Raw genomic sequence first — 72089 nt, forward strand, 5'->3', positions numbered from 1 at the left:
AGACCCGACTTTTGCCACGCAACGGTCGAAAGACGCTGGCGATTGCGATCAATGATTAAGCCTTTCCAAGATAAGGGAGCCCAAGCCTATTTGAATAATCCGGCTAGGCTGAAAATTGTGCAAGGTGGTCAGACAAAATGTTTCCAGTCTGAGATTAAGGCAAAGGCCTACCTCGATGAACTTACTTAAAAAGGGTTGATTAGGTAGATGGCCCCACTATATTGTTCAGTTACCTCTGGGTTTGAAAAAGTCTACAGTATAGAGAATCGTCAACTAGAACTGCAGAATTTCTACGTGGGTGCGTTAGATATGTCTTATTAGGCTTGGGCTTTGGCTGATACTTAGTAGTACTCTGTTAGAATCTTTTTTTTTTCCCTTTTTCTCTTCTTTTGTCTGGCTATGTTATTCTTCCTTACATATCCTACATATTAGAGGGCGGTAGCTCAGATGTCGGGCTGTAATTCATCACCCAGCCTCTGGCTGAGTCTGAATGCCTACTGTTGGGGGAGGGTGATTACGGGGGGGTTGGGTGGGTTGGGAGGGGGGGTTGGGAAGGGGGTTGCAGGGGGAAAAAAATTAAAAAAAAGAATCAGGTCTACAAGTAAGTGACTTAACTAAACTGAAAATAATTAGAAAGGAACTTGAGCAACGCGTTAAGCAATACAGGATGAAAGTTTTACAACTATATGTTCCTATAAACAATGGGTAGGTTAAGTGTCCAAACATGGAATGTTGGGGGTCTTTTGACAGGTGATAAACAACGCCGATTGGGAGAATTAATAAACTTATACCCTGTAGACATACTCTGTCTCCAAGAGACACATCTGCCCTGGGCCAAAAGATCCTTACTGAACTTCAAAGGGTATAATCTGCTGATAACATCTACCCAATCATCGAATATAAGGGGTGTAGCAATCCTAGGTAAAACACGTCTTGGTTTGGGAGTACGTCATCTTTCAGATCCCCACGTTAGATGGGCCATTGTTAAATTTGCAATTGGCATCACTATTTGTACCATCTACGCTTCCAATCACGACGATCCCGCAGTCTTTGAGGTGTTAGAATCTGAACTTGCCACTTGGCAAGGTCACTTAATTATATGTGGAGACTTTAACATATCCCTCCATCCGCTGTTCTGTCACTCTGTTTTAAAACAGAAATATGTTGGTCGTAAACCAAAGGTATATCAGGCTGTCGAAAAATTGGTAGAAAGTTTTGGTTTAATTGACGCGTGGGTGCAAAATAATCCTCACGACCCAGGTTATACATATTTCTCACATCCACACCAAAAACACGTCCGAATCTATTATATGTTTGTTTCCAGTGACCTGGCACCCCAATTATTAATTAATAAACCTCCGAAAATTATTTCTGATCACAACGCACTCGTTCGTTTGATTACATTTGACGCCTCATTTACACAACACCGGCCCTGGTCGTTTGAACGGAAGCTTCTGTCCAATAATGAGTACATCACATTTATTAAAACATTGACAGAAGAATTCTTTAATATCAACCGGTTTAGTGCCTCAAGAAATATTGTGTGGGATTGCTTTAAACCACACTTAGAGGGGAAACTATTAGCTTTAAAATTAAGCCAGAAAACAATTAAGAAATGAATATGAGGTAAAGGTTACATCCCTGGCTAAAGCTGAAGAAGAGCACACCTTAATGATTTCGCAAGGACAAGATGCTAACCGCTTGATTTATCAAGTAGCAGTATTGAAGTCTGAATTAAATTCCAGTCTCAACCAAAAAGCCGCCCAAACGTATAGAGCCCACAGGAAAAAAGTTTATGAGAGTGGTGAAAAGGTTGGTAGACAGCTGGCACTCCGAACCCGCCAGAAAAAATGTAATAAATAACATCCCTTCAATAACAGATAGCGGGCAGACTTTTACCCAAGCGGCAGATATTATCTATCGGTTTCAACAATTCTACCAAAAATTGTATTTGGAGGAAATGACTGTAACTGTGAATGATATAGAAGGATATCTTGATAATCTTCTCAATAATCCAGAGGCTGTGAGGTTGTTAGACGACAGTACCAGGGAAGAGTTAGAAAGCGAAATTACACTTGCCGAGGTGATAGCTGCGCTATCCTTATTAGCGCCCGGCAAGGCGGCGGGCCCAGACAAACTGCCAATCGACCTCTATAAAATCTTAGGTCATCAACTATGTCCCCTGCTTCATGATCTATTTCTAGGAGTACAGTGGAGTGGGTTTTCCCCAGAGTCTTGGGATAAGGCTAATATAGCAGTTTTTCTGAAGAAAGGGAAACCTCCCGAGCAACTAACCTCGTACCGCCCTATTTCTTTAATCAATTTGGACTCCAAATTATATGCAAAGGTGATGGCTATCAGGCTCAGTGGAGTCATTGAATATCGTGTCTCTCCGTGGCAGCATGGTTTCGTCCCGGGTAAGGAGACTACTGATCACACACGCCGGGCTATAGCCCTGTTCGATGCCATGTCTGTCGCGGGGAGCCGGATGTCAATGATCCTACTGGACGCTGAGAAAGCCTTTGATCGCGTTTCATGGAACTTCCTGTGGCTAGCCATGTCTCGTAACAATTTCGGCCCTAAATTTGTGAAATCAATCAAATCTATGTATTTACGCCCCAAAGCTAGACTCCAAATGTTAGGATCAGAATCTGGATACATCAACATTGCAAGAGGCACTAGGCAGGGCTGTCCATGCTCACCCTTGCTCTTTGCCCTGTATATTAATCCGTTAATTTTGAAATTTTTGGAGAGTAATATAATTAAACCAGTGCTTTGTGGTCAATATGAGACAAAAGTACTGGCCTATGCCGATGATATCACGATCATTACACCCGACCCGATTGAGGCTATCCGTGAAATCGAGAAGTTGACAACAGTATATGGTAATTGCTCGGGATACTCCCTTAACAGAGAAAAGACAGTTATTTTGTGCACCGACAACATTGTATGTCCAGATCAAAGGAGAGCCGAGAAAGCCACCTATCTTGGTGTAACCATCTGCTCTAACACTAAACAATTGGTGAAGCTCAATTTTGATCCTCTTCTTGTTAAGATAAAGAGTGATTTGGACAGGATAAATAGTCTTCACCTTTCGATTATAGGCAGAGCCAATTTATTAACAAGCATTGAAAATGCAATAGGTCTCGCAATAGAAGAGTTTCACATTTTTCGTTTTGCAAATGGATGAGTGGCGTTGCGTGGATGAGTGGCGTTGCGTGGATGAGTGGCGTTGCGTGGGTGAGTGGCGTTGCGTGGGTGAGTGGCGTTGCGTGGGTGAGTGGCGTTGCGTGTGTGGCGTTGCATGTGTGAGTGGCGTTGCATGTGTGTGTGGCGTTGCGTGTGTGTGTGGCGTTGCGTGGGTGAGTGGCGTTGTGTGTGTGGCGTTGCATGTGTGAGTGGCGTTGCATGTGTGAGTGGCGTTGCATGTGTGTGTGGCGTTGCGTGTGTGAGTGGCGTTGCGTGTGTGAGTGGCGTTGCGTGTGTGAGTGGCGTTGCGTGGGTGAGTGGTGTTGCGTGGGTGAGTGGCGTTGCGTGGGTGAGTGGCGTTGCGTGGGTGAGTGGCGTTGCGTGGGTGAGTGGCGTTGCGTGGGTGAGTGGCGTTGCGTGGGTGAGTGGCGTTGCGTGGGTGAGTGGCGTTGCGTGGGTGAGTGGCGTTGCGTGGGTGAGTGGCGTTGCGTGTGTGAGTGGCGTTGCATGTGTGAGTGGCGTTGCATGTGTGAGTGGCGTTGCGTGTGTGAGTGGCGTTGCGTGTGTGAGTGGCGTTGCGTGTGTGTGTGGCGTTGCGTGTGTGTGTGGCGTTGCGTGTGTGTGTGGCGTTGCATGTGTGTGTGGCGTTGCGTGTGTGTGGCGTTGCGTGTGTGTGTGGCGTTGCGTGTGTGAGTGGCGTTGCGTGTGTGAGTGGCGTTGCGTGTGTGAGTGGCGTTGCGTGTGTGAGTGGCGTTGCGTGTGTGAGTGGCGTTGCGTGTGTGAGTGGCGTTGCGTGTGTGAGTGGCGTTGCGTGTGTGAGTGGCGTTGCGTGGCTGAGTGGCGTTGCGTGGCTGAGTGGCGTTGCGTGGCTGAGTGGCGTTGCGTGGCTGAGTGGCGTTGCGTGGCTGAGTGGCGTTGCGTGGCTGAGTGACGTTGCGTGGGTGAGTGGCGTTGCGTGGGTGAGTGGCGTTGCGTGGGTGAGTGGCGTTGCGTGGGTGAGTGGCGTTGCGTGTGTGAGTGGCGTTGCATGTGTGAGTGGCGTTGCATGTGTGAGTGGCGTTGCATGTGTGAGTGGCGTTGCGTGTGTGAGTGGCGTTGCATGTGTGAGTGGCGTTGCATGTGTGTGTGGCGTTGCGTGTGTGTGGCGTTGCGTGTGTGGCGTTGCGTGTGTGTGTGGCGTTGCGTGTGAGTGGCGTTGCGTGTGTGAGTGGCGTTGCGTGTGTGTGTGGCGTTGCGTGTGTGAGTGGCGTTGCGTGTGTGAGTGGCGTTGCGTGGGTGAGTGGCGTTGCGTGGGTGAGTGGCGTTGCGTGGGTGAGTGGCGTTGCGTGGCTGAGTGGCGTTGCGTGGCTGAGTGGCGTTGCGTGGGTGAGTGGCGTTGCATGGGTGAGTGGCGTTGCGTGGTTGAGTGGCGTTGCGTGTGTGAGTGGCGTTGCGTGGTTGAGTGGCGTTGCATGTGTGAGTGGCGTTGCGTGTGTGAGTGGCGTTGCATGTGTGAGTGGCGTTGCGTGTGTGTGTGGCGTTGCATGTGTGTGTGGCGTTGCGTGTGTGTGTGGCGTTGCGTGTGTGTGTGGCGTTGCGTGTGTGTGTGGCGTTGCGTGTGTGTGTGGCGTTGCGTGTGTGAGTGGCGTTGCGTGTGTGAGTGGCGTTGCGTGTGTGAGTGGCGTTGCGTGTGTGAGTGGCGTTGCGTGTGTGAGTGGCGTTGCGTGTGTGAGTGGCGTTGCGTGTGTGAGTGGCGTTGCGTGGCTGAGTGGCGTTGCGTGGCTGAGTGGCGTTGCGTGGCTGAGTGGCGTTGCGTGGCTGAGTGGCGTTGCGTGGCTGAGTGGCGTTGCGTGGGTAAGTGGCGTTGCGTGGGTGAGTGGCGTTGCGTGGGTGAGTGGCGTTGCGTGGGTGAGTGGCGTTGCGTGGGTGAGTGGCGTTGCGTGGTTGAGTGGCGTTGCGTGTGTGAGTGGCGTTGCATGTGTGAGTGGCGTTGCATGTGTGAGTGGCGTTGCGTGTGTGAGTGGCGTTGCATGTGTGAGTGGCGTTGCATGTGTGTGTGGCGTTGCGTGTGTGTGGCGTTGCGTGTGTGGCGTTGCGTGTGTGTGTGGCGTTGCGTGTGTGGCGTTGCGTGTGTGTGTGGCGTTGCGTGTGTGTGTGGCGTTGCGTGTGTGAGTGGCGTTGCGTGTGTGAGTGGCGTTGCGTGTGTGAGTGGCGTTGCGTCTGTGAGTGGCGTTGCGTGGCTGAGTGGCGTTGCGTGGCTGAGTGGCGTTGCGTGGGTGAGTGGCGTTGCGTGGGTGAGTGGCGTTGCGTGGTTGAGTGGCGTTGCGTGTGTGAGTGGCGTTGCGTGGTTGAGTGGCGTTGCATGTGTGAGTGGCGTTGCATGTGTGAGTGGCGTTGCATGTGTGAGTGGCGTTGCATGTGTGTGTGGCGTTGCATGTGTGTGTGGCGTTGCGTGTGTGTGTGGCGTTGCGTGTGTGTGTGGCGTTGCGTGTGTGTGTGGCGTTGCGTGTGTGTGTGGCGTTGCGTGTGTGAGTGGCGTTGCGTGTGTGAGTGGCGTTGCGTGGGTGAGTGGCGTTGCGTGGGTGAGTGGCGTTGCGTGGGTGAGTGGCGTTGCGTGGGTGAGTGGCGTTGCGTGGGTGAGTGAATGGTTAGCTGTTGCTTATGCGACGTATAGCACTTAATACTAAAGTAGGCAGACCTTCTTAGCCTTTGTGAGAATAATAGCAAAATAAAAATAAAAACCAGATCAAGTCAAGGACGCAAACGGCACCATGCTATTGTTTATTTACTCAGATGATTTGCATAAAAATGTAACTTGTGAGCACGTTTCTCTAACTCTCCAATAATCCCATTACAACACTTTGTACAAATGAGATTGGGACTCATCCTTCCGAAGTCGAGAAAAATGTGCAACGCTGTGTTGTAGTTAATTTTTTTAATTAACAAAATGCAAATAATGTGGAGAGATTTCAAGTGATTCAGGAATGGGCGCCCTTGTAAAGAGAAAGTACGGCCGGCCTGGGCAGTGATAGGGGAGGAGGGAGGAGAAATGCGAGTCACGGCAGCAGCAGCCTTTGATGTGCCTGCCGGCCGGCCGTGAATAATTAGGGGGTGAGAAATGCGCTCGGAGGGCTGCCTTTGATGTGGTAATGCGAGGCAGGCAGGCAGGCGGCTGGTGGCATTGTGCACGCGCTTTTTAGGGCTTGCGCAAGCGCAATGACCTAAAAAGCACATGCACTTGAAGGAATCGCCAGTGGAATCGCCAGTGGTGGATAAACACTGGATAAGCCCCTATAGAGCTTCGCCAGCTATGCGCTGAAGCGCATCAGCAGGCGAGCCCTAAAAATGAATGTGTTACCCAGATGTTTATATTTATTTCGAGCGATTCCTCTAGCTGTAGAGCATAACATGTTAATACTGATTAACTCTCTCATGTCCAAATTTATTTGGCAGCATGGCAAGATCCGGAGATCCCATAGTCTCATGTCGCTCTCACTCTATAGAGGGGGGCTCACTACACCCAATATTATCCTCTATCATTGGGCAGCATTTCTTAAACAACTCACCCCTTTAATCAACATCCCAACCGAAGAAAGTATGATGGACACTGATCTAATACCTTCAATCTATGAGCTCCTACTTGGTCAAAAAGCCAAAGGTCTATTCCTAAAACAAACTGAGGCAAAGTATAATAAGAAACTTAAGGGGGAAATCATAATTAGTGCCTGGAAAATCTGGGATAAAGTTACTAAGCATATGCACTTTGGGAAGACTAATCGCTACACACCTCTCTGGCACTCAAACGTAACACATGGTCTTGAGTTTGATCTTATTGCCAGGAAGTGGGAAAGGTTGGGTATTAGAACTGTCAATGATTTTTTGTTAAATGACTTTGATACAACGTTTTCGGATTTGAAATTTAAATACGACATGTCTAATGGTGATTTTCTCAAATTTGCACAAAACAATTGCTAAACTTAAAGCTAAAGAGCCTATAATTTGTATGTCAAGATTTGAAATTATTGATGTTATGTTTAGAGCAAATACTACAATAGGAACATTTTACAATATTCTATTGACTAAAACTCATGATGACCTTGAAAAACCCAAAATAAATTGGCGGCTAAATTAAATAATCCTAATGTCGATGTAGATAGAGTACTAATGCATGGCAGATGGCGGAACCTTCATAAGAATGCACCTGTTCGAGATAGCCTCAATAGTGAATTTGCCCCTTTCTTAATAGTTGAAGAGGGATTATGTGCACACCGATTGAACACCTGCCAACACAATGCCAGTCCTAAACAGAACTCTAACATATCATGAAAAAAAGCACAGGTGCACCATATATCAGAATTGTACTACATTAGTAATCAAATGATGAAGCACAAATGGTGAAGTCCAGAAGTCTTGTTTGTTTGATTCTTTATTTTTCACAAAAAGGAACAGCCGACGCGTTTCGTCCTGTGACGGGACTTCTTCAGGGCTGTGTTTAGAAAAACAACATGTACAACATACAATTAAAATTATGCTCTATTAATTGACTCAGCCGAGCAACAATAGTCATAAATTAAAAGAACATTTGAAAAAATTGTATCAAAGGTCAAGCTCCTATTTGCTAACAGTTCCCAAGGCAGTCTATGTGTGGCCTACCCCCGGGTAAGTTTAAAACAATCAATGAAGACTATAATGAAGACTAGAACAGAAGAGGATTTCCAAGAAAATGTGCATAGGAAGGAGAGAGGAGAAAAGATACATGTAACTAATTCAATTAACAAATATTCATTTGTTTTAAAAGAGTATCAACCGGTCAGTCAGGAATGCATGCGGAAAAAATTGTTAACATATAATAAGATCCTAATAGGGCTAAAAACAATAATGACTGAAAATTCAAAATTAACATGGGAAGAACACAGAAGGTCACCTAAAAAAACCCAAAGCATAAGGGATACACACACACCTACCAAGGAAAACTTTCCTGGCGAACAAGGAGATCATATAATGGACGACCGATGGTGAGTGAATATCATCATGGACTCAAACAAAAACTGAAAAATATAAAATAGTAAAAGTGAACATGAGAGGAGAAAAGAAAACAAAAATAGTAGAGCAAGGATGTCTCTAACGCTGCCTTTCGTGGGAAGCAATGGAATGAGCGACCTCCTAAATTATCAGTTGGTATAACCATCCCTGTGATTTCTTATACCCAAAGAGAAAGATGGCTCACATTAAATATTAAGATGCCTGGCGGTGTATCTATAATTTTGATCCTCCAGGAATGTAGAGCAGACGAGCTCAAAGTTAACACTGTGGCACGTAGGGTTCTGTATATGAAGTTCTGTCCTCCAGTATTTTCGTACAAGTAAGCTTGAAGTATTGACTACAGAAAAGTTTATAATAGAGAAAGAAAAAGAAAAAACAACATTAAGCAAAAATGAAGAATATAATTTCATTCTACAGTCTTGCAAACTAAATAACTATGGACTCTTAGTTTGTTCAGCATTCTGGGGGTGCCATAGAGTGTAAATAGCACTAATGTGACTGTATGGACTAAAATAACTCCACTATGACATATCTACAGCTTACCTAGGTATATTTATGTATGAAGAGTCACTTGTAATCAATATGTGAGACAAAGAATCTCCAAGGTGCACCATCGATGAGGTGTGCACCTATATAAATGAAAATGAATGAAAAAGAAGGAGATTAACATATAGATTATAACCAGTGAGACTGTAAAAGAGGTCAAAGAAGGCTCCTGGAGTGTCACAAAATTACCTGTGATTACATGATCGAATTCTCAAAAGAAATTAACCATGAGATTCAGGGAATCTCTTCTTGCCACCTCGTCAAATTTCTGAACATGAAAAAGAAACAAAAAATATAACATGAAAATAAGATACCAGGATGTGACGGATGAATAGCCACAAAATCAAGGAACTTGTGGAAATTGGTAAATGGTTTAATATTAGCAAAGAGCTAGCTTGCCAATAAATAATCAGCACAAAATAATGTATGTATAAAAACATGAAAAGAATGAAAAATGAAAAAACGGGGGGGGGGGATTGACCAATGTAAATAATATATTCCTCTGCCACTTAAACCCCCGCAACAACAAAGAGAACATCTAGATACACATGATAAAACTAACAACCGAACTCTATCCCCGTAGAGTACGACAAAATAATCACTTGTATGAAATTATATCAAGTATCAATGATTAAACTCGGAGACATAGGGTGACTAAGGCACAAGGAGAGAATGTAAATCATGAAGCAAAAACTACATGTACTATATCTATTCATTGAGAAATAAAAAATTCAAGCATCCTACAGGAGGCATAGCCTAACGAAATGGAGTAACGACTTGCAAATGAAAAAGCCCCCAGAAAATTAGCATAACCACTTACCACGGGGGAAAGAAGTGTAGAAAGCCAGAACCCGTGTCCTGCTCGCCGTCAGTATGTATAGCACCTGATGGTGAAAAGCAACAAAAAGTGCTCGTATATATATCTTCCTTAATTGAAAAACCTGGTTCACCTGGCTTCAATAAACCCCGTAAATGGGCGTGTTTACCAGGTGTAAGACAGCGGCCATTTACAAATGGTATGCAAGGACGGAAAATCGTCAAATAATGCGACAAAGGCATATCTAGGTTAATAGCGAGACCTGCTTGGGGGCAAGCAACCAGACAATACTAATAGGAAATGCCAAGATGTAATAACGGATGGGCTAAAAATAAGGAATGATCACAAGGTACGAAAAAGAGAACCGAACGATAATGGCGGCCATTTTGAAACGGGTTTGACTACAAAAATGTATCGAGTGCCCGAACTAGTGTCAAGACTCACTACACGATTCCCGGTAATGTCACTACTTGCCGTAGTTGGAATACTTGACAGATGAAAAAGGGAAGATTTATAAATATGTGAAAAAATCATAAGACGGAAAAAGCAACTAAAAAGTGCGAAAACATAACGAAACAGACCCTAAAAACGAACAACGAATTGAGCTATATAAATAGCCCAAACTAACAACAGTGGAGTTAAATCAAATAGGGGTCCGAAAAATGATAAAATAAAATTCAAAAGAACGGACAAGTTATAAACATGTCCAACGTAAATTAGACTGAGCACCTATTGCAGTAAAATGGCTGTAAAGAGTAGCGGGTAGATTAACCCAAATATATATGTCTCAAATTGTAAGGCAGAGTGAACAAGCCAACCCGCCACATATATGTATATCTAAAAAGATTCTTGCGGAGGCCAACTGTTGGACTAGGTGGAGCAATCCCATCAAAAATAAAATAAATTTGAGCATAATGAAATAAACAAAATCAAACTGGGAGATAAGGCAGAAAATGAGTGACATGAGGAGTATATGTGCACAAAATAAAATATGGTGACCAAACCGTTAGCAGGAAAATAACATACATCATAAATCAACAGGAAAGAAGAAAAAGAGCAAGCAAAAGAAAATGGGAGAAAAAGCACGAAAAAAGAAGGAAAGTCTGTGAGAAATAGAATATCAGGAAGATCAAAGAATCAGAATTAACTTGACATATATATAAACAGAATCACTGTTTTTTAGAAAAATATGGTAAACTTCTATAAGTGATACAGCATAAAACAAAAAGTGTTATTTACAACATATTTACCAAGTCTATATCCAAGAGTGACTTGTACAACCATGTGTTTACATGACCTCTCCTATCTGATATAGATACAGAGATCAACACACAGAAAGAAAGCTTGACATGAATTGTAAAGATACGACTCCAATAACAGATTCAATACTCAAAATTGGGGCATATAGTCAATGCATGTGAACTTGATAACAAACGTATGGAAAAAGCATGGAGATAAGCAATGAATAATTTATGTCAAAAAGTGATGCATTTCGTCATCAAAATTATGACCAAATTCTAGAGTTCTCAATTTACAAATCCACATTGCCTCCTTTCCTCGTAGAGCTAACAGTCTGTCCCCCCCTCTGGGGTTAGTCGGGACATGATCTATGCCTTGGGAACTGTTAGCAAATAGGAGCTTGACCTTTGATACATATTTTTCAAATGTTCTTTTAATTTATGACTATTGTTGCTCGGCTGAGTCAATTAATAGAGCATAATTTTAATTGTATGTTGTACATGTTGTTTTTCTAAACACAGCCCTGAAGAAGTCCCGTCACGGGACGAAACGCGTCGGCTGTTCCTTTTTGTGAAAAATAAAGAATCAAACAAACAAGACTTCTGGACTTCACCATTTGTGCTTCATCATTTGATTACTAATGTAGTACAATTCTGATATATGGTGCACCTGTGCTTTTTTTCATGCGATGTAGATAGAGTATTGGAGTTGAGTCACAATCTTTTTATGGCTAGTAGTCTGAAAGCACAGCTCTTTAAAACCCTATTTGACCTCTATTATACCCCGGACAAATTGTTCACTTGGGGCAAAAGAGAGAACGACCTGTGTCCCAGATGTTCACAAGGACCCGCGACTCTTATCCACATGTTTAGCAATTGCTCTGAGCTGGTCTCAATTAAAAGTATGATTTCAACCTTTTGAGAAGAGCTATTTGGCCACAAATTACCCGAGTCGGAAACTCTTTTTTTATTGGGACATGATAACTCCTTAAAACTATAGAAGACAGAAGAAAGACTGCTATTTATTGGTACAGCTGTATTAAGGTTAATTTTGTCTGCTCGCTGGAAAGAGCCTGACCCCCCCAGCTTTCAGATGTGGCTAGCTCGATTTTTAGCGGTTTATAGTTATGAAGTGGCCATTTATGATACTAGAGGATATAAATCAAAGAAACGGGGGGATGCAATTTGGCTGCCAGTCACTAAATGGAAAGCAGGCCTAACCCCAGCTTCTGGGATTATTTGATTTGGCTGATCCCATTTAAATACGGTTTATGATTATGTTGGATGGAAAAAATGTTTACATCTTGCCCTAGATAACACCTTCCCACATTCCTCTTCTTCGCCATGCTTTTCACTTTTTTTAAATTTTTTTATTTTAGCTATGTATCTCTCAAATGTGTTTACGGTATTGTACTTATAATCTTTACTCCATGGTTTTGTCTTGTCTGCGTGTTGCCATTATGTTCTGATTTTTTTTTACAATGTCTCTTGCTGTTTCCTGATTAAAATAAATAAATAAATAAATATTGCTTACTGTTCTATCACTGCCTGTATATCTTGATAACGAAAATATTGTTGGCCAGAGTATCGAAATAAGAATGTTGTTTTTTAGTGATATATTTAATAAACCACCGTGCATATAATATAGATGCATATAATATTGTTTTTTCCTAAATTATTGTAGTATTGAAAATGTTATATATACATATATATTTTTTTTATTAAATTGTTCAAATATTTTAGTGGATTGTTGGTTTTGTGGGGGTGTGGGTAAGTTATTTTTTTAAGTTGCAATATGAAGGTAGATTTCTTTTAAATTAATTATCATATTATTTCTTTATGTTAATTTGATTTGGTTTTGAAGTGTTCTTTTAGTGTGGCAAAGTAATTCTATGTGTTTAGTGTCAGGATGAAGGATGAAGGATTTGTGGGGGAAAGCATTTTCTTAATAACCGTACAATTATTTTTAATCAAGTAATCTTTATTGTTTAATGGTTATTTAATGGCCCTCACCCTACATCATCCTCCAAGGATCTCTCCATCCTCTATGTTGGTCTTGTGTCCACTAGACCCCCTCCCTTAAGTCTAATCATCATTCTCCTCCCTGGGAGTCTCCCCATCCACTGTGTGCAGCTCTCTGGTACCCTGGAACGTTGTTTACATATTCCAGTGGGTCCATTAAGATTTAATTTCCCCCACTGTCAAAACCTCCTGTTTTATCACAGCGCAGTCCAGGAAGTCCTCTATAACTTTATTGTCCATTCGGACTGGCTACATACTTTTCTCCTCTGGCAGCACCCATTGAACCATATCCAAAGCCCAAGTCTGTATGGACAGACTTCCAAATGCCAAACTGCCAAATGGCCTTCCAAATGACAATCTGCCAAATGGCAGGTGGCCATCCATCTGATGGGCACCTGCCATTTGGCCAGTACCAGTCCCAAACACACACATTTTCCCACACATTACCAATTGTCTAGAGTGGGACAACACCCAGGAGACTGGGTTATATGGAGGCCTCCACCCTTACACCTGCTGCCTCCCGCAGTCGCCACACCACTGACTGCCAATATGGCACTAATCTGGGACATCCCCAGATCATGTGCAGGAAGTCAGCTCCCATAGTGTTGCATCTCCGGCAGTCTTCGTTCTTGCTGGGTAGATTCTGCTGAGGTGCCTCAGGGACAGGTAAGCACAATGCAGGACATAAAAATATAGCAATTTAAATTGGGGTTTACTTGACAGCTACTGTACCTGTGCACAGGCCCTGTTGTATAATCTGAGTACCTATCTCAGCTCTACAAGGTTTGCTTTCCCACTCGTGAGCTTAGTTCAATGCACCAACTGTGAATGTGAAAGACACGGATTTGTAGCCCCCCAGATTCCACCAAATACATATTTTAAGTAGGTCAATGTTTCTAGGTTACTAACAGTCTCAGGGACACAGCCGTTATCAGAAAAAAACCTGGTTTGTTCTTCTCACCGTTATCAGAAAAAACCTGGGGGCATATTATCAAGGACGGGCGATACATTATCGCCGCTTTTATCGGCAGGAAACTGCCGATAAAGCGGCGATAATGGGCTTGATAATATGCTCTATGAATTCCTATCGAAGCCCTAACCTAGAAACATTGACCTACTTAAAATATGTATTTGGTGGAATCTGGGGGGCTACAAATCCGTGTCTTTCACATTCACAGTTGGTGCATTGAACTAAGCTCACGAGTGGGAAAGCAAACCTTGTAGAGCTGAGATAGGTACTCAGATTATACAACAGGGCCTGTGCACAGGTACAGTAGCTGTTAAGTAAACCCCAATTTAAATTGCTATATTTTTATAGGACGGGCGATACATTATCGCCGCTTTTATCGGCAGGAAACTGCCGATAAAGCGGCGATAATGGGCTTGATAATATGCTCTATGAATTCCTATCGAAGCCCATGTTAGATGTGAACATCTAACATGGGCTTCGATAGGAATTCATAGAGCATATTATCAAGCCCATTATCGCCGCTTTATCGGCGATAATGGGCTTGATAATATGCTCTATGAATTCCTATCGAAGCCCATGTTAGATGTGAACATTTAACATGGGCTTCGATAGGAATTCATAGAGCATATTATCAAGCCCATTATCACCGCTTTATCGGCAGTTTCCTGCCGATAAAAGCGGCGATAATGTATCGCCCGTCCTTGATAATATGCCCCCAGGTTTTTTCTGATAACGGTGAGAAGAACAAACCAGGTTTTTTTCTGATAACGGCTGTGTCCCTGAGACTGTTAGTAACCTAGAAACATTGACCTACTTAAAAGCCCATGTTAGATGTGAAGACATCTAACATGGGCTTCGATAGGAATTCATAGAGCATATTATCAAGCCCATTATCGCTGCTTTATCGGCAGTGTCCTGCCGATAAAAGCGGCGATAATGTATCGCCCGTCTTTGATAATATGCCCCCTGGTTTGTTCTTCTCAATTTTACACCCACAAGATGTACTAAGAAAAAGACGGTGTAGCTAAACAGCGCATTTATTTCCGATTTGGTTCCTATTTAGTTCCTATTGTTTAACAGATTATGATTAAAACAGCACAAAAGCACTTTGTGAACAACACAAATAAAGTGAACATTTATAACAAGGTTTACAATGTCATCTAAAAACCTAACACCCTAAAACCTACTTCTATGCACTACGCTAGGAGAGCAAAGCAATTACATTAACTTTCAACTCAATTTTTATGGGAGGATGAGTGCACTGCATACCTATTTTACATAAAAATTTTGTAATTATCAGAAGTCAATGAGGCTGTGTTCCCTGCAAAAGGCAAACATGCATTCTGCATCAATTCCTCCTGCGCTCAGGCTCACTATCATCAGAAAGTGTGATACGGCAGTAGCATTTCCGGCATGCAGGACCTGACAGGTGGTCAAGTGTCAGAAAACGGAGTTGAGGACTATTTATGAATGGAGTTGCAGCCTACTTGGAATCGAGTCAGGCTTTTTATCTTTCATCCCCCTTGGACCAGTCACCAGTCATTAGGGGCTCTGGGAAATCCATCTCACATTTTGCTTTTGCCCGAATAATGGGCATGCCTCTATGTGCCTTTAGAGTCCAATATAGGTGGGATTCTAGCCTGAGAGTCACCCGAAGAAGACCTGCGAGCATGGCTGTCCCCCAGGGGGACTCTGGGCAGTCAGTCTATATTTCCTGCAGGGTCTTAGTCAGTTTAGCGAATTGGAGAAACTATCCTGGCCCCATCTCATACCTGCCCCACACCTCTCCTGTGCCTTTTTTCCCATTTTTTTTTATTTAATGCGATTTTATATAGCGCAAACTTTACCCGAAGGTGTCAGAGCGCTTTACATAAGAACCAGTTGCAAAACATAAAGACTTAGGATTACATGCGTTACATAAACGATACACACAGAAAAAAATTGCAAATGTACAAGATGTAAAGTCACAAGAATAAGAGACTGTTGATTATAGTTATGTCTATATACATAGGGAAGGGATACGAATGGATATACTCTAAGAGTCACATAGGAATGGTAGATAGAACAAAGGTCTACTGCATATACTAGTGATTAGAGTTATCTCTATATACATAGGGAAGGGATATGAATGGATATACTCTAAGAGTCACATATGAATGGTAGATAGTACAAAGGTCTACTGCATATACTAGTGATTAGAGTTATCTCTATATACATAGGGAAGGGAAATGAATGGATATACTCTAAGAGTCACATATGAATGGTAGATAGTACAAAGGTCTACTGCATATACTAGTAATTAGAGTTATCTCTATATACATAAGGAAGGGATATGAATGGATATACTCTAAGAGTCACATAGGAATAGTAGAGTACAAAGGTCTACTGCATATACTAGTGATTAGAGTTATCTCTATATACAGAAAAGAAGAGTTCCATTAAGTGGGGTCGGAGGGGGATGCAGTCACAGCACCAAGGGAGGGACAGTGAAGGGCAGGAAAGTGAGACAAAGAAGAGAGGGAAGCAGATAGTAATGAGTAAGACAGTGAGGAGTGTGTCAGAGGCAACAGGAGAGACAATAGAAAGGTCGCTAGGACAGAGGGGGAGGTCAGAGATCGCTAAAATGGCGGAGGAGAAAAGTAGAAGAAGAAGCGAGTCATAAAAAGAAAATGGTGGGGAGCACAAAGGTCCAAGTCCGAAAGTCCAGGAAGAGGGCTGACATAGCCAGCAAGTCCAGGGGGTTAAAGGCAGTCTGCACCAAAGTCACAGCCTCATCGTTCATGAGGAGCTGGGCAGAGGAGTTCAATCCGGAGACCAGGGGGGTCAGGGAAGAAAGACCACAGGCGCCAAGGCTGAACGGGAGGCAGCAAAGTCTAAAACAAAGTTTGAAGGGAAGGAGGGGCCTCTCACCCGAGCCCAGTTTAACACGATGTGGGTGGTGGCGTTGTGCGTGGGGGGTGAAGGCCGTGTTGACGCTGTTGGTTCGGTCGCGCTCCCGCATGTTGGCCGTGTGGCGCTGGCACGGCTCCCGGTGCAGCCGGTGGGTTGTGTGTGGGTTCATCCGCCCTGGTGGTTGTGTGGGAATCGGCGGCGGGCCGGCAGGGGGCAAGCAGGCAGCAGACGTAAGGCAGCAATATGTGGGAGCTATGGACGCAGAAGGCACAGAGCGCCCAAATGAAGTCCTTCACCGCAGGAACCGCCAGGAGAACGGGCGCCTCAGATGTTGAATCCCGAAAAGACCACCGTGTGGGCCTTCTGGAATGTGCTGCATCTGCCCTCCTCATACAGGTCTCCCAGCATCTCACACCCACCTGCCCTCCATCCTACTATGGATATGTGGGTATTAAAATGTAAACGTGATCTCAATCATCCTCCTATTTAGATACCTGTAGAAAGTGTACCTTTTATTGTGTTCACAATTTACTGCACTGCTGTCTTGACTCAGAATATTTGTAGGTCACTTGAGGGCAAGCAACAGCAGTTTATCTATGACACCCAGTGAGAAATAGTAAAAAAGTAACAAATATTATATCAAAGTGATAGTACCAGAGGCTGAACACTGATGTGCACCATAGTGCCATGTAATTAACTTTATTAAATCCTTTAATGTTATCACTCATCATTATCAAATGCTGCAATTAAACGGGCAATGATCAATTTGCAAAGTGTTGTGCTATTGTTTTATATTAGTTACATAAGTAAATATATGACTATTTCAAAATGTTACATGCAACGCTATTTGATGCATACAATGAGTGTTTTTTGGTATGCAATAAAATGCTGATAACTTCATCAATGTTTTGTACGGCGCTTTCCAATAAAAAATACGGGGCATATTACCAACGTTAAGCGATATTTATCGCTAACGATGCTTAGCAACGAATGTTTTAACGCTAAGCATCGTCAGAAATTATCGCAGATAAACCTTGCTATTATCAAGGTTTATCGCAAATGCGATAAAAAACGGCCGCAATGCATGAATATCGCTGAAAAGTCAGCGATATTCATGCATTACCGAGCTAATGCTCTTAGCCATGTTATCCACCTCCCATTGGATAACATGGCTAAGAACTGCTCAGGGCAGGTGTTAGTTTTTGGAGATATTCGCGCTTAGCGCGATTATCTCCAAAAGTTGGTAATAGGAGATAGCGATGTTAGCGACTGTTTCCAGTCGCTAACATCTTGGCACGCCCACTTTGCATGTCATTAGTGATAAATATCACTGACATGCAAAGTGGGGCCCAAGATGGTCGCTATCTCCTACTAGCTGTCGCTAACTGGCGTTAGCGACAGCTAGGTAATAGGGAGATAATTTTATCTCCTCTTTCTTGGCTTTTAAAGCCAAAAAAGCGGAGATAAACCCCCTTGATAATATGCCCCTACATTCGCAGTTTTTCATCCACAAAAGATAAGCTGTGCGGCTGATGATGAAAATAATACCATTCCAACGTTTCGCATAATTCTACCGTTTTTATCCAGTCAATGTTATTTCATGGCCCTCTTTCCCTGATTAGGAAATTCATTATTCTGTTCCTTCCATTTTCAATGCAAATTCACATTTTACGGGGTGTACGCTACACAAACTGCACAACTGTGCATGACGTGCTCAGACTCAGCCTGGCATTCATGCTTCACTTTTGATAACTTGGTGAAAGAGACAAAAATACAATGCCTTTTGTTAAGCATTTAATGATAAGATGTGATGGAAAATCAGTTTGAAGGACATGGAGTCCAATTCGTAGCCTTAGATCTGAAGTCCTGGTTGAGACCCGAAGTCTAAGTTTAGACCTACAGTCTAAGGGCCCAATTCACAAAGGTAAACTTGAACCTGAAGTCTAAGTTTAGCTTTGGGAATTGAGCACTTAGACATCAGATGTAAACTTAGACTTCAGGTGTAAACTTAGACTTCAGGTTGAAATTAACTTTTGCGAATCAGGCCCATGGGGTTTATTTACACTTTGGTGGTTGGGATGCACCATCGCAGAAGTGGCGGATTTCCCATCTACTATATTACAGATGGATTATAGACTATGGCACTTGAAATGTTTTGATTGAACATCCGAGCTCCCAAAAGCCCACACCCTTTTCACATACAGAATGCTCCTACTACATCGAGGATAACGATAAGCAGATGGAAAAGCACCACATGGTGTATACTAGAAAGCTGCTGCCTTAGGAGTGCCAGTGTCAATGAACTCTCATTTGTGCTCCTTCTCTGATGGGCTGATACACTCAGTGATACACTCAGTGGTTGTATGTTTCTTATAGCCATCTCCTAAGGCAAGGCATTCCGCTGAGGCAAGAACCGCCACCTCTTCAGGATGTGGGTGCTGCTAGTTTGCCTAGCTAGAACCCTGCCAATCTCCTTTTTCCTTCACTAACCGCCTTAATATGGCTGTGATTCAGTTCATGTGTGCCTGCCTCCTGGCCTACACATCAGACCCACTCTTTTCTGGGCAGGGTTGGTAGGCTTAACCCCTTTGCTGCAGGGGTTAATCCCCCGCTGTGCTGGGGGGAGGGGGGCACGCACAGCGCCCCCATGCTCAGGACGAGCTGAGCTCGTCATGAGCTCCTGCGCTCTGGTGCTCATGACGAGCTCAGCTCGTCACAGGTGCATTACCTGCCGTGGAACGCTCAGCACAGCAGGGGAATTATCCCAGCGTGTGAGCGTTCCACGGCTCATGACGAGCTGAGCTCGTCATGAGCACCGGAGCGCCGTGGCTCATGACGAGCTCAGCTCGTCATGAGCATGGAAGAGGTTAAGGGGCTGGGGCCGCCAGTGCTGTCAGTGGGGTAGCAAGTGCACCATGGCTCTTGGGCAAGCAATGAAATGGCTCCTTTGGCTGCTGTTTAAGAAGTAAAATACTGCAGTTTTCAGGGATCAGTGGGACCGCCAAGCCTCTGTGTCATGGTGCCACTACACCTTCCGCACCATTGATTGCTATTATGCTGAGTGCTGCTTCATCCATATCTTTAGTAGCTTGAGAAAGTTTTCCAGGATCATGTTGCTGGTCTTTGTATAGGTTGAAAAAGGGTATGATTTTAGACCAGGCCTTAAGCACTTGTCTGCACAGATTCTAATTTAGGAAAATAAGCAATACAAATAACCCAATCCGGGGATGAAAAAAACATCTCTCTGACATCACATAAAATATGCAGATATGGCATTTAAATTACCAAATTTTAGAGTATGAAACATTTGATTGTAAACCAACAAATATTTAATGATACCCAATTTTACATTACGTAAAGGCATAGATTTTCTACGGTGTCACTTTTGTGCAGCCCCACCACAAAATCCTCTTTTGACATTTACTGAGCCATGCAAAGTTGATGTGCATGGCTTTACGTGGTTTACTATACAAAAAGTAGTGCAATTGATCTCATTGCTGGCCATCGACTAGATCATGAATAAAATGTAGACATACTTTTGATTCTACGACTTTTTGCATGTCTCTGATAGGTTAGTTTCCTCGGAGTGTACCCATTAGTGACTCATTAGCACCTGTTTGATTCATAAAGGTAGAGACTTTTGTTAGTATTAACTTGTCTTCGTCTCACATTCTATAAGCAATACACATCCCACAATAGTGGAACTCTCCACAGTCATGCATCTTAAGATACTGGCAGAAAGGCACAGTTGGTTCGGGCAAGAAAATGCCATCTTACTAAAAGTGGGATTTTTAACATTGTAACTTAGAATCTGACTTCTTTTTTAAACAGGATTTTAATTTACAATATGTTTGAGTTTAAACAGCATATTCCTATTTGCTCCCAGACTGAAGTTAGCACATATTAACTGTCATAAGGTAACTAGGGGCCTAATTCACAAAGGTATACTTACATTTTTGTGTAAGTTTACGATTGTTTGCAATTTACAAATACATTTTACAAGTAGTTCCTTTATGAATACGGATTGTCTGCACTCATGGTGCAGTCTCTACACATAAAAGGATAGGTAATCGTAAAGACACTACCTGAAAATTTGCTTTTTGTATTGCACACCATCTTAAACGGACACAAACGTGTGAGTTTATCTTTGTGAGTTAGGCCCTCAGTTTTAATGCCTGGGAGAGATAGCCTTAAATTGTGAAAAACAACTTTCAGAGTTGTTTACTGCTGGCATATGTGGAACTTAAACATACATGATCTACTTTTTAAATACCTTGCAGCCTACTTTAGGGGTGACATAAGTATTACAAAGGAAGATTTAGGCCTGGGACTGGGTTTATTTTGCCAGGTCGAAATGACAGGTACAACTGCCCTATAGACTGCAGAGGCATGCCTTAGACAGGTTTTAAAAGGCTACTTCAGTGGGTGGCAAAATGAGTGCTGTAACCCAATGGCGGTGATTCATTTAGAGGCCCTGTGTACTGTGGTAACATTTACTTGGGTCTTACAAGAAAATCAACTGAACCAATTGGGTGTAATCGAATGTTAGCATGCTTTAAGCAGCCCTCACTTTGCTGAGATGCAAGCATAAAAGCTGAGCTCTGAGTATTGTTTTTCAAAGGCCACAAGATGGAGCTTGTATACAATGGGAGGTATACGATTCTCAATACATTATGACCTGGAAATATCCTACTATCATAGAAACTCATATGCTACTATCTTAGAAACTCATATCCAAGCCAAACGAACTACAGAGTTTTGAAGATCATAATGCAAAACCACACACCTGCCTAGTTAGTGTTAAAAAGCACCCCTGCTCAAACTATAGCACCAAACAGATGTGGATGTCCAGCCGTAAAAGAAAGATTCCAAATATATGCCAAACTGGGTGTTGGAAAGTGGGTTATTAGTAGGGGCAAAGGTATATCTGCCCTTGGCAATAAGACAACTACCACAATATAGGACTAAGTATAGGTCTTAGAAATGTATTCCCATGCTCAACCCTTGGTAGCTTAGCTGCAATGCAAGCAGGCAGGCTTAACTTCAAAGACAGATATGTAAAGTATTTAAAAACACCAATTAAGCAAATAATTAAGACACAACACAAAATAAAGATCCATCGCCAATTTATAAAAAATTTGAAATATAGTTTTATCTTTAAACTGACATAACAACGAAAAAAAATCCCATAGAGAACCGGAGATTTGAATTTTTAAAGATTTAGCACTATATAGCACATAGAAACCTAAAGCGCCTATTGGGATGGAGCACTGTGTGGCTACCCATTGCGGTAGGTCTCAGTCAAAGTTTTTGCCTTCTGACTTACAAACTTTTCTGGACTTTTTCTTCCCAGGGTCCCTCAAAGGTCTCTTACAGTCCAGATTTGGTGAAGGGACGCCAGCTTGCCTTGCGACGAGCTCCCGGTCAAACGTATGGAAGCTCAACCTCCAGAGCTTTCCAGCAAGATGTACCAGGGATCCAGGCCAGCTCACGTTTGAAGGTGAGCGGCTTGGCTCTCGCGATTGGTCCTGGTCCCCTTTTCTACATTTGGACTTATCCATTTTTACGGAGCTTTTCCTTGTGGGGTCCCTTGATGTTCTTCACCAGGCTGGATTCGGTGAGGGTTCACTGGCTTGAGTTTCCGTCTACTCCTGGCCTAACTCTAGAAGTCCGACCTTCTGAGCTTTTCAGTGGGGTGAATCTGGCCAGCAGAACGGCTTGTGGTTGAGGGTCACCAGCTTGGCTGGCCAGGTCAAGTCGGTCCACCTATGGAGCTTTTATCCATTGTTGCTCCAAACTTCTCCAAACTTCTGGAACTTCTTCCAGAAGTTCCCCAAATGATCCCAAAGTGCCAAAACGTACTCCAAGGGTCTGGAAGCTCCAAAATGGTCCTGTAAAGTTTTGGACTTCAGTTACCACAATGCACTTGGACAAAACCCTTACAAATCACTGGTAGTACTCCAGGATGAGGATTGTTGGTGGTGATGTTCCAGGTGAGCTCTGTTAACATGTAGCTTGCAGGGAGTCCACTGTTTAGGCCTTTTGAAGCAAGTTAGGTCCACAGGGCTGTAGTTCTAGTTGTGCAGCAGGCGCAATCTTCAAAGTGTATGGCCTGGTTGATGCCAATCAAACGCCTCAGCAATGACCTTCTTCTCTCTTAAGTTTCAAACAGCAGATATGAGAGGCTCTGCCTCTCTCAAATGCTTCTTCCAAGTTCTCTGGGTCAAGCAGGATGGCACTCCTGTCCAATGAGGCGCAGGGCAACACCCCAAGGTATGACCACATTCTCCAAAGAATGGCACTATTTTCTCCTAGAGAGCACCATTTTTCCAAAATGTATCATGGCTGATTTTCCAGCAGGGAGAGAAGAGCTGGCTAAACACACCTCCAGGATGGCTTATCTTCATAGTCTCTCCCCCTTGCATCTGCTCATTCCTTCCTTAAGCCTAGCATCTGACTGGATTCAAAGAGGAGAGGTGTAAATGAAACTGGTGTCTTCTACTCTCTCCTCCTTCCATTAAGGTATATTGTTTATGACCCCTCCCATGCTCTGGAATTCCTGTGTAGCAGAACCCTGCCCTCCCGGAAGAGCTGACTAATCCCAGGGGCTCTTTATCGCCTCATCAAAGGGACTTGGTTAATACACTTAACTCTGACCAATCAGGACAGACCACTGAAAGGCTGTATTTTGGCTTACAGACAAGAAAGTGTTATAATTTCTTGTCTGTACATTGTAGGAGAAATTCAACAATACCGTATTGTTGGCTTTATCAATAATATTCTGGGAAGTCTTTGAACTGCATTTTTTTAATGATTTTCCTAGCAGAAATTGTTGGTTAATAACTTTTTGCCATGTTAACCTATGTGGCCAGGGATTTGCAACGGGAACAATGATGTGGGCCATTTTTCGATTCCCAGGGCTTATAAAAATATTTTATAAGGACCCTGCCTATATCTACAGGACCCAACACCCCTGGAACACCTAGGGGAGCCCTTAAGGGTTCTGAATATGTACTGTAGACCCTCACTCCACAGTGCTCCTAGCAGAGAAGTTGATTTTGTGAAGCACTCATTCACAATGTGGGGAATGAAATGCGCAATTTCATTTAACCCAAGGCATCTAAGGCTCATTTTATAAGGATCCTCCTTATGAATACCTGACCCCCACACCTGGGACACCTACAAGAGACCCTGTGGGAACCTAATATGCCCAAACATTGTAGTTTATCAGATGTTAAATGCCGCAAACACCAAAGTTGAGTTTGGCACAATTTGCATTTTTTAAAGTAGTCCTGCAACACAGAGCTGCTTTTAAACTGACTTCAGGCTTCAGCACTGCACACATGCAAGTGCAGAAAGAGCTGCTGGTCTCTACACTGCCATGCCCTATCATATACATGTGATGTAAAAGTACTTCCAATCCCCTGCCCTATTATATACTAGGGCCTTATCCTAGCCCATAGTGTACTCTAGTGTGTGTAGGTGCTTTCACTGCATTCTAAGGGTCTCTTTCAGCATAGCACTGGCCCTGGGCCTGGTTAGGCAGAGTCCAGGGTCAGTCAGAGTCAGTAACTACCAGTATCAGTCAGCAAAAAAAAGTTGGAGGGAGCCCAGGGCTCAGGGTGACTTTGCAACACTGGGTCTGTCTAAACTTCAGTAAAAGAGGAGAATAATTGGAGAACTATACAGGGAGAAGAAGGAGGAGGCGGGATGAGATATGGCATAGCGGCCAGAACTGTTTGTTTCAGAACCATAGAAGAGGGCTTGAATCCCGGCCTCGGCTCAACATTCTGTGATTCTGAGCAAACCATCTGACATACTCGTGCTAAATAAAGAGTTATCTGATTCTCATGTAAAGCATTAAGGACCGTCACATATGAGAAAAGGGCATCAATTTCTAAATATGATCTCTTGGCATAAAGGCAACTGTCTCATCTCACTCACAATAAAGTGTCACTCAGAAGGCTTGAAAAGTTACACATAAATGCACTACACACACGGGAATGTCACACATAAACAAATTGAACACTTGGCAGCTATATGGTTAGCAGGAGTAATGTGCACAGAGTCCTATTGACAACAAAAATTAATTCAGCAAAGTAACATAGTGCAATCAAATGTTTTGGGGGAATACCACACCAAGGAAGTCAGGTCTAACACTTCCTCTTTTCATGTGTGCTGCAGAACACATAGAAAGAGTACTATGCCTCTATAAATTGTTCTTTTGAAGAAAGTTATACCTTCCTGCGCAAAAACAACCTGCCCACAATGCACACCACCTTGCACCGTGATACAGGGTGCCTACTTTGACACTGTGATACTGTGACTCACTCCTCTCCTCGAGCCGAGTGGTCGCTCCCAGCGTCCCCTGCTGGTTTTGGTATCGTAGCGCTGCTTTGCCTGTGCATCTGCCGACTATTATTGCCTGCTGCCTGCCTCTTTGCTTGATTTGCATTGTTTGGTGATTGTTACTGCTGTTTTGCGCGTCTACCTGTAGCGCTCCGCTGTGCTCCCCCCTCCGCCTCCATTTTGACTGTTGTTGTTGTCCTCGTGTGCCCGCCCCGCCTCCCAGCTGAGACGCCCTCCCACTGTCCTCAAATAGCGCTTCTCCACCTTAGTGCGCTGTGACTCACTCCTCTCCTCGAGCCGAGTGGTCGCTCCCAGCGTCCCCTGCTGGTTTTGGTATCGTAGCGCTGCTTTGCCTGTGCATCTGCCGACTATTATTGCCTGCTGCCTGCCTCTTTGCTTGATTTGCATTGTTTGGTGATTGTTACTGCTGTTTTGCGCGTCTACCTGTAGCGCTCCGCTGTGCTCCCCCCTCCGCCTCCATTTTGACTGTTGTTGTTGTCCTCGTGTGCCCGCCCCGCCTCCCAGCTGAGACGCCCTCCCACTGTCCTCAAATAGCGCTTCTCCACCTTAGTGCGCTGTGACTCACTCCTCTCCTCGAGCCGAGTGGTCGCTCCCAGCGTCCCCTGCTGGTTTTGGTATCGTAGCGCTGCTTTGCCTGTGCATCTGCCGACTATTATTGCCTGCTGCCTGCCTCTTTGCTTGATTTGCATTGTTTGGTGATTGTTACTGCTGTTTTGCGCATCTACCTGTAGCGCTCCGCTGTGCTCCCCCCTCCGCCTCCATTTTGACTGTTGTTGCTGTCCTCATGTGCCCGCCCCGCCTCCCAGCTGAGACGCCCTCCCACTGTCCTCAAATAGCGCTTCTACACCTTAGTGCGCTGTGACTCACTCCTCTCCTTGAGCCGAGTGGTCGCTCCCAGCGTCCCCTGCTGGTTTTGGTATCGTAGCGCTGCTTTGCCTGTGCATCTGCCGACTATTATTGCCTGCTGCCTGCCTCTTTGCTTGATTTGCATTGTTTGGTGATTGTTACTGCTGTTTTGCGCGTCTACCTGTAGCGCTCCGCTGTGCTCCCCCCTCCGCCTCCATTTTGACTGTTGTTGTTGTCCTCGTGTGCCCGCCCCGCCTCCCAGCTGAGACGCCCTCGCCCCTCCCCCTCCACCATCCATATATGACAGTAGTTCCCGTGCGCAGCGTCTACGCGCAGCGTCCGCGCCCAATCCGCGCCGAAGGTGCGCCAAAGGTAAGCCCGTCTACGCCCGTCCGCGCCTGGACCGCGCCCAGCGCCACACCCCCTGCCCCTCGTGCTGCGTTGCCCCCCCGCATCACCTACGATGCCGCCACCCTCCTAGCCCTTAACCCCGGTCGCGCCCCCATCTGCGTCCAAGCCGCTCCTGGACACACTCATGGACCTTTCTCATGCTACTCCTGCAAATTCAGCGGCACCGACTGCATCTCCGCCACGACCACTCCACAGATTCCCAACCCCAACCACCTACAATGCATCCTTCTCAACACCCGCTCGGTCCACAGACACGCCATTGACCTATGGAATCTACTAGACACCATCTCTCCAGACGTTGCCTTCCTAACTGAAACATGGATGAACGCTTCCTCCGCCCCAGACATCACCATTGCCATCCCCGAAGACTATAAGATCACACGCAAGGACCGTACCGGCCACACAGGAGGAGGAATCGCTATCGTCCATAAGAAATCAATCCGCATCTCAACCAGCTCTGACGCCAACCTCGCCAACTCCGAACACCTTCACTTCCAAATACACATCGACCCCAAGACCACACTCAGAGGCACCCTCCTCTACAGACCACCAGGACCCCGCGCTAAATTCAGTGAAGACATCACGGACTTCATCACTCCACACGCGCTCCCCTCCAAAGACTACATCCTTCTGGGAGACCTCAACTTTCACCTTGAAAAGATCAACGACCGCAACACCACCACCCTCTTGGACAACCTCGCCAACCTCGGACTTAAACAACTGGTCACTTCCCCCACCCACATCGCAGGTCACACACTCGACCCCATCTTCACCTCCAGCAATCATGTCTCCTTCAGCCACACTACGGATCTCCTCTGGACTGACCACAGCTGCGTTCACTTCACCTACAACAAGCCAAAACCCACCAACCACCTCCAACCAACTCTGCAAAGAAACTGGAACAAAATCACCACCGACCAGATCTCTGCATCGCTCCTTCTAAACACCCCAGCCCACTCTTCTAACCCAAACCAAGCCGCCGCCAACCTCACCCTATGGTTATCCAACACCGCCGACACCTTAGCACCACTGAAAAAACGTCAAAGCAAACTTGGCAGCAAGAAGGCCTCATGGTTCAACGATGATCTTAAGAAGTCCAAGAAACTCTGCCGCTCCTTTGAAAAGGCCTGGAAAAAAGACCCAACCACTAGCACCAAGGACGCGTTCAAAAACGCCTCCCGCACTCACCACCAACTAATCCGAAAGGCCAAGAAAACAGCATTCAAGGATCGACTTGACAACAACGCCCACAACAGCAAGGAACTCTTCAACATCGTCAAGGAATTTTCCAACCCCTCGGCCAACTCCAACGACATCACCCCCTCTCAAGCCCTCTGCGACTCCCTAGCCTCATTCTTCCACAACAAGATTGCAGACATCCACAACAGCTTCGACAACCAACCCGGAGACCAACCCACCCAACCTGCTGCAGGACCTTCACCCCCCTTGAACATCCTTAACGACTGGAACCCAATCTCCACTGAGGACACCATCCGCCTGATGAACTCCATCCACCCAGGATCCCCCACAGACCCATGTCCTCACCACATCTTCAACAAAGCAGACTCCATCATAGCACCGCACCTCCGAGACGTCATCAACTGCTCCTTCAACTCCGCCACCTTCCCGGAAAGCTGGAAACACGCTGAACTCACCGCCCTTCTGAAAAAACCCACAGCGGACCCCACCGAACTCAAAAATTACCGCCCCATTTCGCTCCTTCCATTCCCGGCCAAAGTCATCGAGAAAGCTGTCAACAACCAACTCGCCGCTTTCCTCGAAGCCAACAAATCCCTCGACTCCTCACAATCTGGCTTCCGAGCTAAACACAGCACTGAGACCGCCCTCATCGCAGCAACAGACGACATTCGAACTCTACTGGACAATGGAGACACAGTCGCCCTCATCCTCCTTGACCTCTCTGCAGCCTTCGACACGGTCTGCCACAGCACCCTCTTACAACGCCTCAAAAACATCGGAATACAAGGAAAAGCACTTGAATGGATCACCTCGTTCCTCACCGGAAGAACCCAGAGAGTCCGCCTCCCACCATTCAAGTCCGAGGCCACTGAAGTCATCTGTGGCGTACCACAAGGATCTTCACTCAGCCCCACCCTTTTCAACGTATACATGAGCCCCCTCGCGGCCATCGCCCGTCAACACAACCTCAACATCATCTCTTACGCGGATGACACTCAACTAATCCTTTCTCTCACCAATGACCCCAGCACCGCCAAAACTAACCTACACGAAGGAATGAAAGAAGTTGCCGAATGGATGAAACAAAGCCGTCTGAAACTGAACTCAGACAAAACAGAAGTCCTCATCTTAGGTACATCCCCCTCTGCATGGGACGACTCTTGGTGGCCGGAAGCCCTGGGAAAAGCACCCATCCCGACAGACCACGCACGGAACCTAGGCGTCATCCTGGATTCTTCACTCTCAATGAACAGACAAGTCAGCGCCGTATCCTCATCCTGCTTCAACATTCTTCGCATGCTCAGAAAAACATTTCGCTGGATTCCCACCGAAACAAGGAAAACAGTCACCCATGCTCTAGTCACGAGCCGACTGGACTACGGAAACACCCTCTACGCAGGTACTACCGCTAAACTCCAGAAGAAACTCCAACGAATCCAAAACGCATCAGCCAGGATCATATTAGACATCCCGCGCAACGAACACATCTCTGGTCACCTGAAAGACCTCCACTGGCTACCCGTCAATAAGAGAATCACTTTCCGACTGCTGACCCACGCACACAAATCACTCTACGACATCGGACCAGAATGCCTCAACTCACGACTGTCCTTCTACACCCCCTCCCGCCAACTACGTTCTTCCAGCCAAGCCCTCGCCACTGTACCTCGCATCAACAAGACCACCATGGGAGGCAGATCCTTCTCATACCTGGCTGCTAAAACATGGAACTCACTCCCCGCTCACCTTCGCCTCACCCAGAACCACCTAGCATTCAGAAAGCAACTTAAAACGTGGATATTTGACAAATAATCCTCCTCCCCTTTCTAAGCGCCTTGAGACCCTCTGGGTAGGTAGTGCGCTATATAAATTCTATGACTTGACTTGACTTGACACTAGTCTTCCTCGAGAGCGCCATTGCAGGGAGAGAGCTGAAGAGCACCATATCTTTGTGGATATTGCCCTGATCAACTTTCTTAACAAATCTTGCAATGCAGTGCAGGAGGTTGCTTGTTGCCCTGTGTTACGTGAACCTATAATAAATACCTCCCACAATGTGCAGAATTTTCTCCAATTCAGATAACACAAACTATTGGATTCTTTCTGTCCACAAGTGACATTTTCAATGCCAAAGTAGTATTTTCTTCTTGAACTACTCTTCTGCAGGTATCTCAAGGACTATTCTGTGTGAGATAAGCCCTTGTGGAGAAATGTCTCTCAGGTACAACTGAAATGTAGTTTACGAAATCTACATAAGTTAGCAAAAATGCATATTGCGTATACCCATAATAGATGTAATTTCCTACATCATTAAATTGTGTTACATTTTGTTAAAGTACCAGCTGCAATTTACAATGCTCACTAAACTAATGGCAGAAGGTCTCACTGTACTCTCACGCTAAAGTACGTTATTATCATTATACCAACATGGTTTATTAGCCATGATAAAATATTAGTTATACTTTTGTAATTCATAATAAACGGTTGTTGTTTCTCTTAGCATTACCACCTCTGTACCAATCTATAACTGAACAAGTTCAAAGAACCGTACCTCCTTTTCCTATCCGATTTGTTCTTTTTGGGCAGTCAAATGTATTATTAGTCTCTCAAATGTTTGTGACTTTACCCTAAATCTCACTTCCTTTTTGAAAGTTCACGCAGTTTGAAGTGCGCCCCGAGTGACTCAATGAACAATTACTCTAGGACATGGGGATGCGTTTTCGTGCAAAAATTAAAAGCATGTAAAGTGCATTGTCTCCTCTGTGGCACCTGAAGCATGTCAGGGTTGTCACCTCGGGTGCCATGATGTCAGTCCAGCTGTGGCTCAGCTGCTTATGGACAGGCATGAGACTAGTTAAGCGCTGCATGCTTCTGAGCACTTTAGCTCAGTGGACTCTCTAAACTTTCCCCGACTGTCCATTTTTTCTGCTTCAGGAGGAGCTGGTTATGAGGATAATAGATAAGGGCTGCCAATTCCTGCTTCTCAAACCCTATGCTATGAAGTTAGAGACCACTCACACACCACCTCAAATAAAATGGGGCAACAAAAATTGCAGGAGAGCTTGAAAGAAAAGTTGGTGATGGGTACAAATCCACTTTGCATCTTCAGACACATTTTCTATGAGGACACGGCTGAGATATTTCAGGTCGGTGATTAAAAAAGCAACAGAAAAAAATTACTTGCGATCAACCCGCATTTATGAGTCTTCAATAAAATATGAAAACGCGGCTAATAATCAATTGTGGTGCAATTGCACACGGAAGCCGTTGGGGGCGGTATGCAGTAATTAGCCATCAATCTGTCAAATTGGCATGGCATGCTATCGCAATAATCAGGACAGGCGCGATTGTGAATATGCGAGATTTCAGCAACTCAATCCCTGGTAATTAACGTCAACACCTCTTAGATAACGTTAAATGGAAATTGACAAGTAAGTTCAGTGAATAATTTCATCCTGAAGCAATTTTCCAGGAAAGCTGTTCGAAACCATTTGTCTAGATAGGACTCTAGATAAAATAGGCAAATAGCATGCTCCATCATTGTGTCATATGCCAAAGATACGGAACAGCATATTAATTGGAAAATCAAAATCAGTTAATAGAGAAAGAAGATCTAAAATGGATGAGCAAAGCCGGGCGACTGTGAGGCCGCATCATTTAAGAAATAGAAGACGGAGGCTTAGAAACAAGCATCAAGCAGAGCGCCTTCATCCCTCTGTAGCCAAGAGAACAAGCAGGCTTGTCATGGAGAACCCAAATGCATGGCTAATAGAGCAGAGTCAATAAAAATATAATTTAAAACCAAAGTAAAACACTTTCTCATTTGACAAATAAATGCGAATTGACTAACAAAAAGAACTGCTGCTTATGTCGGGCGCCTTACGTGAAATATAAGTCCATAATTTTATGTGAACTGCATTTAAGTGGGTAGAAAAAATCTCCTCTTTTAACAGGTTTTGATGAGAAAAACAACGTGCAATGAATAGTGGAAAGAGTTCCACGTTCAATGTCAGTTAGAAAAAAAGTTACTGAACAGCAGTGTATGCAGACATTACACTCCGGAACCGTAAAATGTGGCTTGGGAGCAGTTCAAGGATTCTTTGAAGGCTGCATGCACTTTAAAAAAACATAAAAGTGGCTGAAAGGAAAGGAAAATTGAGCTAAAATTAATGAATGGCTATATCGTTTTTGTTAAGCCCACTGGACACTCCTGAGATTATTAGCATGTTTAAATACAGACAAAAAAGTGCCCAAGTGTCCTAGGTAAAAAATGCTCATTCGATTTTATCATTTAGAACCAAAGATGAATGTAGAGCACCACCGGTCTAAAAGAGGAGCGCAGTCCTATCTCCGACTACAAAAGATCGTAGTACGAAAGGAAAATAAAATAGTTAATTTAAAGATTGTCAGCTAACCAGAGTGGAACAAACTTTGCATATGGATGTTACGATAGTTCATGTAGGGCTCCATTGACAAAAGTGGACATCAGTAAATTAGAAATGTACTCAATTAGGGTTACTGCTCCTCGTGTTGCTGTTTACTGCTAGCTGAAAGCAGACATTAAACAGGAGCTCTTCGTGGCCCATTACTGGGATGTGAATCAGGAATACTGTGCATTAAAGAACCTGGAATTCCTGGGTCCACATGTGTTTACCTGTAATGCCTGGTATTTGGTGCAGAAATGCTTATATTAGACATGTTAGCCTTAGGGTGGTCTTCCCCAAAACATTTTGCCTACTTGCCTTAAATGTTTGCTGAAATTCGGTTTTGTTGGCCTTAAAACTGTGCACTTTACAACAGTTAAGTAGTGCTAAAGTGCTTGTTCTCACTCCACTAAATGTGGTTTGGTTGTTATAAACCTAATTGGCTTACTGAATTTACTTATAACTCCCTTTCTAGAGCGGTATACCATATACCAAGGGCCATTAAATTAAATATTGCCAGAGGGCCTGCTGCAAATATAGTGCCACCCACTCAAGTAGCACCTTATCCTGCCATTGCAGCCTGAATGCAGTGTTAAACTGCCATGTAGGCTTCACATTTAAACCCTCTTGCCAAGCCTTAACCACATGCGCGCGGCGGGTTTTCCCGCTGCGCGCTGAAGTTTTTAAAACCCCGCGGTTCATGACGAGCTCAGCTCGTCATGAGCGCACGACAGGTAAACCTCATGAAGAGCTGAGCTCGTCATCGGCGCAGAAGGGGTTAATCTGCCCTTTTATTAGATATGTCACCCCTATGGTAGGCCCTAGGTAAACCATAGTGCACGGTGCTGTGTAAGTAAAAGGTTGGACATGTCCAGGTAGTGAAATGCTCCTACATTTGTTTTTCACAACTGTGAGGGCCTACCCCTCTCACATCTTAATATTGGGAATTCCTTATTACATTTAACAAGCTGCAATGCCTTTTTGGAAACAGATAGCTATATGATGTTTAGACCTATGAAATTAGAATGATAAACCCTCTTTAATGGTAAAGTTGGACTTCTCATTACAATTTTGGAAATGTCACTTTTAGAAAGTTAAAGACACACAGATGATGGACGGAATGCAGAGCAAATCAAACATTCTCCCCAAGTCAATAGATCTGGGTTAAATCCATTGTTCTTTTGCACACCATGCCACCCCAGTTTAGACCCAGCCATATAAAACTCAGTCTTGACCCTGTGCCTCATGGGTTCTGCAATCTGTCCATCAATTGTTCTTTTTGCATTTGTCACGAGAGTGGGGTGTGTATGCCCAGATATGGGTCCTGTGTTCTCCATGCCACTGGAGTCAAGCTATCCTGGCAGATGAGGGGTGAAACCCAAAAACAGGTCCTAGGTTGCTTGTTTTCCGGTCCAGGGAGGACCTAGCCTGGCAGTTTGGGCTGGGCTGTTCCCACTGGGTGCTGAATCAAGACTTATTTGCATATGGCTTTGTTCAAACTGGAATGGCATGCAGAGCAGGAAAAAAAAGATGGATTTAGGCCCAGGTCTCTGTACCGGGGTGAATGTATGACATTGTTCTGCATTGTGTCCATCAATTGTTCTTTTGGCACTTTTAGAAAGTTGCCATTATCCAGCCCTTAGACTTTGTGCCTGCAACCTGTCACATGACTTGGTGTAGCTGACAGCTAGACTTTGTGAATTACTCCCAAACATTCACACAATAGAAGATCAGAAGTGCCTCAACGGGCCAATCAGCTGGAAGGATGGAGGGTGAGGGCTGGGTCCAGCCCCACTTACACCTAAAAAGTTTGTGCTCTACATTTATCCAAAGGGCCTAACAACTCTGTATTGTCACTGCAGCTGGCTTGGAGCCAGAGCAGGGGAGTCAGTAAAATGCATTCATTTCATAGATCCTTTCCAGAAGCTATTCCCACCTTCCATAACAATGGCACCTGGGTGTAAAAATAGGACCTTCAGATCAACTTGTCAGTTCACTACTGGACCTGCAGAAGAACTCTCAGAGGACTGCCTGCTGCTGTGACCTGCTGTACACTCTGCCAGCCTGTTACTGTACCCGGAAGGACTGCTTTGCTACCTGGACCCTGCCTTGAACCCTCAGAGGCCAGCACTGCTGCTGCTCCCTGCATCTTCACCTGTAGCCAGGATTGCCAGATATGACTCTAAAGCCTAGTTTGAAGACCTCCTGCTCAGAGCAACAGGGACATAAAAGGCTCCCACCTTCTTGAACTCGCACCTGGACCAAGCCTGAGTGAGTCCTGAGCACACAATAAGTGTAGTAAACAAAACAAGAGTATTCTATGGTGATGATAGAGACCATCAAAAAGGAGCAGGGAAACGACTTCACTTAAGGCGTTTTTTTTGGAAAGAAAGCCCTCACTCACCACCTAGTGATGACATGCTTCATCATCGGGCCCCACAGAGAGGACCTAGCATCCCCTCTGTGTGCTGCGACGCCAGATCTACTGCGGAGCGGGTTGGTGGGTAAGGACAGTGCTGTGCAAAGAATATTAAGTGAGTGTTGTGAAGTTTAAAAAGGTCTGTAGTGTATCAAAATTAATTTATTAGGATCACTAAGGACTTAGAGATAAAATGATGTGTAGGAAATACGTCCACAGTTAATTCAGTGGTAGTTTCCTAAGTCAGTCGACATGTTTCAGCCACGAAACGGTGTAAATTTACCTGGCATTCTTCAGGACTTGGTGTAACTAAACCCTGGCGGTATGGACTCGCTAAGGTCCACCCTAACCTAGGGACGTGAAAGTGAAAATTAAATGTGAAAAAGTGCAAAAATTAGAAAGAAAAACTGTCTTTCTAATAACTCCTGGTTTAGGAGGCTTCCAATTTTCGGTTTCTGCACTTTAATAGTGTGTAAGTTTCACACCATGGGTCACAGGAGGGGGGTGGAGGCGTAGAGTCTTCGGGGTCCAGCAGAGGGTCGCTATAGGTATACCACGGGTGCCGAGCGTCGAGGGCGGTGTGCCAATTACGCCTCCACCCCCCTCCTGTGACCCATGGTGTGAAACTTACACACTATTAAAGTGCAGAAACCGAAAATTGGAAGCCTCCTAAACCAGGAGTTATTAGAAAGACAGTTTTTCTTTCTAATTTTTGCACTTTTTCACATTTAATTTTCACTTTCACGTCCCTAGGTTAGGGTGGACCTTAGCGAGTCCATACTGCCAGGGTTTAGTTACACCAAGTCCTGAAGAATGCCAGGTAAATTTACACCGTTTCGTGGCTGAAACATGTCGACTGACTTAGGAAACTACCACTGAATTAACTGTGGACGTATTTCCTACACATCATTTTATCTCTAAGTCCTTAGTGATCCTAATAAATTAATTTTGATACACTACAGACCTTTTTAAACTTCACAACACTCACTTAATATTCTTTGCACAGCACTGTCCTTACCCACCAACCCGCTCCGCAGTAGATCTGGCGTCGCAGCACACAGAGGGGATGCTAGGTCCTCTCTGTGGGGCCCGATGATGAAGCATGTCATCACTAGGTGGTGAGTGAGGGCTTTCTTTCCAAAAAAAACGCCTTAAGTGAAGTCGTTTCCCTGCTCCTTTTTGATGGTCTCTATCATCACCATAGAATACTCTTGTTTTGTTTACTACATTGATACTGGGGTGTAAGAGTATCCTACTACCCTGCCTCTACTTTTGTTCTGACACACAATAAGTGTTCCATCATTCCTAGGCCCTTGGTTGTGGTTGTAAAGGTGTTCAAATGGGCAATTTCCAAAACAGAGAACTCAGATAAAATTTGGCCAAAAAGTGCTCTGAGAGCCAGAGGAGAACAAGGGCCAACCTGCTCACCTATCCACCCAGGGCGCATCATTCGTTATATTGACTTTGCGGCTTCTTCCACTTTGTTCTCTGCAGCAGAAAATCTGTTTCAGCGTTCCTTTGCCAAAGGTGTAACTGTTTTCAGCTGCAGCCTTCTGTTTCGTTCCACTAGAGTTGCAATATGTGATATGATGTGATTATTAATGACTTCTGAATATCTCTACAAACAATATTGTGAATAAATTGTTACCAATACCTTAAAAACAATACATTAAAAAAAGAACCCCAATCCTACAGTATGCCAGGGCTCTCCCAGAATATGAACCCAAGTCAAACCACTGACTTCTGTTTCACCGTTCCTTCGCTAAAGGGGTAACTGTTTTCGGCTGCAGCCTCTGCTTCGTCCTCCTAGAGTTTTTCGACTTCCATCTCCGTGACTAATTCTGAACGTAGAAATCTTCACCGCGGCTTTGGCCCTAGCCATCCAACGACAATGCTCTATCCTTAGACACCTTCTGCCGCCTTGACCAGATGAACTTTACCTTCTCAGACATTTTTCTCAAATAATTTTTCCATGTCCAAAGATAAGCGCTGACCAAGCCCACTCCACCTCTTGTATCCAAACCGCACTCCAATGCGGTCAGCCCTTACTTTCGACTGTGACCCAGTCTTGCATGACTAGATGTCTGTGGTTGGCGCTTTGGGCTTTCAGGCATTAGTTGTTACAAAAAACTTTGCAAATTCATAACTCCGGTTCTACTGATTAGATTTTTGTTGTTACGTGTCAAATAATTTAGAAACGCACCATGAATTAGGGGGCCATTGAGTTTTGAGGTCTGGCGTGGTAGGTGATATACAGAAATGTGCGCTTCTGATGTCATATATCAATAATAATGCCCAGATACTTAGACACATGCAACATAAAGTGCAGACTAATTTTCTGAAATGGAAATGTCAGAATTTTATGTAGAAACAGTACCAAAATGGGATGGAGCTTCAAGACTACCTTAACATCCACACATTCGACATGTATGAAAATAAAACTGAAAATGCTAATGTCTTTATTTTAATATGTGCAGGTCTCCAATGATATGCACACCATTGGTAGCATATGATATGCACACCATTGGTAGCATATGGGAATGCCATGTCAAAACTACTCAATTGTGACTAATTTGGAAAAAAAATAAACCATTGTTTTGACCTCATCATAATATGATAATGTTTTTTTTAAACACAACTATTCTTATCATAACAATTGAGTCACTACTTCAGATGTTAAACTTTTGTAGTCACTATACAGCATTTGTAATACATAAAGAGAAATTATCCTTACATAGCAAGTCACTATTACAGTTTCATTTTAAATCTAATTTTATATTTAGAAGTGAAAAACATATGTTTTTAAACGGGCATTTTTTATTCTTGCTTACTTTCTTAAGAGTTTCATTTCCAATATAATTCCGGGATGATTTTATATAATGCAATGTGAGTGTCTAAATAATGGTGAACATCCTGAAGTTTAAAAAATGTGGTACATTTATCAGAACCTGAAACTTAATAGATGCCACTTAATGTATTAACTTTCTTTACAAACCATGCAAACACATGTTTTTTATTCCGAAAATGACATAAGTGCTCAACAGATAAAATTACACTCGCTGTCAGTCTGAGCAGATTCCTTAGGAGATCGAATACGTGATAGGATACTGCTGCAGTTGGACGCCAACTCAGGAATACATTATTGTAAGATAGAAGCCAGCTCATGGCAACAAACAGCATTTCTTACAAAAATCACAACATCTAGAATCATTTTCAATTCAGTTTTCCTAGTTTTCATTATTTTCATATTTTAAATGCAGGCAAGGAATATGAATAAATGTCATGATTTGATGAACCAAAGAGAAACAATTATTTTCTGAGAAAGGCACCTGCGTTTGATTTTGAAGAAAGAGGAAAACGAGAAGCAAGCACTGGGTTTCTAGGAAATATAGGGGCATATTATCAAGGGGGTTTATCTCCGCTTTTTTGGCTTTAAAAGCCAAGAAAGCGGAGATAAAATTATCTCCCTATTACCTAGCTGTCGCTAACACCAGTTAGCGACAGCTAGTAGGAGATAGCGACCATCTTGGGCCCCACTTTGCATGTCAGTGATATTTATCACTAATGACATGCAAAGTGGGCGTGCCAAGATGTTAGTGACTGGAAACAGTCGCTAACATCGCTATCTCCTATTACCAACTTTTGGAGATATTCGCGCTAAGCGCGAATATCTCCAAAAGCTAACACCTGCCCCTGAGCAGTTCTTAGCCATGTTATCCAATGGGAGGTGGATAACATGGCTAAGAGCATTAGCTCGATAATGCATGAATATCGCTGACTTTTCAGCGATATTCATGCATTGCGGCCGTTTTTTGTCGCATTTGCGATAAACCTTGGTAATACCAAGGTTTATCTGCGGTAAAAATCGCCGCAGCTTAGCGGTAAAATTTTCTCTGTAACCAAGCAATAGCGATAATTATCGCTATCGCTATTGCTTGGAAATATGCCCCATAATTTTCTGGGAAAAATGCATTTACTTCAGATGGCTATAGTGAAGCGCTTTATTTTATAAACTATATTTACCTACTGAGTGAATGACGTTGTCAGCTAAAAAGAAATCTGTCAGCATGTATTGTAAAAATGAACGTTGTTGTGTACTTCCTCACAGAGAATTTTTTTTTAGGACTGCATGAGTGTTTCAGAATCAAAAAAAGGTCATTGACAGAAAAGAGGTAAATAGGAAAATTTGTGAAACACACGTTGTAATTCAACGTCACTGTAAATAGCACTAAACACATATAAAAGAAGTAACATTACTTGTACCTTTTTTCCAAAATTTTTAGCAATCGCTATAAAATCAAAGGGGAGAATCGGTTACTTTCACCTGGTGTTGCACTTCTTGCAAAGAAAGATCTACTGAAGATTCACTGTAAGGTGTATATTCACAAGAACGTGTGATAACTACCGCAAGAGTAGCGTAACGCAACTTTCACCTTCGCAGCCTATCATGGGAAAATAACCCCATGGCAATGTGGATTTCACAATATGGCGGTAGCATGCAATAGACTGCCAAAACCGCTGACAATTTCTGCGATACAACCACCTCGAAGGCGACAAAAACACAAACCACAACACCAAAAAACATGCGATGGGCCAAAGCGTGTTGAGGAAACCAGAGATAATTAGCGCCAGGCCTGCAACACACAACTGTCAGGTGGGAAAAGTCAACATAAAAGTAGAAACAAAAACACAAACACAAACAGACCAACACCCTAGCACTATGGAGGCTGCCGGAGCAGGCGCAGAGGACGAGCGCAACCCCACACGCACCCTGGCCGACCTGCCTGGGACTTCGGGGACAGGGAAGGGCAAGGACAAGAAGAAGAGGAAGACGAAGTTCAGTCCGCAGGCGAACAGGATCATAGTCACAGAGGTGATGGATCACCATCAACAACTGTTCATCACCTCCAACGTTTCATTGGACACAAAAAATGGAATATGGCGGAACATCGTGGACAAGGTGAATGCCATCGGGGAGCACAAGAGGACAATGGACGAGGTCAAGAGGCGATGGAATGTCATCAAGCGGCGAATGCCTTTGCCTGGGGGTGGCCCTGGGGGTTGGTCCTGGGGGTGGTGAATGTGGGTGTTGTGGCCCACTTGGGTACCAGGCCGCATGATGAGTGGGTCCATGGCATCTGTTGCCCTTCCGTTGATGCCCTGGGCTGTGGTCCGTTTTGTGATGCAGGCTGCCGTCCGACTTTACACCAGGTCAGAGCAGGTGTAAAATTCCTGCTACTAACGTGCCTTATCGCGAGTTTTGTGTTCTTATCGCCTATCTGTCTGGTCTTTGTGAATGTTGAGGTGTGGTATTGTTGCGGCTTTGTGCACTGTAACGCCTACTCTGCATCTCATTAGCGATAGTTGAGGGGGTCCTCTGTGTCAATGTTTTTGTGGTTGCTATCGCGGGAAAAGTGGTGCTGTAGGCTGTTAGCACCTGCTTGTGAATTATGGGGTACATTTATCACGACTTTGGCTGCGATAAAGTGCAGTTAATGCTGCGATAGCTCCTTGTGAATATGCCCCTTAGTGTATTATCTATCACTGTAGAGAATATTCTGCCAAGCCCCTCTTCTATCCAGCTATTAATATTCCTAGCAATTTAAGGTTAAGTTGAACTACTGAACTTTTACTTATCAAGGATAAAAAAAGCAATTGACGCACACCACTATTCTCCATTTCTAAAAATCGTCGGATCATTGAATAAAGTGATATTTTGATAATGAATGAAACAGTGTTTACTTTAGAAGTTGGCCTCTGACCATCACCCAAATATACCCAAAACGGTGAACAGTCATAATATTGAAAAAAAAATATTGAATTGACAGAATATCACGTTTTTATATATATGGAATGGACAGAATATCGAATTGCCAAAATATAGTGGTGCAGAATATCATAATTCAGGTAAGAAATATCGATTTCCATAATATCGAAGTTAGTAATATTGCCAGTCATAATATAATTAAAAAATATCGATTTTTATAGTGTTTTAAGTGTTAGTATGTGTTAAAAGTATGTATTATTTAGTAATGTATGTTTTAATTTTTTTGAAGTAAAGAGTTTTATGTTATTTATTTTTTGCATAATTTAATTCCGTAGCGGATTGTGGGTTTATAGGGGAATAGGGTGGGAAGTAATTTAATTATAGTTAATTAAATATAAATTTTTGGGAATTATTAATTATTTTTAATTTAATTTTGTGTTTCAGTTCTGTAGTGGGTTGTGGGTTTATAGGGGATTTGGGTCGGAAGTAATTTAATTGTTATTAAGTAATTATAATTTTTTTTAATTGGTATTGATAATTCATGTATTGTTAATTAATTATTAATTGGTTATACATTGGTATTAATTGGTCATTATTGTTTATTAATAGGTAATTAATGTTTATTAATTGATTCATTGATAATTACATTAATTGTATTTATTATTCGTAGCGGGTTGTGGGTTTTTTAGGGGAATAGGGTGGGAAGTAATTTAATTGTCATTAATTAATTATTGAAATTATTTTTTGTATTGATAATTCATTTACTGTGAATTAATTAATAATTAATCTTTTTTATTATTAATTTTTGGTATTGAAAATTAATTGGCTGTTAATCAATTACTAATAGGTAATTCATTTCTAATAAATATTTATTGGTATTTATAATTAATTAATTATTAAATATTTTGTAATTAGTAATTTATTTTAGTTAATTTTTCCCTACTGTTGCACTCACTGGAGTGTGAATAGTAATTTTTACCCTCCTGCTATCCAACGCTTTCCCTACTGTTGCACTCTCTGGAGTGGGAACAGTACATTTTTTACCCTCCCGCTATCCTATGCTAAAAATATTGAATTTTTTGTATTAATATTACGTTAATATATATGTATTAAAAAATAACTTACCTTGATGTATTAATTTTAAGGTTAGTTAAGTATTTTTACGTTTTGTTAGTTAATTATATCTATTATTTTATTATTTAACATTACTTTTAAGACATTTAAAAAAATTGATATTTTGAGTAATTATAATTTTTTACAACGATATTTTGGATTCAATATTTTTGTACTTACCTGTTTTTAGATGGGAATTCGATATTTTGGCTTTCTATATCTTTTCCTCGATATTTTTGCAGGTCGATATTTTGCTCCTTGATATTCTTTCAGTGATCCACACAAAACACACAATTACTGACAGATAATAGTACTCAGACTTGTTGTGAATTTTAAATTGGGTAGTTTAGAACAAGCAATAAAACTGGACCTCTGTAGTTCTTTGAAATAATTTTGAAATAGCTGTGATATAAAATATTTGACAAATGTATTGACATTTACAAATTAAAGAGAGCTTTTATCATTTTTGCATGTAACTAAGCGCACATTAAAAAGCATCCTGGGAGTTATGTACATACCTTACTTTAAATATCCCATGTTGAATTTAAAAAATAACTACATTGTCTTCTGTTGCACTTGAACAATCAGTGGACAGTATAATGCTGTAACACAAACTGATTATTTTGCAAAAAAGAAGAAAAAATTGCACAAAGTTTATTGCTTAAATTATGACTCTGGTGCAGTTCTACGAGGGTTGCTTTCCCACCCGTGGGTGACATAGTGAACTTGGTTTAAAGCACTAGCGCTGAATGGAAAAGGCAAGTTATCATAGCCCTGCAGACCCCCTCTCAATACATTGTTGAAGTTGAGCCATTACTTCTGGGTTCCTAACAATCCCTAAACCCGGAGCACAGTGGTACCAGAAACAAACCAATGTCACTCTCCATAATATCATACATACAAATGCTACTAAGAAAAATGGACACTTTTAACTTAAAGCTTTTACTGCAGCAAGCTGAAACTGTTTCTCAGCAGATCTAAAATAAAAAAAAACAGAATATCATGAAAACATTAATTAGGTATGTTATGAACAGCACATGTAAAATGACCATTTCTAACATGGCGAAATTGTCATTTAAAACCTAACACCCTAAAACCTACTTCTATGTACTACCTTAGGAGAGCATGGAAAGTAGAAATTGCAATCGAAAATTTCTTAAGGAGAAGCAATGCACTGTATTGTTGCTGACAGCAAAAGCTTTGGTTATCAGTGAGGTGCGAATGCACTGTTCCCAGCGAAAGGAAAACACTCCCAGCGTCCTCTCTCCTGGTCTCTTCTCGGTGGGCTGGCAGCAGTTAAGGCTGTTCCCCAGGATTATTTTGTGCAATAATTTGGACAAAGAATCTCCCTTGACAAGTGGTCGAGGTACAGTCCTCATATACTAAATCTTATTGGAGATTGACATTTCTGACAGAAGTTTAGGAAAGTCTGACATAGACTATGGACATCATGGTTTGAGCCTCAGCTGTATCCTTATGCACATATAAGGTAAATGGATGTCAACTCAGATTACACTATTTTGGCTATATAGCTGTGTTTGTTATTTGACCTTGACATTGTGATAACTAGATAATTGCCCCAGACTGTTGTTGCATCAAGTGTTATAGCTATGTCATTGTCTGAATAACTTGACACTTTCACAGTTCTTAGAACAATAACTTCAGAGACAGCATCTGTGTCAATGGCAGGCATGACAATGATTTTGAATAAAGTGGGCTAAAAATGGCGACTCTCATTACCTAAAATTGAGAAAGTGGCAACTCCAGTGACCTAAGATGGAGTTGGGACCTACTTAATATGGAGGCAGTCCTTAGGGGCTTTACGTCATCCCTGGCTTGTACATTTGAATGTGACATCATAGGGGTATATTTAACATATAGAGATTTATCTAACATTTACACAATAATATAACAACATCTAAAACATAATAAATGTCTAAATAACAATATATATCATAGCATGAATTAAAAGCAATTAATATATATATTTACATATAAACGAATATATATATATATATTTATATATATATATATATATATATATATATATATATATATATATATATCAATGCTCGAAGGTGTCCACCTTTGAGTAGCACGCGAACAGCAGCTTGGTTTATGTATAGGTGAGGACGGGGATCCACTCGTAGACGCCGCTCCGTACGGGATCTGCCCGACGCGTTTCGAAGCTCCATATGCTTCTCTTCAGGGGCTTTAACGGAAGCGGTGTGCTCAACCGCCGACCCACTTCCCCATTTTATATATAACACACCCACCGATGGGAGGCTCAAATGAGACTGTGCATTCTGGGAAGAGTGGTCCGGGAAGCACACAAACAAGTCCTGTATGGACTCCACAAGTGGGCCCGTCCTCGATTCCAAGTACGACTGCGGCTTCACTTTCGTGACCCCCAGGGTGCCGGGGTGGTGCATACTCCGCGGCTGGACGGCCGCGTATAAATCAATGCTCGAAGGTGTCCACCTTTGAGTAGCACGCGAACAGCAGCTTGGTTTATGTATAGGTGAGGACGGGGATCCACTCGTAGACGCCGCTCCGTACGGGATCTGCCCGACGCGTTTCGAAGCTCCATATGCTTCTCTTCAGGGGCTTTAACGGAAGCGGTGTGCGCAACCGCCGACCCACTTCCCACCTACACATAAATAAAGCTGCTGCTCGCGTGCTACTCACATGGTGGACAACCTTGGAGCGTGAATCTATATGCGGCAGTCCAGCCGCAGAGTATGCACCACCCCGTTAACGTGGGGGTCACGGCAGTGAAGTAGCAGCCGTACATGGAATCGAGGACGGTCCCACTTGTGGAGTCCATACAGGACTTGATTGTGTGCTTTCCGTACTACACTTCCCAGAAGTCTCACTGGAGCCTCCCATCGACGGGCGAGTTATATAATTGGAGAAGTGTAGCGGGTGCGCACACCGCTTCCGTTAAAGCCCCTGAAGAGAAGCAGATGGAGCTTCGAAACGCGTCGGGCAGATCCATTACGGAGCGGCGTCTTCAAGCGGATCCCCGTCCTCACCTACACATAAATAAAGCTGCTGCTCGCGTGCTACTCACATGGTGGACAACCTTGGAGCGTGAATCTATATGCGGCAGTCCAGCCGCAGAGTATGCACCACCCCGTTAACGTGGGGGTCACGGCAGTGAAGTAGCAGCCGTACATGGAATCGAGGACGGTCCCACTTGTGGAGTCCATACAGGACTTGATTGTGTGCTTTCCGTACTACACTTCCCAGAAGTCTCACTGGAGCCTCCCATCGACGGGCGAGTTATATAATTGGAGAAGTGTAGCGGGTGTGCACACCGCTTCCGTTAAAGCCCCTGAAGAGAAGCAGATGGAGCTTCGAAACGCGTCGGGCAGATCCATTACGGAGCGGCGTCTACAAGCGGATCCCCGTCCTCACCTACACATAAATAAAGCTGCTGCTCGCGTGCTACTCACATGGTGGACAACCTTGGAGCGTGAATATATATATATATATATATATATATATATATATATATATATATATATATATATATATATATATATATATATGACCTTCAACTCCTTCAAAGAACGAGCAGTGACCCCAAGGTAGGATTGAAGAAGCACTTTAATGGTAAAATGTATATATATGAATACACACAAAATGACATATGTCATGAGCGTAGCAAAGCATGAATACATTTAAGCCTTCATTTTTTCAAGCAATTCATGATTATATGAAAAACTCTGTCTGTCCTCAGTGTGTCTTAAAGAGAGATACATGTTGGCGAATAGGCATACCAATGATTATAAAAATAGGCTTTAATAAAAATAAGTGGCATAAAAAAAGAATAGTACATATAAAGAATTGTCTGTTCTAAAATCATTCTCTCAGTTCGTATTGCGGTTTCTGTGGTAAGTAAATTGGATGCGGGTCACTGATTAATTTGGATGTGGATTTTAATCTTCATCAGAGGAAATGTCTATGCCATCGGGTGAACATGTAGCATATGTGTGGTCCTTACAGAAACCAAATAATACATGTGTGTTGTAGTCAGTTTACATATTTGATGTACAAGCAATTGGTTACTCATTTTAGGCTCTTGGTAATGCTGGAAGTTCTTCATTTGGAGGCATGGACATTTAAAATGCCACTGGTGAGACTGATCTATCCAAGTCAGCATCCTATAAAAGAGACAGACGGATTGCTAGTTTTCGGGGCTTTGATGTGAAAGCACACACGATACAATGTTGCTAGTTTTCGGGGCTTTGATGTGAAATGGGTACCGCGAGTGCGGGCGGGCGAAGCAATGCTGCTAAGTTTGTCTGGAGCTTTGAAGTGAAGCACGCACCGTGTGTGCAGGCTGGGGATACAATGTGATGTTTTTCTTAGCTGTGGGATGAAACACGCGTGGCTATGAGGGCGGGCGATGCAAGGGGTCCAATTTTGTCGACCACTCTGAAATAAAAGTTGCGCCGCGTATGTGAGCAGGAGATACAATCTGGCTATTTTTGTCTTTAACTCCAAAATAAAGCGCGCACCACATATGCGGACAGGAGATACAATCTTGCTAGTTGTCTGGGGCCTTGAAATAAAGCGCAGCTACCAAGCGCACATGTGCGCTGGATCGCAAAGATATGCATAGTCATAGGTTATAAGGGCATATGTGCACGCATTTAGATCGATTAAGGGCCCACTCAGGGCATGCACCGAACATGGAAGTATGGTGGGGAGTAGGTTATGCTATTGGCAGTGGATCTACCGGGGCGGTGAGTATCTCCAGAGCTGCTGCATGATTTACTGTGGTCTGGGGTAGCATGTCTGCTGCACGCTTGCATGAGGTATTGAGCTACGTCATGCTAGCTCACCAGGCTCGCATGTTGTGATGAATAGGGCAACGCTGGTGTAGTAAGTATCGTCAGCGCCCCAGCCAATGCATGTATTGAAGTAATAGCATGCTCTTTAAGATGTGGGGATTACTGAGGGGACAACGGGGCAGTGAGTATCCCTGGGGCCCGGGTCAAAGGATGCAAGGGAATAATGTCTAATTGTTATTTGTTTCCTTTAGTGCGGAATGCCTCCAAAACGGGCCCAAAAGGGCAAGGATCGCCCCGGCCACCATAGACGATTTTCGCTTTCTGCCAGAACTATGGGAGGTTGCTAAGAAAGGGGGCATCGATTGGGCGTTATGGAAGTTGTCGCAAGGGGTCGGGACGAGCATGCAACAAGACGCAACGCGGGTCAGACTGGCTTAGCGGACGCCGGAGCAGTTTAAAGACGCGCAACCGGACAAGCACAACAAGTCTATGGACTCTCAGACCACTACCTCAGGTGACGCAGGGGTAATGGACCAACCAGCCTTGTTTGCGGACACAGTACAACCCACAAACTTGGCCTCCTTGGTGCAGTCAAGTGGGTCAATGACGCAGGTGGCAGAAACCTCAACAATAACCAATGTAACACAGGCCGTGGGGCTCCCAGTGACAACAGGGCAAGGAGAGAGGGTCGGGGTAACACCACCCGGCACAACGGCACCGCAAGGGGGAGTAGGGGCCCCAACACTACCCACCATGCAAGCCGCTCCCCGGTGGTAGCACACCAGGGCAGCGGGATAGCACAAGTTTGGGTTCAGTCAGGAGGCGTGGCACAATCTCCAGTTGTAGTGTCGGCAACGTCGCAGGGGCCAGCCAATAGTAATGGGACACCAGGGACGGTGGTCCCCTTAGCATTAGCAGCACCTCCCCTAGCCATGGGGTCAGTATTCGCGGGGCAGCCCCTTCTCGCCCATAGCCCACTGATTTACGGGTCTGCAACACTGGCGGTAGCCCCATCATTGGGGATCACTTGGCACGTACCAGTTGAAACCAAGGAAAAAATATTCCGAGGAGAGTTTGTAGATGTCTTTGACCTCATTGATGCTGGGGTAGTCCCGGGGAAACTCAGTATAGGGAAGGAGGGTGAGCTGAAACAAAAGAGAGTATGGGTCGACTGGTCCATTAAGAATATGGTCACAGGGCTTGATATCTATGCGGCAATCATGGTAGAAAGGTATCCCACAGTGGCAGCCCAGTTAATCAGTTGCATGTCCATTATCCACGGGGCAGCATTAGAATTCCCAGTTACAGGTTGGCTCCAGTATGACAACAAATTCCGGAAATGAAATCAGTCCACCCCGAGGTAGCTTGTGATGAGCATGAGATAAACATATGGCATGCAGTGTTTTATTCAACCATACCAGTTAATAAGATGAATCAGCCCTTTCAAGGGAACAGAGGGTCAGGGGATAAAAAACAGGCTTGCTGGCAGTTCAATAAGAATAACTGCAACTAGGTCAGAGCATGCAATTTTAAGCATTTGTGTTCCTTCTGTGGTATGCAAGGACACCCAGAGAGTAAGTGCTACAAAAAGGTGGGAAGACCAAAAGAGCAGCCTACACATACCCAACCCCAGGGCAAGGGACGCAATGCTCAAGCACCCTAGAAACCTACCCACTCCCATCAAGCTTCATGTCCTGATTCACCTCCTTAGTAAATATGACAAGATACAAGAGGCTCAGTTTCTACACCTAGGTTTTAAATTTGGCTTTCGCATCCCATCCATTGCTACCCCTTCCACGACTCCGCCGCGCAACCAACGCTCAGTCCTGCAGAATCCAGAGGTGACTAGACAAAAGATCATGAAGGAAGTATCTTTGGGGAGGGTGGCGGGCCCCTTCTAACAGTTGCCAAGGCCCGACTGAATATGTTCGCCATTGGGGTTAGTACCTAAGAAAGAGAAAGGTAAATTCCGGCCGATCCATAACTTGTCGAGTCCACCAGGGTTGTCGGTTAATGACAAACTTGACCCAGAACTGTGCACGGTGTGTTATACCACCTTTGATGCAGCAATACAAACGATACAGGGGTTAAGAGAGGGAAAGTTAATTGCAAAATCTGACATCAAGGCTGCCTTTTGCCTCATGGAGGCGATCCAGACGACACCAGGCTTCTTGGTTTCACTTTTGACGGAGAGTTCTTCATTGATCTCTGCATGCCAATGGGGTGCTCTATCTCATGTGTGGTGTTTGAAATGTTCAGCAGGTTTCTGGAATGGGCAGTGCAGGAACTCTTAACATCAGCTGAGGTGGTACACTATTTAGATGACTTTCTGTTTCTAGGACCACTGGGCTCGCCGGTGTGCAGGAAGGCCCTGCTGGGCTTCCAGCATCTGGCAAAAGCACTGGGGGCACCCTTGGCCAAAGAAAAGATGGAGGGGCCAGCGACACGGCTAACTTTCTTAGTTATTGAAATTGACACCAATGAGGGAGTGTGCAGACTCCCTCAGGAGAAAGTAGCGGCATTTGGGGCCGCCATAGAGGCCTGTTTGCAGCACACAAGTCCTGGTGGAGCAGCTTAATTAGGCGCTCAGAGTGATGCCTATGGCCAGGACCTTCTCTAGAAGTATAGCTCAGGCAATGTCTGGCTTGCGGGCCAAGCATCATCACACCAGGCTTTCATTTGAGGTCAGAAACGACTTAGCCATCTGGAAAGAATTTCTGAAAGGTTTCAATGGAGCAGTAATATGGCAATAACCTAGTCAAGCAAACGTTGAGTTAGAACTGTACACCGATGCTGCAGGCAGTGTAGGATTTCGGGCGGTGTTGGGCACCAAGTGGTGCATGCAGAATTTGCCGGAGGAGTGGGTTGTGTCAGGGCTCACCCGCAATATAACCTTCCTAAAACTATTCCCAATCATTTTGGCGCTTTATTTGTGGGGTGGCATTTTGAAAAACAGGCATATTGTATTCTGGTCTGACAGCATGTCAGTGGTAATGGCTATTAACAACCAGGGGGCAAAATGCCCCTGGGTTCTGCGCTTATTGAAATAATTAGTGCTGGGATGTTTGCAGCTTAATGTATACTTTACTGCCAAACACGTGCCGGGGGTGGACAACACAGTTGCTGTCGCCCTGTCTCATTTTAAATTGTCATCGAGTTTCGCCCCGCAAGCAGACAAACAGATGACGAACTTCCCGGAGGGATTATGGGAGCATGGTGCCCCATAGCCCCGAGTTGATAACCGCGTTATTGGCCCCCAAGACCAAGAGTATGTATGAGAAGTCATCGCAGCCATACTTGATTATCATTGGAGGGACAGAGGCAATAGAGAGGTTGTCACCACAAAGGGACCTTGTATCCATAGTTCAGCAGCAAATCACTGCCCATGGTGAGAAGACAACTCTCTGCAATAGCCTTTTACGCTGGTCTAGGGGGGTTGGCAGACCCCACAAAGGACCCAAGAGTCAAAAGAGCGATGATAGTGTGGGAGTAACTGGCACCAGGGGCAAAAGACAATAGGAGGCCTATCAATGCTAGCAGACTCGCCAACATCTTAGAAGTATTGCAGCGAATCTGCTTCTCACCTTACGAAACACAACTGCTGAGATTAGCATACTCATTGGCCTTCTTCGGGGCTTTTAGAATTTCGGAGCTACTACCAGCTTCACAGTCAGATAAGGAAGGGGGCATATGCCTGGAGGATGTAATTTTAACTGGGGAAGCGCTGCAGGTTAGAGTACGGAGGTCTAAGACAGACCTGTTGGGGTGGTTAGGGTCAGTTGCCGGTGCCACAGTTTGTCCAGTAACCCTTGGCAACAGTTTTTTCCAGATTATATCAGGGGGAGGGGACGGCAGAGTGCTATTACATGCCGATGGCATCCCTCTCACAAGATTTCAGTTCACCAGGATATGCAAGTGTGCATTGGAATGTTTGGGGGTGGAGTCGACACATTTCACATCCCACTCGTTCCGCATCGGCGCAGCCAAAACGGCCACAGCCTTGGGCCTCCCCGCGGATTCTATTAAGAGGGTGGGGCGATGGAAGTCATTGTGTTTTGAACTTTACTTATGCCCCCAATTAGCATGAATCGCCAGACTGCTACTACTCCCCGTCACATCCGCTGATTCTATCTATTTCTAAATTTGATCCATGTGTCCCGAGTCAGAGAACGCAGGGTGCGGCTATTCATTCATACACAGAGCAGGGCACTTCTTCAACAAAGCACGGGAAGACAGAGTACAGAGTGCAAAGGGGAATCGACCACCATTGGGTAGGAGTAGGCGGACAGCGGTTAGCAGATGTACCAAACTATCTGCTGGGCGCTCTGGCCAAGGGCATGCACGTCCCAGAAGTGCTGGTGATTCATTCAGGTGGCAATGATATGATCCCAGCAGGAAGGAAGGGAGTGAAGGAAGTGCTGTTCTCCGCTCTTTCAGTGGTTAGGAACATGCTAAGAAGCACAAAAATACTATGGTCAGAAGTGATCCCGCGTCAAGTATAGGCGAACAGAGCGCTGGCTAAGGCAGTTACTAAATCAGTGAGAAGATTGAATCAGTCAGTGGCAGAAATCTTAAAGGAGTCTGGCATCCGTACCATCAGGCACAAGCCAATACAGGTACCAAAGGCAGAATTCTACACGCCGGATGGGGTACACCTGTCCAATGCAGGGATGGAGTTGTTTATATATACCATTTTAGGAGCCCTCGAGGTGCCCCTGGGTTCTGCGCTTACTGAAATAACTAGTGCTGGATGTTTGCAGCTTAATGTATACTTTACTGCCAAACACGTGCCGGGGGTGGACAACACAGTTGCTGTCGCCCTGTCTCGTTTTAAATTGTCATCGAGTTTCGCCCCGCAAGCAGACAAACAGATGACGAACTTCCCGGAGGGATTATGGGAGCATGGTGCCCCATAGCCCCGAGCTGATAACCGCGTTATTGGCCCCCAAGACCAAGAGTATGTATGAGAAGTCATGGCAGTCATACTTGACTATCATTGGAGGGACAGAGGCAATAGAGAGGTTGTCACCACAAAGGGACCTTGTATCCATAGTGCAGCAGCAAATCACTGCCCATGGTGAGAAGACAACTGTCTGCAATAACCTTTTACGCTGGTCTAGGGGGGTTGGCAGACCCCACAAAGGACCCAAGAGTCAAAAGAGCGATGATAGGGTGGGAGTAACTGGCACCAGGGGCAAAAGACAATAGGAGGGCTATTGATGCTAGCAGACTCGCCAACATCTTAGAAGTATTGCAGCGAATCTGCTTCTCACCTTACGAAACACAACTGCTGAGATTAGCATACTCATTGGCCTTCTTCGGGGCTTTTAGAATTTCGGAGCTACTACCAGCTTCAAAGTCAGATAAGGAAGGGGGCATATGCCTGGAGGATGTAATTTTAACTGGGGAAGCGCTGCAGGTTAGAGTACGGAGGTCTAAGACAGACCTGTTGGGGTGGTTAGGGTCAGTTGCCGGGGCCACAGTTTGTCCAGTAACCCTTGGCAACAGTTTTTTCCTGATTATATCAGGGGAGGGGACGGCAGAGTGCTATTACATGCCGATGGTATCCCTCTCACAAGATTTCAGTTCACCAGGATATGCAAGTGTGCATTGGAATATTTGGGGGTGGAGTCGACACATTTCACATCCCACTCGTTCCGCATCGGCGCGGCCGCAACCTTGGGCCTCCCAGCGGATTCTATTAAGAGGGTGGGGCGATGGAAGTCATTGTGTTTTGAACTTTACTTATGCCTCCAATTAGCATGAATCGCCAGACTGTTACTACTCCCCCGTCACATCCGCTGATTCTATCTATTTCTAAATTTGATCCATGTGTCCCGAGTCAGAGAACGCAGGGTGCGGCTATTCATTCATACACAGAGCAGGGCACTTCTTCAACAAAGCACGGGAAGACAGAGTACAGAGTGCAAAGGGGAATCGACCACCATTGGGTAGGAGTAGGCGGACAGCGGTTAGCAGATGTACCAAACTATCTGCTGGGCGCTCTGGCCAAGGGCATGCACGTCCCAGAAGTGCTGGTGATTCATTCAGGTGGCAATGATATGATCCCAGCAGGAAGGAAGGGAGTGAAGGAAGCGCTGTTCTCCGCTCTTTCAGTGGTTAGGAACATGCTAAGAAGCACAAAAATACTATGGTCAGAAGTGATCCCGCGTCAAGTATAGGCGAACGGAGCGCTGGCTAAGGCAGTTACTAAATCAGTGAGAAGATTGAATCAGTCAGTGGCAGAAATCTTAAAGAAGTCTGGCATCCGTACCATCAGGCACAAGCTAATACAGGTATCAAAGGCAGAATTCTACACGCCGGATGGGGTACACCTGTCCAATGCAGGGATGGAGTTGTTTATACATACCATTTTAGGAGCCCTCGAGGTGGAGCTAGAAGGCAATGGGGGGAGGGGGAGTCGGCCAGTGAGCGCCTCGCCCTGTGGCGGGGTCCTGGGCAAGAGAAATGACATGTACTCCGTTTGGCGGCGGATGCTTGGCCCCAGAACAGGGCGTGCAGTCTATTGGGGGCTCTGGGCTGGCAGGAGAGGGGGCTGACCTGCTGGTGGCCCAGGGCTCTCTGGCCCTACCCAGGAAGTCGGCGCTAGTTATAAGCAGTGGTGAATCTACCTGCGGCCTGTTGGCCGCTGGGCGGTCAGCACAAAAGAGAGCAGGGTATCTTGGTTGTGGCCTGCTGGCACAACCCGAGACAAAGTACCTGTGGAGAGTCAAATGTAAATACAAATGTTAAAGTGTACAACCCTGAAATCTTCTTTGCGTGTTGTGGTGTAATAAATAAATCAATAATAAAGTTGGTCAAGAGATTAACAGTAGGGAGCCAATGCTGAAATTGGCGGTATCTTAAGCTAATAAAGACTACGCCGTGAAGACCAACTACCATCTTGTATGTTTTACTGGGTCTTAACCCCACATGGCAGGGCTGGGAGAGGGGTGGTGGATTGCACATTGTATGCCAACTAACAGGATTCACTTGTGTAGCATCCATTTTGCGAAAGTATAGCATCCAGTTTTCGCTCAGTTCTGAAATCCAAAAATGTCCCAAATAAAATGCAAGAGTTTCTCTGAATCCTTGTTCAGCTGGATATATGTACTCTATGTGCTGATTTCCTTGTTATAACAGGAGAAAGATGTCAAAACCACAGCCAATGAACAGTAAGATTGTTGAAAACCTCCAAACAGGTTGGAGAACAAAGAGTGGGAAAATGATGGTTTCAGTGCAAATACTGCTTTAAATCCAGTCACCATTGCACAACACCAGTTGTCAGAGACAAACTGAACATCATTTGCACAATATCAGCAAAGTGTACTGTATATTACATGGGAACCGTTTCTGAAGATCCAAAACGGTTCTGGCTATCTGAAGGTTATATCGTTCAGCCGCAGAAGTCAAAAGTACTTCTTTATGAAGTAAAACTGGCAATAAATAGTTTGTCATCAAAACGCATGCCTTTCATATCAAGACAAGGCCAAGGGATATTTCTAATCAGGATTTGTGGTGGTGGGTACAAGGTCCTTCCAAAATTAATATTAATCAAATCCGGATCAAATGAGACTGAGTATTGACCTTGCTGTGGCCAACTAAATTGGGAGCTAAGTCATGTGCAGCATCTAATCAGCAAAAACCATTCCCTGTAAGCAGTAACCATTATATTACCATGACAGCCTTCTACTCGGAACATAAATCTTGAGGTCAAAAGGATATATTGAATAGGGGCAATATTTTAAAGTTAATAGCAGCTGACAGTTATCTAAGGCACATATCTTTGCAGACATTTTAGCAGTTGAATCTAAATACTCACTGGAAAGAAAGCTTAATTAAACAGCAGTCATTACCTGGCATCAGTGGAAATAGCTCAGTTGATTGTGTCGAAGCAGAAGATTTTCCAGGAATGGGGTATTATTGTCCCAACCCCTGGTGGAGGGAGCTATCCAACTGTGTCATTGGAAGACCCCTGGAAAATAGCTTTGGGAGAGCTCAGGAGCATAGCAAGTTCTCCATTTAAAGAAGAGAATCGGATAGCACACACAACCAGGGATGGGCTCGATTTTAGAGAAGGTACATAGGCCTAAGCATAGTCTTAATTGAGACATTTAAAAAAACATCTTAGTCACATGGACCACTAACTTGGGCAATCATTTTAATTTGAGTATCAATCCAATGGAAAGCTGGGCGACTGGCAATGACTCTTGCAGGCCCCAAAAGTTAAATGAATTGCATGATCCCCACTGCAAAGAGGCTCAAGTGGCCAAATTGACACAATCGCTATTTTACTTTGGAATATTCCTGGATTGAAAAAGCTGAAGTTGGATGCTATAATAGAAGCTTACATTGTTAAACATGCTCTGATATGCTTCTAGGAAACATGGAAACAAAATGAACTCCAGAGAAGTGGTTTTAGTGAGCATAATATGCCTGAAGGCAAGAAAAAAAAAAGGTAATTCGAAGGGAAGTTTGTCTATTTATGTCTCAATTACGTGTGCTTTTGTTGTACTTAAACTAAACACCGACTCTGCAAATATGCTTACCATTCAAATAAAAAATGTGGATATGTGGGGCATGTCCCAATCCCCTTTTGGTGAAAAACATACACATATATATATATATATATATATATATATATATATATATATATATATATATATTTCTCACTCCTCCGATTTAACGAAAGTAATGGGCGCACACGCGCTGCCTTTCCACAATTAAATTTATTGTTAAATTATTCCAGCATGGAAACAAACAAAACGATCAACGCGTTTCAGTGCTCCTGGCACCTTGCTCACGATCACTTTTTTTACATTTTTCCAAAACTTTTAAAGTAACCAATGACATTGGATGTTACCTCACATCCTGTATTGCTCTAGGCATTATGGTATTTGTAGTTTTTAATAAAAAGAGTCTGTTTTGTGAAGTTGGACCCGCTGGTTGAATACTTATACAAAAGTCAGCGTTTTTTGTTTCTTCATTGCATCATGAATAGTTATTATTTTTAGACCATATTGTCATTATTTACATCCCTCCAGTGGGATTAGTTAACTGTCAACCAGTTTGCTAGAGATCCCTTTTTGATACCATTATATCTTTCTCTATCCCTCCAGTGGGATTCATCATGTTTTTATTGACAATATGGTCTAAAAATAATAACTATTCATGATGCAATGAAGAAACAAAAAACGCTGACTTTTGTATAACTACAAATACCATAATGCCTAGAGCAATACAGGATGTGAGGTAACATCCAATGTCATTGGTTACTTTAAAAGTTTTGGAAAAATGTAAAAAAAGTGATCGTGAGCAAGGTGCCAGGAGCACTGAAACGCGTTGATCGTTTTGTTTGTTTCCATGCTGGAATAATTTAACAATAAATTTAATTGTGGAAAGGCAGCGCGTGTGCGCCCATTACTTTCGTTAAATCGGAGGAGTGAGAAATATTGAACGGCGAGGTTCCGCCGTAGGGAAACGCACCCACATTGAGCGCTCGCAGGGCTGGGAAACCAGGAACCGGCGTGAGAAGATTGAAATTCACCCAGCCGGAGTGAACGCTGACGAGAAGAAGTTACCGCAGCTCGGGACACACACACCGCTTGAAGAGGAGGTAAGCGTGTGACTGTGTTAAGGGAGAGCGGAGCGGTTAATAAAACGTACAAATTGGAAAGCCTGTCAGCTTGGTGCCGACCGTCTGTGCATTGGGAATTGAAGGGCGCGAGCACAATATCATCACAGAATGATGCGCGCATTAACTTTCCTACCTGTTTAATGCATAAGAGGACGGGCTCTGCTTTTCCACGTGCCACGATAAATACAATATAAAATTACACAGCGGTTTTGGAAACAAAAATGGAACAAAGGGCAGCAAAAAGAGGTGAAATGTTAACGACGATGTTTGTAAAGGGCAATGTCGAAAGAGACAAAGGAGACAAACCAACTAAAGCAGACACACAAAAATCAGATGTGAAAAGCAAACTGAGATTGTGGGAGAAACTAAGCCGCAAAGAGATTAACAAGTCCTGGGAATTCATTGCATTACAGAAATATTTGGAGGCAAAAATGATACCAAGAGGCTTAAGGATAATGCTGATGCCTAGCCATCAGGACACATCAAACGAACTACTGGAGGAATGGGGTGAATTTATCCTTCACTCCTCCCTGGGATTGGTAGCAATTTTAGTAAAACATATAGAAATCAGCCTAAATAAAATACAGGAGGAACTCAAAGAAATGGAAAAGGAAATCACCTCACTGAAATTGAACAGTGAAATGACTAAGTTCAAGGAGGAACTGGACAGTCAAATAAAAAAAACATGAAGAAACTGTGCGAGAGCGCAAACACAATAAATTCATAAGGGACACAGTGGACTATGAGGAGGGTTGTATTTTTACCTTCTCCAGGAAATATGACTTTTTCAAACAATTGTCTCCACAAAAACGAAGCACGAACTTGTCAAGCAGTGCCTCATCCTCATGCTCACTTATATCCACAGAGGGAAATGATGAACAACAAGGGGCACCAGCAAATACAGAAAGGATGCCTTTTTTAGGGGATATGCGCCTCGTGCTGCAACAAAGGCAATGGGAACAGAGCCGAGGCGCACAAAATCAACAGAGAGGAAGAGGAAGAGGTCGACGTTGGACAACAAACAGAAGAAGACAAGAAGGGGTAACCGGAACAGAACAATCAACCGAGAAGATAGGCACGGAAACAAGGAGCATGCGCCAGAAGAAGGGGAAATAATGGATGAGTTACAAATCATAAACCTCTCAAAAAGAACAATCACTGAAACGGAAACGAAGCTTCTCAAACGAGGCATCAACTTCTGCCCAAAAAAGAAAATGAATATCGCTCAAGCAAGGATTGATTGACTTGCGTGTAAGAGAGGCAGAAGCCTTTACTACCCTCCTGAACCTTGACACCATGAATGAGGATGAAATAACTGTGAGTCAAGTAATCACACAAAAGGGAGCAGGCATCAGCAAATTGAAGCCAAAATCGAAATTCTATCCCCAATTACCACCGGGCAACAAGGTGGACACCTTCCAAGAAGCAGTAATTCAGGACCTATATAAAATCAAGGGAACCAACTATCAGGATAACTTGACCCAAGAAGAACGAAAAGGGTTAGAAAACCTTTGCAATGATGATCAAATTGAAATAAAAATGGCCGATAAGGGCGGTAATATTGTGATCTGGGACAAAAGCTCATATATTATCGAGGCACACCGTCAATTGAAAGACACTAAATATTATGAAAGACTAAGAACAAATCCAACCCAAGAAATCAAGATCAAGTTAGATGAAAAATTGAGACAATGGAAATTAAATAACCTCATTGACAGTGATGAAGAAAAATACCTCACAACCAGTCACCCAATCACAGCAACAATATACTTCCTGCCAAAGGTGCACAAAGATCGCAACAAACCACCGGGCAGACCAATACTATCTGCAAAGGGCTCTTTGCTGGAACCAATCTCTAATTATATTGATCACTTTCTCAAACCACACGTAACACAACTCAGCTCATATATTCAGGATACCAACGACTTGTTGAGACGACTAGAAAACACCCCATGGCAAGAAAGTTATCAGCTAATATCTATGGATGTTGTATCATTGTATACAAACATACAAAATAACCTGGACCTCAAAGCATGCAATTACTTCCTACAACAGAGAGACATCCGGTACAAAAATCATAACCAAATGCTGTTAGACATGATGGAACTATGCCTATCACAAAATATCTTCTTATTCGGGGAAGAAATATACAGACAATGCAGTGGAACCGCGATGGGTTTTTCATTCAGTCCCAATTACGCCTGTCTTACGATGGGGTATTGGGAAAAGGAAATAGCTTGGGCCCCAGAATATGACAAATTCACAAGCAAGATCATGTGTTGGATAAGGTTCATAGACGACCTGCTGATTATTTGGGACGGAACCAAAGACGAATTCCAGGAGTACTTTGACATCATCAACGCCAGCATGGCCGGATTAACGTTCACCTATGAGATCAGCAATATCGAGATCACCTTCCTGGATACTCGTATTTATATCAAGGAAAACCATATTCACACGACACTTCATAGAAAAGCAACGGCCACCAATGCAACATTGGAAGCAACCAGTTGCCACCAAGCCTCTCTCATTTCAAGTATACCATATGGAGAGTTCCTCCGAATCAGAAGGATATGCAGTGAAGATTCCGAATGGCAGGAACACAGCACCAAAGCAAAACAAAGATTCAAAAATCGTCAATACAATTGGGGAAATATCGAAAAGTGCTGGCAAAAGGCAAATGATAAAACAAGACAGGAGTGTCTGACAAAGTCAATTGAAGACAAAGAAAAAACCACACGAGAACCAATTCGACTCATCATGGATTACTCAGAAAACAGCAAGGAACTGGTTAAAATAATGAAAAAAAACTGGAAAATACTCCATTTGGATGACACAGTAGGAAAAATAGTGGGCTCACATCCGGTGGTAACTTACAGAAGAGCACCAAATTTGAAAGATCAACTGATCCACAGCCATTGCAGCACAAGCAAAAAGAAAGACTGGTTAAAAACTACAGGCTTCGTAAAATGCTATAACTGCAAAATGTGTAAAATTGCCAAACCCACCAAAGAAATACCGCTACCTGACAACAAAAAATGGCAGATAAAACAACTAATCTCTTGTACGACAGAATTCACAATCTATGGCGTTGTGTGTCCATGCCCCCTAATGTATGTGGGAAGCACTAAGGGTGAGCTGAAAAAACGAATAATGGAACATGCTAGAGCAACGACACATAAGGATAGAGCGAATGCGGTGGCAAAACACATGGAGCAGAAGCACAATGCGGATTGGCAAAAACTAAAATTCTTCGGCATAGAAACGATACCGAAGAACATACGTGGAGGAGATCGTGAGAAAATCATGCGCAAAAAAGAATCGCGCCACATCTTAAACTTCAGAACTCTACATCCACACGGCCTGAACCAATCGGAGGAGTTGTACATCCACCTCTGATAAGAAATCAAAATGAGCTGGTGAAGGACAAAGAGAGATGAGTGATACCTCGCAAGGAAAGAACTGTATCAGCAAGCAAAATAAAAACATGATGAATCCCACTGGAGGGATAGAGAAAGATATAATGGTATCAAAAAGGGATCTCTAGCAAACTGGTTGACAGTTAACTAATCCCACTGGAGGGATGTAAATAATGACAATATGGTCTAAAAATAATAACTATTCATGATGCAATGAAGAAACAAAAAACGCTGACTTTTGTATAAGTATTCAACCAGCGGGTCCAACTTCACAAAACAGACTCTTTTTATTAAAAACTACAAATACCATAATGCCTAGAGCAATACAGGATGTGAGGTAACATCCAATGTCATTGGTTACTTTAAAAGTTTTGGAAAAATGTAAAAAAAGTGATCGTGAGCAAGGTGCCAGGAGCACTGAAACGCGTTGATCGTTTTGTTTGTTTCCATGCTGGAATAATTTAACAATAAATTTAATTGTGGAAAGGCAGCGCGTGTGCGCCCATTACTTTCGTTAAATCGGAGGAGTGAGAAATATTGAACGGCGAGGTTCCGCCGTAGGGAAACGCACCCACATTGAGCGCTCGCAGGGCTGGGAAACCAGGAACCGGCGTGAGAAGATATATATATATATATATATATATATATATATATATATATATATATATATATATATATATATATATAATATATATATATATATATATATATATATATATATATATATATATATATATATATATATATATATATATATATATATATATATTCCGCAAATTGCCCTAAGCATTAAGAAGGCACACTCCATGCTCAGCCATCCAGCCTAATTGTGCTGTTTGCATATTCGCTCTCTGGTTTTTGGTTACCATAGCCGACGCGTTTCGGGGCTCAGGGCCCCTTCTTCCTGGGCTTGAATAGAAAACTCGAAGCCTGCATTTCGTTGTCACTGGCTTTATTCAACCACACCCCCGCCTCACGTGGCCATATAGCAGTTGAATGTTCCTCGGGGCATTGTGGGGCATGTAGTTCACCATGCAGGCGAATATTCCGCTTTAAGTAAGTTCGAGTGTGCTATTCAAAATTATAAATCCAGGAAGAAGGGGCCCTGAGCCCCGAAACGCGTCGGCTATGGTAACCAAAAACCAGAGAGCGAATATGCAAACAGCACAATTAGGCTGGATGGCTGAGCATGGAGTGTGCCTTCTTAATGCTTAGGGCAATTTGCGGAATTATATATATATATATATATATATATTCACTGAAAAAAACATAGGTTTCAGGAGTTATGTAGTTATGAATTAGCTTTTAAAAAACCTTTGAAATTCACTCAAAAAACTATAGGTTTTAGTGGTGTTATAGTTAGCTGGACATTTTACTGCTCCTATATAGTTAGTTGTACTAACTATATTTCGCGCACCCGCAATCCACTGCTGATGATGTCACATATTAGATCATTCATGACATGGTCAGTGACATCACTGATGACATCTCAAATGACCTCACTGATGACATCATCCAGTGAATGTGGTTTGCTTCGTTATTTAAATATGCATTATATATATAGCAACTTGCATTGAAGAATAAGTGGATATATATAAATAAATATTTGGATGGAGGATTTAGTAGCAGTGTAATTGACTGTTTACTTGACCAATTTATATTGTCTCACTAAATATAGTGGATAGTGACTAAACTGTGTGAATATCTGTATCACTTTGTCAGTTGTTGTGTAAACTGATTCTACAGTTGGTTACTAGCTATGTGAAAGTCTATATTAGTTATTGATTAGTTAACTGAGTATTTGTATGGGAGTGTGAAAGTGTGTGTGGTTCAGTGGGGGGGGTGTGACTGTCCAAAGATGTGTGAATAGTTGATTCAGTAGATATATGAAGTTAAAACTACATGTTCTAACAGTTGTTTGGGTGAGTGAATATCTTTATGGGTGTGGTGATGAGCAAATATATTTCTCAATGGTACAGGTCCAACAAACTAGAAAAATAAAAGGCAGTGTAGGTGTCAGTTGTTGTATATAAATAAGTATACATAAGACACAATGATTGTGTGAGTGACTGTATGGATAACTGTATACTTGTAATAATGATTTTATAATTCACTAAGTATGACTTACTTTCTAAATGAATAGAAGAAGTGGTATTTGTATAAGTGTTTTGCTAAGTAAATATGTAAGTATGATCCATTGTCTGCATAAGTGAGTAGGATGACTTCATATGTGAATAGGATGCGTGCTGTTGTTTAATGTCGATATAGATGTATAAGTATTTTTGATAGTGTTCTAGTGTTCATTGACAGCATGTATGAGTGAATCCATAGGTAAGTGATTAGATGTGTGTATACATCTATGAATCACTGAGTGGATTTTTAGATACTTGTATTGCTGTGACAATGGATTTAAATATGATACTCTGTATTTTACAAAGAGTGATGAAAAATTGTAATAGTGTATGAAAAGGTGTATGTGATTGTCATGTGGATGATGTCATCAGTGATGTCATCAGTGATGTCATTTGAGATGTCATCAGTGATGTCACTGACCATGTCATGAATGATCTAATATGTGACATCATCAGCAGTGGATTGCAGGTGCGCGAAATATAGTTAGTACAACTAACTATATAGGAGCAATTTCAATTGTTTTGTCTGAGTAAAATGTCCAGCTAACTATAACACCACTAAAACTTATAGTTTTTTGAGTGAATTTCAAAGGTTTTTTAAAAGCTAATTCCTAACTATATAACTCCTGAAATCTATGGTTTTTTCAGTGAATTTCAAAGGTTTTTTAAATGCTAATTCCTAACTATATAAGGCCTGAAACCTATGGTTTTTTCAGTGAATTTGCAAGGTTTTTTAAATGCTAATTCCTAACTATATAAGGCCTGAAACCTATGGTTTTTTCACTGAATTTCAAAGGTTTTTTCAATGCTAATTCCTAACTATATAAGGCCTGAAACTTATGTTTTTTTCAGTGAATTCACAAGGTTTTTTAAATGCTAATTCCTAACTATATAAGGCCTGAAACCTATGGTTTTTTCATTGAATTCGCAAGGGTTTTTAAATGCTAATTCCTAACTATATAAGGCCTGAAACCTATGGTTTTTTCAGTGAATTCGCAAGGTTTTTTAAATGCTAATTCCTAACTATATAAGGCCTGAAACCTATGGTTTTTTTATTGAATTCGCAAGGTTTTTTAAATGCTAATTCTATTAGCGGATAACGTTTTTATATATTAAAACGTTTTTTAACTCTCAAATGCCTGCTTTGCTAACAGAGTTTTTAAGCACAGGCTCTTTTGTCTCTGGTGGCCATCTTGGGAGACTGCATATCAGAATTTCTTTAATGAAATATAAGAGGATTTGAGAAGTCACTCAAAATGTGCCCATATTTTTCTTTCTTCAGCACTAATCATAATTTCTATGGCAAAATGAACCCCCTCATTTTGTTCCTTTGCAAATTAAATGTTTTAAGTGTTAACACTTTATTCCAATCAAGATGACTTCAGGTGTGCCATACTTTTGTCATAAGTAAGACTGTTAGCGCTCTAGTTGTTCTTTAGAGCACTCTGGGACATTCTGTCATTGGGCCATAGTTGGGCTACATCTGGCTGATATTTGGGCTCCATTTGTTTTTTTGTCCCTGGTGGCCATCTTTGGGCTACATTGGGCTACATTGGGCTACATTGGGCTACATTGGGCTACATTTGGGCTCTAACATATACATAGCCCAATGTTGCCCAATATATATTTTTTCAAAGTTAATTTTCGTAAAAACCACTGGAGCACATATCTTGAGACATAGCAAAGGCACATCGGGCTACCAGTCCCTACAATTTTGCCAAGTTTGGTGGAAAACCATTCAGCTGTTCGGGCTAAAAGTGAGTCCAACCGCCCTATGGAAATTAACATGGGGAAAACACGTTTTGGGACCTCCCTTTTATCTCGGCCCCCGCTTGACGAATCCCCCCCAAACTTTCAGGGAAGGACCGGAGCACCGCGAGGCAAAGTTAAGGAAAGTTTCAGGAAGGTTCCTCAACCGGCGTTAAAGTTATTCCCAATAGAATGTTGCGATTTCCATATGGAAAACAATCCTAACTATATATACCTACTGGCTATCGCCAAGCTACCGTCTGAAGAATCAACTTATCAATTCAGTCAAACAAAAGATTTTAGAATAATTTATCTCACTTAGAAACAGACCTGTGGTTTTTAGAAGAGATTATGATCTGAATTTACATCATCACTGCAAAAGGAAAGGAAACGTTTCTTGGTATTCCCATTCAACACTCCAGATACAGCAAACTAGAGAAGTTAGACCATCCTCTCCTTGTAAACCTCGAGGCTGTTGGTCAAAGTATATGAAGTGGCTACATTCCCCTCGATGTCCAACTTTAGTACAGCTAAACTGCAGTCTTACAATTTTTTTTTACCTAACTGAACAAAGGCTGAAAACCTATCTCCCATTGTTACGAATTAGATCCATATATGGCCGCAACCTTCGGAGTTCTGGCCCTGTAATGCTACATCAATGTTTCCTAACTGACATTGTGATACTACAAAGTAAAACCAAAGGGAATGATGGACAGAGTGTTGAACATTGCAAGCACTCACCCCCAGTCAACTGTTCTGGGTTTAATCTATCATCATTCTTTTGCTCACTCCATCACCCCAGTTCAGACATGGCAATATGCAAATCAGTCTGACCCTGTGCCTCATGGGAACAGTCCAGACCGAACTGCCAAGCCATGTCTTCCCTGGACCAGAAACAAGCATCCGGGGACCGGTTTCTGGCTAATCAGCTGTCATCAGCCAGGCTAGTTTGAATCAAGTGGCAAAGTGAGCAAGGGACCCACGCCTGGGCATACCCTGCCAACTTAGGGCAAACAAAGTAAAACCAAAGGGTTGATACTACAAGCAGGTACAACTGGTAGACGTTACTTGCCCGCTGGAGCATTCATCAGTTTAAACAGATAACCCTTACCAAACTGACTTTTAACAGACAGGTGGATAACACAAAGCAGCTATTTTAACCATGTAACTTCTATATTTATTATAATGTCTGATTTTATTTTTTATTTTTTATGTATTATATACAATGGTTTTAATTAATCAAGCATAATAAAATGTACTTACCCTCGATGTACCCATGACTTTTTCATGCACAGAACAAACCAGTCTCGTTCAGGACTGTATTAAACCTTTTTCCCCACTGGACTTTTCAAAAATGTGTCAGAGTTTACAATTGCTCCAAGATGTATATGTGTTCACTATCCACAGCTTATAAGTATCATCAAATCCACTAAGATGGCAGACCCATGATGATGGTAATTTCTGCATCAAGTCTGCATCAATGGTATAGAGTTTCATGGCATGGTGAATCACTTGCAAAATACGCCGATTGTATGCAGGCAGGGGAAATGCACTGTGGGAAAATAGAAGATCCAATCACTGCTTGGGAATCAGCATTAAGTGAGTTCAGAACTGAGTTAGAGGGTCATCAACAGCATTATAAATGTGCTACGGGCCCAAAGGAAAACCCTGGAGCAGGAAGTCAAGAAGTTGAAGAAATTAAGAATATAGTGTGGATCATGTAAAGGAATAGGGAGAGGCATATAGCAATTCTTGATTGGATTTTAGATGTGCAGAAGATTTGGGATGGCTGGACCTTTTTCAAGCTTGTAAAAGTAAAAATGTTAAGGCCTATCGTCATTTTATTAACAACCTGGAAAAGGTAAACATTTTACAGGGGGAATCGAAATTTGCCGAGCTTAGTAACGGTAAGTTTCAATTCTATTAAGGACACAGAGGCGAGGATTATGCTTTTTCTTCTTCGCTGTTTATTACAATACAAACTCACAGCAGCCCAGAAAAACACCAAACAAATGCTTACATATCTCAAAAAACAAGGGAAAAAGCATTAAAAAAGAAAACTTACATATGTTCTCTGCATAACAACTACAAGTCCCATCAGTCCATGAAATTAATACACCATTAGTCCTTCCACAATGTCCATAACATGAGGATAGGGCGTCCATCTTGTGCCATCTTCCTCTTTCTTCGCGCGAGTCACGCCAACATCTTACTTGTCCTGTTTCGAACCTTCAGACCCTAGCGGAAGAGACACAACAGCGTAAGCGTTGTAAGGCAACCTACACATCTAAAATCAACTCCACCGTAAATCTTAGAACCATTTGAACAAAGCATAGCTCTAGGTAAAACCCAAAAACCTGATTACTTACTGAAATACTGGCGGGATCTCAACCAAAGCCTGGGAGGGATAATCCTCGCCTCCGTGTCCTTAATAGAATTGAAACTTACCGTTACTAAGCTAGGCAAATTTCAATTCTATGTCAGGACTGGAGGCTTCAGATTATGCTAGTTCAAAGCTTACTTACCACTAAATGCGCAATGTCCACCACTGGTTTAAAATAAAAGAGATCGTTCTTGATGCGGACTTAATGCGGCGTCCCACTGTAAAGGTAACCCCTTCCGATGAAAAAATTCTCGCCGAAATGTCTAATGCTCTCACATCCGACACCCTTTTTTTTCCCGAATTTTACAACAATTTTTACCCCCCTCCCCCCCCCCCCCTTCCCACACAGGACATTTTGACTCAATCTTAAATCTTAGATCAGGAACAAGCATTACAATCCATTACTACGTAATATCAAAAAAGAGGAGATAAGAAGAGAGGGAAGAAAAAGATAATACATGTAAAGATAAAAAAAAAAACAAGGTTACCCGACTTAAACCAGACCCTGAAATATTATTGGAAAAGTTGGGAAGCCCCCGGCATCCTATATACCCATCCCCTCCCTCCATTCAGCTATTGGATACCATATTTGCAGCCCCAGTGCTCCACCCCTTTTCCCCTTCCTTGAATAAATCGATTTTTCTAGATTATAGCTTTGTAACAACCTAGCTATCCATTGCTGCACTTTAGGGGGGGTTCTATCCTTCCAAGCAGAGGCGATGCATAAGCGAAGTACCGTCATAGCTACAAACAGAAAATATTCTTGTTTACTTTGAGGTAACCCGTTTTCAACCCCTAACAATATCAGCTCTGGTGTTACCTTCACTTTCAGGTTCAGTGACCTTTCCATAAATGACTTAATAGCACCTATCAGAGGCAGCAAACCAGGGCATGTAGCAAACACATGTGTTATATCTCCTTCAGTACTGTCACACCGAGGGCACGTTATCCCCTAAGTTGCCCCCCATTGTGCAATTTTAGCCGGGGTATAGTATAATGTGTATAAGGTTTTAAAATGCTGAGCTTGCAGAGCTGAAGAGCGGAGAATTTCTTGACCTAACTGTAATGACTTTCCAAACATCCCCCGAGCTAACCCTAGTCTATTCATCCATTTTACTTCGACCTTTTCTAAGTCATCTTCTCTATTCCGAATAAGTTCTGCATATAGCTTTTTAATTGTACAGCCTTGTCCCTCCTCAATAATCTTCATTATTGTGTTAATCTCAAATCCTCGAACACCTCCAGCCTTACCAGCTAGAAAGCTTCTGGCCTGTAAGTACTTGAAAAAATTCCTTGAGTTAATTCCAAATACCGCTTGGAGGTCTGAGAATTGTCGCATACCTTCATGCCCTACAAGATCTTCCGCCTTCCCTACCCCCAGTCGTTCCAACTCCCCAAAGGTTATAGCCGCGAAAATTTCCTGTGGTATTGTGGGGTTTTTAGCTAATCTGGTATGTGCGTTAAATCTACCCAAGCCGAAACTTTTCTTAAAGGCCTTCCAAATCCTATAAGCCGCATCAAACGTTTTAAATCTTGTTTTTTTTTAAATAGCTCGGCTCCGTATCCTTCAAAAAAACATTCTGAGTATCCCCACCTAGAACCAGCCCATACATTTCTGTAGATCCAGTATGTGTTTCTGCTTCCATTTCTGCCCCTCCCAAAAGGCCTCTCATCTGCTGTAACGCCGCTGCCCAGTAATATAGTTTCAAATCCGGCATAGCCCATCCCCCCCCGGTCCCTTGGCAATGACATATATCTTAGCGCTCTTCTGGTTTTCTCTTGAGACCAAATAAAACGATTGAACATTTGTTCTATTGTGGTAAACCAAAGAGAATTAAAAAATAGAGGAATTGTTCTAAATAGGTATAAAAACTTGGGGAGGAGATTCATTTTCACAAAGTTTACCCGTCCTACTATTGACATATGGAGATTGTTCACTCTATCAAGGTTGCGCTTTGCTTTGTTTTTTATCGGGTTAATATTTATGTCTACCAGGCTATCCAAGTCTGCTGTGATAGTCACCCCCAAGTATACCCCCTCTGAAACCACCCGTGAGTCTGTGCAAATTGTTTGTGCGTTTAGTATGATTTGAGTTTTTGCTTTATACAGAGCATAACCTGCTACCCGTCCAAATTGGTCTGTTTCTATCTCTATTGCCTTGATAGCCTCTGTCGGTGAAGGTGTAATAACTGCCACATCATCGGCATACACGAGGACTTTACAATGACCCACCTTTGTTACCATTGGTTGTATCTGATTATTTTGCTCCAGTTTGTGAATCAATGGATCTATATACATAGCAAACAGTAAAGGTGAGCACGGGCAGCCCTGCCTTGTACCACGTGAGATTACAATGGGGCTAGAGTGACCCGGATTCACCCTTATACATGCTGTGGGAGCCCTGTATAGCGACTGCACAGCTCTCACAAAGCTTTCCCCACACCCGGCTTTCCTCAATATCGCCCAGAGGAACTCCCAGGACACGCGATCAAAAGCCTTCTTGGCATCGAGCAACAGAACTGCCATCGGTCCCCCTGTGCCCCCCTGTGCACCCCCTGTGCATCGAATAGTGTAATTACTTTCCTAATGTACTGAGTGGTGCCCCTGTGTGGGATAAACCCGTGCTGATTCTTGCTCACCAAGCCTTCTATTACCCTAGGTAATCTTGTTGCTAGTGCTTTTGAAAATATTTTAACATCTGAATTTATTAAGGTTATTGGCCGGTATGAGCCTGGCTCTGCTGCTGGTTTAACTTTTTTAAGAATTATTATTATATCTGCCCCCGCCCAACTAACTGGTATTGATGTTCCTTTCTGTGCCTCAGAGATTGTCCTTATTAAATCCGCCACCCAATGCCAAGACACCAGACATAAAACCATTGCTTGCTTGGCAGACAGTTCTTTCAAAGAAAGATATTTGTTGGATTGCCATGAAAGAAAAAGGTTCAGAACGAAATTGACATCCCACAGTACTGAATAGTGTAGTTCTGGGGGCAATGAAAGCCGAATGGCAAGTAGCAGTTTACAAACAAAAGGATGCTCGCTGACAAGAACTCCCTCCACTGGGTGGTGCGCCGTCAAAATCGCAGAACGCATTGAGTTAATGATGCGATACGCCAGGTGGTCCGACGCCAGCTCCGCCAAAAAATTCAGAATGGGAACGATGCCTGCGACCAGGGGATCCAGATCCCGTCGAAGACACCAACGTACCTCCCTAGTCAAAGCGGATTGATACCTCTTTGCGATAGTGTCCGCCCAGGCCTTTGACAAGAGGCCCTAAGCCGATTTTGAAAGGCCTGGGAGCGACCAACGTCGCTGGAAAGCCACCATGCCTTGAGGTGGAGTGAATCTTGCATAATGAGGTGATGTGGGTTCCCGTCCGGATTGAGAAGAAGATGAGGAAGCCGGGGAGTAGGATTGGAGAATCCCAAAAAAGTTCCAGAAAAACTGGAAACCAAACTTATGACCTCCAAAAAGGCATCACCACCACCAACTTCGCATTCTGGCGGAGAAGCTGGGCCGCCACTCGCACCACCATCGAAAAGGGGAGAAATGCGTAAGCCTTCTCCTGACTTCAGTCCTGGATATACGCATCCGTGGCTTTCGCAAGGGGATCCGGCCTCCAACTGAAGTATCGCGGGAGTTGATAATCCAAGCGGGACGCAAACAGGTCCACCGAGAACGGACCCCCCAGGTCGTTCAACCATCGGAACACCTGAACATCCAGCTTCCACAAACTGGTGTCCCGCAGGTATCTCGAGTGCCAATCCGCCACCTGATTGGCTCGGCCCGGTAAACATTCCACTGTCACGGATACGTGATGGGCAAGACAACACTCCCAAAAGTCCTTCACCAAATCCGCTAGTGCTCGAGACCGAGGACCACCCAATGGTTGACGTATCGAACCGCCGAGACGTTGTCCATTCGCAGGAGAACGCAAGACCTTGCTGATTCTCTGGTCCAACAGCGGACTGCAAAGGACCCCACCAGAAGCTCCAAACAGTTGATGTGCAGCTCCTGTTCTTCTGACGACCAAGCGCTGCCTGTGGAGAATTCTCTGCCCGACCTGCTGGTGTCAGATTCTATCACTAGGTTTGGAGTTGACCCGAAGATTGCCCTGCAGTTCCAGGCCTCCATATGGGAAAGCCACCAGGACATTTACCCCTTCACCTCCTCCATGAGGGGAACTAGTTGGTCATACGTCATACTTCTCCTGAGGTGATGCGCTTTGAGACGCTGAAGGGCTCGATAATGGAGGGGCCCCAGGAAGATGCCTGAATGGAGGAGGGGAGAAGCCCTACCACTCTGGCGATCTGGCGCAAGGAGGTGTGCGATTCGGAAATTGTCTGTCTCAGCACATACCGAATCTTGGCCATCTTCCGGGATGGATGACTTAGAGAGGCTTGTAGAGAATCCACGACGAATCCAAGGAATACCACTTTTTTAGACGGGGTGAATACCGATTTGTCTTTGTTGATGATGAAACCCAGACTTTGTAACAAGGAGATCGTCTGCTGAAGTTGAAGGTTCAACTTCTCGGGGCATTGGGCGATCAAAAGGATGTCGTCCAGATAGACAAACATCCGAATACCTTGGCCCCGCAGAACTTCCACCGCCGGATGCAACAGCTTGGTGAAGCACCAAGGGGCCGATGAAAGTCCGAACGGAAGGGCAGTGAACTCGAAAACCTGATCCCTCCAGAGAAATTGAAGAAAGTGCTGGTGAGGAGGATGAATGGGTACCACAAGGTACACGTCTTTAAGGTCCAAAAGGAACATCCAATCGTTTGGAAACAGAACATCTCTAAGAAGATGGATTCCCTCAATCTTGAAACAATGGTAGACCAACCACCCGTTGAATTCTTTGAGATTGATCAACGGGTGCTTGGCCCCATCAAAAGGATGTCGTCCAGATAGACAAACATCCGAATACCTTGGCCCCGCAGAACTTCCACCGCCGGATGCAATAGCTTGGTGAAGCACCAAGGGGCCGATGAAAGTCCGAACGGAAGGGCAGTGAACTCGAAAACCTGATCCCTCCAGAGAAATTAAAGAAAGCGCTGGTGAGGAGGATGAATGGGTACCACAAGGTATGCGTCTTTAAGGTCCAAAAGGAACATCCAATCGTTCGGAAACAGAACATCCCTAAGAAGATGGATTCCCTCAATCTTGAAACGATGATAGACCAACCACCCGTTGAATTCTTTGAGATTGATCACCGGGTGCTTGGCCCCATCATTTTTTTCCACAAAAATGCACATCGGCCAAGGAAAAACGTATAGGTCGTGGCGGCCTAACCTGGTGGGGTTGATTGTAAAACTCTATATGAACCCTCGCACGGCATGACGAACCCATGCGTCTGCAGTTATAGCCGCCCAAGCCACTAGGAAGGCCGCTAGCCGGCAGCCAATTTGAACCTGGTCTGCAGAAATAACACTCACCGATGGTATTGCTGATGCCGGCGTTGTTCCTGAAGCCTCCTCGCCCTCTGAAGCGCTGGCCTCTTGTCGGATAAACGTTCGTATAATTGGCCGAGGTGTTATATTGGCCTCTGCCGGAGCCTTGCCTTTTGTTGGCAAATTTTTGACCGCCACGGCTGGTCGCGTGGCCCCTGCCGCGACCGGCCCCTTCGGGAAAATGTTGCTGGAACACCCTCTTTATACTAGACTGTGCCTTGTCTAGGGACGTGAAAGACAAAACGAATTTCCCTAACTCCTTAATGAAGGGGTCTCCGAAGAGACCCCCTTGAGCAACCGCTCCTGCCTCCGAAGAGGCTAAATCACCCAACTTAGGGTCCAACTTTATCAAAAGCGATCGTCGATGCTCGGTCGAGAGGGCGCAATTGGCGTTCCCTAAAAAGATGACCACCCTCTGCGCCCAATTGGACAGCACGTCGGGAGAGATGACGGAGCCTGATACATTTGCCTCCTCCGCCATATCCAGGATCTTGGTGATGGGGCCTATCGCATCCAACAGCTTGTCCTGGCATGAACGCCAGGAACGGTCAATACCGTTTCGGTCGTATTTTTTACAAATTTAGCCATGAACGTGGCCATATTGAATCACTGACAAAATTTAGATTTCACTAAAATCGACCTACACAAATATCGTGTCTTAAATATAGATTACAATTACATCGACACCCTATACTTATTTATAAAATTACTAAAACATCGATCTCACTATATCGATATACAAAAATCTCAATTACACTAATTTCGACCACACTTATATCGAAATACAAAATATTGACAGTCATTAATATATATACCACAATACAAAAACATCGATTACCAAAATATAGACATCAAAAATATCGACATTATCTAAATATCGACTTCTCTAAATTACTCTTACAGTTTCTAGAAACATTATACACATTAAATAAATTAACATTATATCTATAGAACTAGGTATATACATACTAAACACTATTAAATAAATATATCTCTCTAAAATAATTATAATAAATAACTAAATCTATACAAACAATTAAAAATAACCTTGGTTATATATACACATATTGTTTTTAATATTATAAATTATTTAGAGCTATACTATTTTATTAAATCATTTATAAAACACTTACTAATACACAAACTCTCTGAATAAACATTTCACTTTCAGCAAACTAAAATATTTAAATGAAAAAAATTCAAACTAACCAATAGAAACTCTTTTCTAGGTTTCTAACCAATCACAAACAAACACTAATTAAACATA

The sequence above is a fragment of the Lissotriton helveticus genome, chromosome 8 (genome assembly GCF_964261635.1).
Source record: "Lissotriton helveticus chromosome 8, aLisHel1.1, whole genome shotgun sequence".
NCBI lineage: Eukaryota > Metazoa > Chordata > Amphibia > Caudata > Salamandridae > Lissotriton > Lissotriton helveticus.